At 39.7% G+C, this 72,089-nt stretch overlaps 1 protein-coding gene across 1 annotated transcript; it reads left to right on the forward strand.

Annotated features, from left to right (window-relative positions):
- The first annotated feature begins 11,637 nt into the window (after positions 1–11,637).
- LOC126106272 (mucin-7-like) lies at positions 11,638–35,736 on the forward strand. Its single transcript, XM_049912495.1, has 2 exons — positions 11,638–11,829; positions 35,083–35,736. Exons 1-2 carry the CDS (start codon positions 11,638–11,640, stop codon positions 35,734–35,736), a joined length of 846 nt encoding a protein of 281 aa, XP_049768452.1.
- The last annotated feature ends 36,353 nt before the right edge of the window (positions 35,737–72,089 follow it).

Below are 72,089 nucleotides of genomic sequence, written 5' to 3' on the forward strand. Positions count from 1 at the left end.
AGGAGAAGGTATCTCGACGAAATGTCTTTATTGTAAAGTTGTCCACAATTATCCGGTCGTTCCCGGACAGAATGGAGCACTGGGAGGTGCCTGTCATGTCGTGCAGCAGGAGGCGGCACCCGGACCTATCCGCTATTGGCGTTTGGGAAGCAGCAGGGTGGTCTGCAGTTCCGTGCCACCTCACCAAACCGTGTGTGGAAGTAACAGTACGGGTAATGCAGTTGCATTTACTGCGGAAGGTTTGTTGCCATCGGTGGTGGGCGAGGTTCGGTGGCCGCAGCAGGTTCGGTTGCAGGAGGGGGCGTGACCACGGGCGGAGCCAGTGATGCCCCAGTAGCTTGTTTACTGCTTCCTGGAGCGAGCAGAGCGGCCGGCAAAGTACAGCCCCGGCCGCGTCCGGACGGAGGGCAATGAGCCTGAACCTGAGACTTGTCAGGTAGGCCGTGGCTGGCGAAATAGAGCAGTGATGCATCGTGTAGCTTGTCAGCAATTATCATTCTTTGCTCGACAGGTTCAGGAGACCTCTGAGCCAGAGCAAAGCGGATGTGAGGAGACAGTTTATCTGACGAGATGGTGAGGAGAGCTGTGTCAGAGAGTAGATCGGCGCTGACCAGGGCACGTAGCCGTCTCCAGAGCTGGGAAGGTTTGTCATTGCCTAGTTGCTCGACGTGGAGCACTTGCCGTATTGCTGCCTCAGTTCAGCATGCGAGCCGACGTAAAACTGTCTTTTTGGCTAGAGTGTACTGAGTAGATGAGTCCGGGGCGTCGAACAGGTCACCAATTGAGTCCTCCTGGTCGTGCAGGTGTGTGATGAGGCACAGAAACCTGGTTAACTCGTCAAGTTTGTAATGGTTGAACACTTCGTCCACAATTTTGAACCAGGTTGTCGATCTGTCGGGATTAAACGGTGGCAGCGTCGGTAAGCATTGCAGAATGTTCGGAAGAACAGGTTGAGTTGAGTTCGTCGGGGCACTGCCTGACTTGAGTTGTTGTTGCTGTAGTATTCCAGGAGAGTGTGCCTCCAGGGGATGTGGCAACGACTGTTGTTCGGGTAGCAGCGTGGAGGTGACACATTGTGGTCGACCGCAATCTGTCGCGCCGCAGAAGGCCGGTGTGGGTGAGACACCGTAATGTGTTGATTGCAGTTGCGGAAGCTCAACACGTTGTGGGTGTGTTTGGATTGACGCGTTGCGGAAGACTGACGTGGATGAGGCACCGAGATGTGCCGAGAATGGTAGCGGAAGCTCGACTGGAGCCGGTGCGGGGGCGACAGGTGAGAAAAAGTTAAAAGTTTGAGAACACGTGTTAGTCCACAGAAAGCTCGACGTATGATCAGAGCTGGGGCCACCTGTGTTGCAGGGAGGCTGCGGAGGTGCGGGCTATCCAGAAGCACAGTGTGGGAAATGATGTCGAACGTGGGACGGAATGTGTGAATATTTCACTGTTCACAGTGAACTGTTCCACTCAAAATGGTGTGTTGATAAGGTGAATGTCATGGCACAAAACACTGAGGGGTATCAGTGGGACAGAGGTGGAGGTCAGGCACAGATAACAAGTTATTGTTCCAGTTGCAGGTTGAGGTATCAAAATAGGAAGGCATGTGCTGATGCTGAACCGAGGCAGGTGCGGGCGTGGTCAGATGCTGAGGAGGTAGACCTGTGAATGAAGCAGTTCCGGCCACGTGGCAGGTATCCACGTGGTATTGCACGGATTGTGGCGTGGCAAATCGTTGTCCTGGCGGTAGTAGGTTGTTTGACGAAGCATTTGCAGAAATCGGCGTTGGTCCCGCACTGCACGGAAATCCGTTAGAGGTAACTGCACAGACGATGAGTGAGGGCACGTATGGCGGGAAGAAAGGAGTTTGACAGCCGCAATCATGCACACTCCTAACCTCACTTATTAGTGCAAGCTCGAAAACGTCTGGCAAAATCAGTGGAATCATCGAGAGAGAGGCATTGTGTTGCAGTCCTGGCGCGTGTACATCCGCCGCAACACGATGCATGTCGATCACAAAATCCGGCATTAGGCGCTGGGCCGAAGTCATTGATTGCTGTTTCGATGTAATACACACAAAAGTAACCGACGCGGACGTCATGGACAGTAAAATGGCGAAAATGGAAGAAGTTACAACTCAGGGTTGCACCAATAATCACACCCATTTAGCAATAGTTCATTTATTAACCTTAACACATACAAGGATCGCAAAGAACTGCCCTGAACATGGAAGAACAGCCAAAGATAATGCTTAGAGTCCAAAGATGAATGGATATCGATGTTGGTGTCAATTTCATCGGCACCACATTCCAAATGTAGACATGAAATGGCCCAAAAAGTATCACCCCACCAGGATAAGCAAGAATCACCATCCACTGAAGATATGGATGTCGTTGATGCTTGCTTCACTGCTAATAAGTCATTATCATCATTTGGAATGTCACCATTAAAGTTTCAACGAATTAGTAATAGGGATTCAATGGGATACATAAAGTGAAAGGCAGCATTACTAAGGCAATTGCCGCAGCTGCCGGTGTGAGTCAAGTAGATATTGGTGAAGTACAAACAGAGGCTTGCCAGAAATATAAAGTATGGGCATCTTTTTTAATTGAAGAACAGAAAATTAAGCTTCAGACTTCAAGCAATTACAATAAAGTTCAAAGTTTGACCCTAGCCCCAAATAACTGGACTATTGAAAAAATGGCTAAAGAATTTGGTGTTTCAATTAAAATGTTGAAAAAGTGTAGTAAACTAAAGAGGGGAGGGGGAATTTTGGCAACCCCTGGAAACTGAAAAGGAAAAAAAAAGAAAGAACTGCCTCATCTTTTTTGAAGATGATGAGTCTTCTCATTTATGGCCAGGAAAAAAGGATTTTTTTGCAGTAAGAATAAATAGGGAAAAGCTTCACAAGCAGAAACACATGCACCTTTGTAACCTGAAGGGAATATTCATTGCTTAGTATAAGTAGTTCAGAAATCAACTGAGCTTCTCAAAATTTTGTAAGCTCAGACCAAAATGGTGCACTACAGTTAGTCTTTAGGATCACATAAGTGTATGTGCAATTCATCAAAATGTCATATTAATGTTGGCTCATTCAACATCCAACAAAGATTATAACAAGGATTAGATGAAAAATCTGTATGCACATTGGAATAGAAAGATAGTATGCTGCAACATTGTGAGGAATCTCCAGGAAAAATGCAACTAGAGGCTTTTCTTGAAGATGCTTTTAGAGACTATGACCCTGAAGAAATGATGAAATGCAAGCTTTGGATTCATATTAACAGAGAGACATTGGAGACATGTCAGAGAGCTGTTTGAGATTTCATGAAGACACTGATTTTGAAAATTTCTGGTTTAAGAAGTCATTACTTTGTGTCAAAACACCAAAGTTTATGCCTTAAATGAATTAACTATATTGATGGATTTTGCTGAGAATTATTCGTTTGTTGTTGACGATGATGCACAAGGATTTCATTGGAGAATAGTCAGGGCACATTCATCCTTTTTGTTGTATATTTTGGTGGCAAAGAATGTCAAAGTACAGTGGAACTTTGCACCTTCCATACGCGCAATTCGCATAACGAGCAAAACAGATTGTGGAAAGTAACTCACTTGATGAGCGATGTTTTGCATAATGAGTGACAACAATTCAGTGTGACATCACCAGCTGTTTGCTCATGGTGCAGGAAATATTCCACAATATAAACACTTTTGATTGTCGGCAGTGGCACGTGAACAATAGCATGCACTGCAGTCTGGGTTTAGCGCTCTTTCTGCTACCATCTTAGCTTGTGACCACACATTTTTTTCTATTCTTGTGGTCACACAGTGTTTTTTTGTGTACAAATTTTAATAACCTTCATAGAAATGTCCCCAAAGATAAAGCTGCAAGAAGATGACCATAAGAGAAAGAAAATGACCATAGAAATGAAATGTAAAATAATTGAAAAATGCATAAATGGCGTGAGCATTGCTGATTTAGTATGCACATACAATTGGTGTACATCAACTGTTTGCACTATCCTCAAAAACGAGGACAAATTAAGGAGATAGATGCTTGAAAGAGAATGATGAGAGTATGAAAACAACTGTTTCATATTCTGGATGATTTTGAAAGGTTACTCCTTATGTGGATAATTGTAAAGCAATTGCAAGGTGACACTATTAATGAGAACATCATTTGTGAGAAGGTGAGAATGATTTTCACTGACCTCATTAAGAAGATGCCAGGTTGATAAACAGCCAAAGAAGTGTTTGGGAGAAGCCATGGGTGGTTCAGGAAGAGAACAACTGGCATCCACAGCATTGTGAGGCATGGCGAAGCAGCCAGCTCTGACACAACAGCAGCAGAGTATTTTGTCAGCAATTCCAAGATGCTCGTAGAGTCTGAGTATTGTCTGCTGCAGCAGGTTTTTAGTTGTGATGAGATGGGTCTAGTCTGAAAAACAATGCCGAAGCGTATCTTTATAATGGCAGAGGAGAATGAATTCCCAGTCGTAAGCCAATGAAAGACCATCTCACACTGCTATTCTGTGCCAATGCAAGCAGTAATTTGAAAATTAAGCTGCTGCTTGTTTAGTGTTCAGAAACTCCACAAGATTTCAAGAAGTGTAAAGTCCACAAGAGCAGGTTAAATGTGATGTCGAGGTCCGACAATGAGGCTTGGGTGACGTGCGATCTTTTTTGTGATTGGATCAGTGAGTGTTTGGTCCTTTGGTGAAAAATTATTTATTGGAGATGAATCTGCCACTCCATATCTTGCTTGTTATGGACAGTGCACCTACCCATACTCCAGGGCTACAAGACCACATCCTTGAAGAATTTCAATTCATCAGGGTCCGATCTCTGCTTCCCACCACCACTACATTACTCCAGTCTATGGACCAGCAGATTGTTTCTAACTTTAAGAAGCTCTACATTAAAACAATCTTTGAACATTTGCTTTGAGCTGACTGAAGCTACCAATTTGACTGCCAGAGGGTATTGGAAATATCACTCCAGAATCATTGCCTATGTCAAGAGGATACTCCCACTTCTGCTTGGAAGAAGCTTTGGCCAGAGTGCATTGTCAAATGTGACTCTGAGGCATTTGAGTCAGTACCTGTGAAGCCTGTCATCAATTTGATTGTCTCTTTGGCCGAGAGCATGGGACTGGAAGTGGATAACAGTGATACTGATGAGCTTGTGGAAGATCACAGTCAAGAAATGACCACTGAAGAGTTTATATAGTTGCAATGGGTTTCACAGCAGGAAGTTGTGGAGAGCAGTTCTTTAGAGGAAGAGGAGGTGGCGGTAACAGCAAAGCAGCAATCTTTTGGTGCAGTAAGGGAAGTGCTGAAAACGTGGGAATCAGTTGCGTCATACATTGAAAATCATCATCCCAATGAAATGGCGGCTACGCGTGCTACAAATTTATTTGACGATAATACTGTGTCACAATTTTGCCAAGTGTTGAAGCATCGGCATAAACAAATGACAATAGATAGCTTCCTCGTAACAATGAATTAGTTATGTATCGTGGATAACAAAGTACATAATACTGTATGTATTATTTTCTGTGAATAAACAGCATGAATAAGATAAAACTTTTAGTACTTTTTCTGCGTGGAATGCATTATCATATTTTACATTAATTTATAAGGAATAAATTGGTCCTCTTAACAAGTGTTTCGCTCTACAAGTAAGATTCTGGAACGAATTATGCTTGTTACGTGAGGTGTCACTGTATTAGCATTAGCACGATTAGTCACTGTCCCCGTCGTGATACCATTGCTGTCCATACCTTTCAAATAAAGTTAATACCTTATTTAAAGACAAAGATTGAGAACGTTAAAAACATTTATTACTTTAGTGATGGTTCAGCTGCTCAGTATAAGAATTTCATCAATTTATTCCTGCACAAAAAGGATTTTGGCATCACTACCAAATGTAATTGTTTTGGAACAGGCCATTATAAATCGCCTTGTGATGGCACGGGGGGACAGCAAAAAGACTAGCAGGTTGTGCTAGTCTACAGAGCCCCTTAGATAACCAAATATTGATCCATATGATTTGTTTAAATTCTGGGGTGATAGTATTCAAGGCATAAAAATTTTTTATGTACAAAAAGAATAAATTGAAAAAAAAATCAGCCTGATTGAGAAACAAGGTTTGACATGGGACTTAAAATTGCTGGAACAAGAGAAAATCCATCAATTTAAATCAATCGATTGTAATCATCTCAGAGTATGCAGAGTTTCCAATAATGCTATAGCATTCACAATCAATGCCTTCAAAGCAGTTGATGAAATTCCAGCAATCTCAATTGCAAGTTTACAACCAGCATAATAGGTTGCAAGCATGTATGGCAATTTTTGGTGAGTTGGAAATGAGAGTGAAGTTTCACATTAACACTTACGTGTCCTCATCAACTTTATGCATCCACATGGTGCTGCTCATCCTTTCCACTGTCCAACTACTAAAGACCCCTGCTGGGTTCCTGAGCAATATATTTTCATGGCTTTAAAAGCACTATCAACATCATCATCATCATCATCATGAGGAAGACATTACAGTTATCTACAATCTGTCTTTGACAATATTCTACAACTGCTCAACCAAAAGTGGAACTGACTTTTTTGTATTTTTGTTTTGCAAATTTGCTGTATTGTGTATTATACCTGTTTTACGGCATGTGTTTATATGCTTGACCAAAAATAATTGATTACCAGTAGTACTAAGAGACTTCATGAGCAAAATATTTCACTTTCCAGTCTTCTCAAAGTGCTACAATAATGTCTTTTGAGAGGCATTGTTACTCATCAAAATGCAAGATCCACAAATTAAACAATATAGTTTTGAAAGCTTAAAGCATCCTCATTCCAGCTGTGGCAAGAAAAAAAAGGATTGGACAGGAGACGGTTAAGATATTGCACCCCCCCCCCCCCCCCCCCCCACACACACACACACACACAAAAATACCCTAAAATTTGCTTGTAGAAAATTTTGGCCAAATTTTCAGATGCATATCTTTTCATTGAGGCATCCAATGTTAATTAAATTTGATCCACATACAGGGTGTTACAAAAAGGTACAGCCAAACTTTCAGGAAACATTCCTCACACACAAATAAAGAAAAGATGTTATGTGGACATGTGTCTGGAAACACTTAATTTCCATGTTAGAGCTCATTTTAGTTTCAGTTGAAGTGTTCATACACTTCTCAACAACAGATTCGGTGACCGATGGATTGGTAGAGGCGGACCAATTCCATGGCCTCCACGCTCTCCTGACCTCAACCCTCTTGACTTTCATTTTTGGGGGCATTTGAAAGCTCTTGTCTACACAACCCCGGTACCAAATGTAGAGACTTTTCGTGCTCGTATTGTGGACGGCCGTGATACAAAACGCCATTCCCCAGGGCTACATCAGCGCATCAGGGATTCCATGAGACGGAGGGTGGATGCATGTATCCTCGCTAACGGAGGACATTTTGAACATTTCCTGTAACAGTGTTTGACGTCACGCTGGTACGTTCTGTTGCTGTGTGTTTCCATTTCACAATTAATGTGATTCGAAGAGAAGTAATAAATTGAGCTCTAACATGGAAAGTAAGCGTTTCCGGACACATGTCCACATAACATATTTTCTTTCTTTGTGTATGAGGAATGTTTCCTGAAAGTTTGGCCGTACCTTTTTGTAACACCCTGTATACAAACGTCTCAAAAATGAAATCGACAGGAAGTGCAAAATGGCTAAGCAGGAATGGCTAGAGGACAAATGTAAGGATGCAGAGGCTTATCTCACTAGGGGTAAGATAGATACTGCCTACAGGAAAATTAAAGAGACCTTTGGAGAAAAGAGAACCACTTGTATCAATACCAAGAGCTCAGATGGAAACCCAGTTCTAAGCAAAGAAGGAAAGCAGAAAGGTGGAAGGAGTGTATAGAGGGTCTATACAAGGGCAACGTACTTCAGGACAATATTATGGAAATGGAAGAGGATGTAGATGAAGATGAAATGGGAGATACGATACTGCGTGAAGAGTTTGACAGAGCACTGAAAGACCTGAGTCAAAACAAGGCCCTGGGAGGAGACAACATTCCATTAGAACTACTGACGGCCTTGGGAGAGCCAGTCCTGACAAAACTCTACCATCTGGTGAGCAGGATGTATGAGACAGGCGAAATACCCTCAGACTTCAAAAAGAATATAATAATTCCAATCCCAAAGAAAGCAGGTGTTGACAGATGTTAAAATTACCGAACTAACAGTTTAATAAGTCATGGCTGCAAAATACTAATGCGAATTCTTTACAGACGAATGGAAAAACTGGTAGAAGCCAACCTCGAGGAAGATCAGTTTGGATTCCATAGAAATATTGGAACACGTGAGGCAATAATGACCTTACGACTCATCTTACAAGAAAGATTAAGGAAAGGCAAACATATGTTTCTAGTATTTGTAGACTTAGAGAAAGCTTTTGACAATGTTGACTGGAATACTCTCTTTCAAATTCTAAAGGTGGCAGGGGTATAATACAGGGAGCTAAGGCTATTTACAATTTGTACAGAAAGCAGATGGCAGTTACAAGAGTCGAGGGGCATGAAAGGGAAGCAGTGGTTGGGAAGGGAGTGAGACAGGGTTGTAGACTCTCCCCAATGCTATTCAATCTGTATATTGAGCAAGCAGTAAAGGAAACAAAAGAAAAATTCAGTGTAGGTATTAAAATCCATGGAGAAGAAATAAAAACTTTGAGGTTCGTTGATGACATTGTAATTCTCTCAGAGACAGCAAAGGACTTGGAAGAGCAGTTGAACGGAATGAACAGTGTCTTGAAAGGAGGATATAAGATAAACATCAACAAAAGCAAAACGAGGATAATGGAATGTAGTCAAATCAAGTAGGGTGATGCTGAGGGAATTAGATTAGGAAATGAGACACTTAAAGTAGCAAAGGAGTTTTGCTATTTGGGGAGCAAAATAACTGATGATGGTCGAAGTAGAGAGGGTATAAAATGTAGACTGGCAGTGGCAAGGAAAGCGTTTCTGAAGAAGAGAAATTTGATAACATCGAGTATAGATTTAAGTGTCAGGAAGTCATTTCTGAAAGTATTTGTATGGAGTGTAGCCATGTATGAAAGTGAAACATGGACAATAAATAGTTTGGACAAGAAGAGAATAGAAGCTTTCGAAATGTGGTGCTACAGAAGAATGCTGAAGATTAGATGGGTAGATCACATAACTAATGAGGAGGTATTGAATAGAATTGGGGAGAAGAGGAGTTTGTGGCACAACTTGACAAGAAGAAGGGACCGGTTGGTAGGACATGTTCTGAGGCATCAAGGGATCATAAATTTAGCATTGGAGGGCAGTGTGGAGGGTAAAAATCATAGAGGGAGACCAAGAGATGAATACACTAAGCAGATTCAGAAGGATGTAGGTTGCAGTAAGTACTGGGAGATGAAAAAGCTTGCACAGGATAGGGTAACATGGAGAGCTGCATCAAACCAGTCTCAGGACTGAAGACCACACCAACAACATAGACATTGGAGGAGGGAATAACCCTCTGAAGTTTTGGTGCAACTGGGTCATATGAAAAGTATTGGTAGTCAGTCAAACCCTGGCTCCCAGAATTGCGAGATGGATTTTTTAGCCACTTTACAGGCTTGTGTCTGTATTTAAGTGTGGTTAAATCCCCATTTTTTGTTTTTGTTATAATATAATTTAGCTTAAAAAGTCCATGTATAAGGAGATGACCAAATGTTTGCTAGGACCTTTAAAAAAGACTAGGAAACTTAGTACATTTGCACCTTTGTACGTGATACTGGTGAGTAGCCCCACTTTAAAAGCCCCCAGAAATTCAACCAGTGAAGGTCTCATTGCATTGTGACACTTTCGTAATAGTTTGCTTCTTCTAATTTGCAGACTATAATGTGTGGTGGCAATGTTGAAGCTCCAGTAATGCTGATACTGGCGAGTATTACAGGGGACCTCCGTCTCCAATTTACTGCCAATGTTTGTATGACAGTTTCATCAGGTATGTATGAAGTCTCGTAGAAAGAAATTAACATTGAGGTGTTTGTCGGAATTGTCAACATTACTCTGTGTGTATGTCTGTATCTCTCTCTCAGTGCTCTTATAGGGATAACTGGAGATAGGGATATCACCCGTCTGCTTTGACCAGTTAAGTCATCAGCATGCCGCAAACTCCTATGTTGAGCATAACCAACATGGTGACCAAACTGTTGATCACAACACCCACAAAAATATAAATACCATATGAACCAACACACTAACTAAACCCAATGAAACTAGTGGGACAACCACATGAAAAAAATCGGGTTTTGAATGGGGACAAACTAAAAATTCAATAATAAAAACAACAACACTGTTCATGAAGCAACGCTGCAAAAAGAACACATTCAAAAGTGTCAAAAAAATAAAACCTGACTAAACAATTCAAAATGCACCATAAGATCATGGTATCCCAATCTCCGATATGGTTAGACACGAGACCAGGATACTAACGACACTTGCCCCCCCCCCCCCCCCCCCCCCCCCCCCCTATCCTACAATCAGAAAAACCAGTATGCCAATCATCAGTTCATCTGTATGGCTCAACCATACAGTAAAAGTGCATCTACACTGTCAGCAGCTCTTCTGTTGCATGTTGCAGTTGGTAACTGTACACGCAAGCGAATGATGATAAGTGATCATATGAATGACAAGTCGCATATAACAAGATGGCGGAACTCATAAGAAAATGGTTTCCGGTAGACATTTAAAGTGGATAAATATTTTTTAATTGAATCTTGGGAGAAGGTAGGTGGATCAGTGTGTATTAATAATAGAGTGGCATGTTCAATATGTTAACAAATATTGAATTTCGTACCTTGTCTCGTAATTTAATTAAAAATTTCAATCTACTTACTCAGTGGTTATGGAGGGACCTAAGGGAACAGTTTAAATTTTATGACATATTCTAGTTTCTACAGGATCTATCCCAAAAGTTCCTGGAATGATTTTTGTCAGTTTGCAATCCCGGACGATGGGGCAGAGCTTCGGGCGGAGAAGTTGGTGGGGATTCTAACCACCGAAGTGAGACTACTGTCAGTCGTCTGTGGACATTTGTCGAGACACGGTCACACTCCATGCAGAGGTATCTACCGCACCCTTATTGAGCAAAATATCTACCAGTTTTTGGAGCTGCATTATGCAGTCAAATTCTGTATGAAACTGGGGAAAAACGTTTCAGAGATGCTAGAAATGCTTCGGAAAGCCTACATTGTCAGGACGGTGGAACAAAGCCAAACTTTCATGTGGTACAAGAGGTTCCAGGAAGGTCGGGAGTCAAACATGTGAAATACCCAAAACAATCGTTCATCTTATTTTAACTGAGGATCCTCAAATGAGAAGAGTCGGGATGAGAAAACTGTGAATCAAGGCAATGCTCATTGTGTTTTTTGATAGATTTTATGATATATTCACAGTGAATTTGTGCCTCAAGGACAAACAGCCAACAGAGACTTTATTGTGAACTGCTCAAGCAGTTGTGCAACAGGGCTCAACACATCGGAAAAGATATTCGCAACAATTGGATTGTGCACCGTGACAACACGAGAAGCCACGCCACACTCATTGTCCAGAATTACTGGCCAAAATGGGGCAGACAACGCTGCCCCAGCTCCTGTACAGCCCCGATCTGGCACCAGCGGACCTCTTTCTGTTCCCGAGGGCCAAAAGAACCCTGAAAGGAACTGGGCGTGGGATGCTGGAGGTGGTAAAAGCAGCTTCAATGACCGTGCTAAAGGAGATTCCCATTGATGACTTCCAGGGTGCCTTCAGTGATTGGGTGAACCGTTGACAATGGTGCATTGAAGCAAGTAGAGAATACTTTGAAAAGTTCTGAAAGGATTGTAAACTGACATTGCATAAATGATTTTTAAGAAATTCATTCTGGGAGCTTTTGGGGCGGACATTGTATGACAACATTCTGCACAATATATTCCATTGTGCTAACAAATAATTTCATATGACTGTAGCACACTAAATGGCACAATAATGTGCCTCACATACACATCATCACCACATACTTAAAATGCTGGAGCACGCCTCCTTTTCAAACGTAGTTCACTCTACAACAAAATTTCACTTTCACTCCAAAACACACACCACAGCTCAGCGACGTCAAGCAACACAACGTGACACAGTACAACTACGTCACCAGTCAAAGCAGATGGGTGGTATCCTACAACCTAGTATACCACTCTTCTACATCAATTAGACTTTGGGTAATTGTAGGGTAAGAAGTGTGCAGCTGTTGACAGGCACTAGGGTCTATATTGTGCAAACCAGTATCATGATGCTGACTCATTTAGAAAGTGCTCATGTTGTTACAGAGGTTACTCTTTCATTATTCATTTCTGAGCATATATAAATATTTTTGTACAAAATTTTAATTAACGTTGAAGCACAATTCAGAGTTGCAGGGATTTTAAAATACTTGTTCTGCAGCTGGATGGAGGAAAAGTAATGATTTTGGCTCATGGATTTCGAACAAAACAAACTGCCATGTCTTGGAAAGCTGAATCGGTGGTGGCTGGTGACTGGGAAGTTAGGTGAAGACTAGCAGGAAAGTAACACATATGCAGTGTTTAAGAAGCTTGTCTTAATAATGGAACATAACTATGTCTAGTCCACCAAATCAATCACTCGGTACTTTAAGGCTTCAGACTTGTCAGTGATGTCCTCATAGAACAATGGTGTTTTTATTGACGGTGCTAGAAGTTATTTCTGAACTGAAATATTTGCTAAAGAAAGAAGTCTCTTCTGAAATTGCTTTCCTAAGGTGTATGTTCTTATATGCCTCAGGCAAGAAAAATTTCATTCCACAGATGCTGTAGTAGAAGAAATGGACAGAATAAGGGAGAAAAGTTTATAAGTATCCACAAAAATGTCCTTATTCTCGTGAAGCATTTATATTATCTTTCCAGTGGAAATCCATCTGTACTTCTCATTGGCATACAAAACAGAGACTTCATTTCTTAAGTGTTGTCTTGGGGAGTACGGGGCCAGAGGAATTTTATAAGTTTTTAAGAGGACGAGAAGGAAAATGTATGGTATTCTTCAAATTTTGTTGTATCAGCAAGACAAGCAAGCTGAATTTTTTCACAGTCATGGAATATATCATCCATTTCCTTTAAAACCTGATACAAAATTATGTAATACAAGGCTTGGTACAGTGTGAAAATAAATAAATATGAAGACAAAAAATCTACTCACCAAGCAGCAGCTGGAGAACACACAAAACAAGAAAAGGCACCACTTATGCAAGATTTCAGAGCCAGAGGCTCCTTTTTCAGCCACAATTGTTGAAGGGGAAGGAAGAAGGATCAAGGAAAAGGACTGAAGGGGTTTAAGAAAAGGGTAGAGTTTGCAGAAATTCATATTCAAATTTGATCTGTAGAGAAAAGAAAGAAAGAAAGAAATTGGTCAGCTTTGTTGCACACAGTACAAAATGTTAGTCACTCAATTTTCTACACTGTGTTTTACAGTTTTGTAAACATTAATGCAAAATCAGCATTCTTCAGGTTTGCCAAGAGTGAAGTCATGTTACACAACTCGCAGTTTGTGAAATTTCCTGTTTCATGTGTGGAATATGGGGTAAATTTACTTGAAATTTAATTATAACCTGATAACAGATTAAATGACTCAATTTTATATTCTATATAAAAACAAAGATGCTGTAACGTACCAAACGAGAAAGCATTGGTATGTTGATAGAGACAATAAAAACACACACACAAATTTCAAGCTTTCACAACTCAAGGTTGCTTCATCAGGAAAGAGGGAAGGAGAGGGAAAGACAATAGGATGTGGGTTTTAAGAGAGAGGGTAAGGAGTCATTCTAATCCCGGGAGCAGAAAGACTTACCTTAGGGGGAAAAAAGGACAGGTATACACTCACACACACACACACACACACACACACACACACACACACACACACACACACACACACACACACACACACACACACACATCCATCCGCACATATACAGACACAGGCAGACATATACAGGGTGTCCCAGCTATCTTGTCCACCCAACATATCTCTGGAACAGTAACAGCTATTGGAAAACGACTTTCACCAGTATCAATGTAGGGCTGGGGCCCCTGAATGTACATATTTGGAAACATTCTAAAACGAAAGCATATGTGTTTTTTACACAAACTTATGTTTTTTTAAATGGACCTCCTATATTTTTTCTTCAGCAATCCATAGCATGACAAAGCACATACAAAATGGCGCTGATAGCATCGCAATATTCCCATTACATCTCGAGATATTGAGACGCAAAGTTGACGCTTGAAACACCTGACATGCACTGCTAGCACACGTACTGAGGCTCAGGCGTGAACCCCATGCTGCCCGTAATTGCGATGTTATTGACATGTGTAATCACACCCCCATACTTATCAAGAGGTCCGAAATGAATATTACGGTCTGCTGCCATCAACTCTCATAAGCACATAATGGTTTCCCTCTTGCACGTTTTATGTATCTACATACACAATATGAACCAGTACTGATCGGTGTACACCCATCAGGTTGTCTTATTTATCCTGCACACCCAAAATAAGGTTTATCTAATGTGTTATATGACCCATTGTGCCTGTCGCGCAGGGCCTGGCTCTACCTAGTCAAGTGTCCAACGTAGTTCCCACTATTGCCACAGTTACCACTTCGCCTTGTTTATGATTTGCGACCCATGCAAACTCCTGTACTCCACCAGCCTTTGCTTTGGTGTGCAGTACACCGCTTGCCAGTGTAGTCGTGCATCAGAGTAATCTAGTGACGGCACGGAGGTAGTACACATTGTGAATAAACGTTGTGTTGTGGAACTTATACTGTACAGTATAATGTACACACATGAAGATATGGTAGAAATGCTGCTGATCTATGGAGAATGTACGTTGATGGGAAATACGTTATGAGATTGCTTGTTTCTTGATAGTACTGTTAGCGAACATTATGATTATTAAGTTAATATGTCTGTTTTCTACCCAACTCTACATACCTGTACTGTACCCTGTTGTAGGTGGACAAAATGCTGTTCAGGCAGAACGACTGTACAGAAGACGATTCCCTGACAAGCCATCGCCTTCGCGGCGGATGTTTGGTCATCTCAAATCTCGTCTACGTGAAACGGGAAGCTTAAATCCAAGACCTCGACATCATCCTAGAACACGCACAGATGAACGTGCTGAAGTTGCTGTGCTCACTACCATAGCTGTGAATTCTCAAATCAGCACACGACAAATTGAACGTGAAGTTGGTGTGTCGAATTTGAGTGCACAGCATATTCTTAAACGTCATAAATTTCATCCTTACCATGTTCATTTACACCAGGATCTTCATGGAAATGACTTCCGCAATAGGGTAACATTTTGTCGGTGGACTCAGCAAAAACTTCTGACTAATCCAAATTTTTTTGCAGATGTTCTCTTTACCGATGAGGCATCATTCTCCAACAAAGGAATTGTCAATATGAGGAATATGCATTATTGGTCTGCAGGCAATCCAAAATGGCTCCGTCAGGTAGAGCATCAATGTCTGTGGAAAGTTAATGTTTGGTGTGGGATTATTGGAGATACCATTATCGGACCTTTCTTTATAAATGGCATCCAAAATGGCAGACAATACTCCAGATTTATACGACACAATCTTCCTGTTCTCTTGGACACCGTACCTCTGAACCAGAGAATGGTCATGTGGTATCAGCATGACGGATGCCCTGCACATAACGCCTTACGAGCACGACGACTTCTGAACGGTAAGTTCCCTGGTAGGTGGATTGGACGAGGTGGCCCAGTTAGGTGGCCTGCCCAATCTCCGGACCTTACACCGCCGGATTATTTTCTTTGGGGACCAGTGAAGGATGCTGTTCACCAATATGAACCAACAACACCAGAGGACATAAAGCAACGCATTATTGATGCTTGTACAGCCATCAAACAGGAAACAGTAGCACGAAGTAGGGCATCCTTCATCTGCAGAGTGACCCTATGTATGCAAGCCAATGGGCATCACTTTGAGCATGAGATGTGAACACTATGTTTAGTATGTAGTGCTGGTATCACAGTGGAAGTTTCTACAAAAGGGCCGTTTTACCCAGTGATGTTAACAAACATTTGTTTGCAACAATTTGTCATTTAACGCATTAGATAAACATAACATTGATAATTATGTTATGATAAAACTAATTGGTTAAACATGTTTACATTCATCTTCTATGTCCTACCTGAACTTCCCAAATCAAAACATTTTTACCTGAACAATGGTAAAACTTTTAGTCCACTTGCTCATTTCACGAAAACCATCAACATGAATTTTACTATTACGAGTGAATGATTAACTGTCACTTGCGCTAGATCTACAGTAAAGTAAAGTTTTAACATTGAACAGCATTACCTTTTTAGTAATGGATTAACAATAAGTGAAGTTAACTTTGTGACTAACATTGCAGTACACAGATATGTTACAGAACCGCATCACCCCTAGCCTATGGGATAAATACATGCTGGAATGTACGACGTTAATGCAGGATGGCAGCAGACGGTATTATTCGTTGCGGACCTCTTGATAAGTATGGAAGTGTGATTACGCATGTCAATCGCATCGCGATTACGGGCAGCATGGGGTTCACGCCTGAGCCTCAGGACGTGCGCTAGCATGTTTCAAGCGTCAACTTCGCGTCTTAATATCTCAGGATGTAATGGGAATATTGCGATGCAATCAACACCATTGTGTATGTGCTTTGTCATGCTATGGATTGCTGAAGAAAAAATATAGGAGGTCCATTTTAAAAAAATATAAATTTGTGTTAAAAACACATATGCTTTCGTTTTAGAATGTTTCCAGATATGTACGTTCATGGGCCCCAGCCCTACATTGATACCGGTGAAAGTCGTTTTCCAATAGCTGTTATTGTTCCAGAGATATGTTGGGTGGACAAGATAGCTGGGACACCCTGTATATGTCTGCCTGTCTGTGAAAGCTTGAAATTTGTGCGTGTGTTTGTGTGGTTTCTTATTGTCTCTATCAACATACCAATGCTTTCTCGTTTGGTAAGTTACAGCATCTTTGCTTTTATATATATTTTTCCCATATGGAATGTTTCCCTCTATTATATTCATATAAGCAATTCTATATTCTGTTGTTCAGATCCTTGTGCTGCAGTTTACTAAATTCATAGATCTTGCATGGCTCTCATATTAAAATGGATTTTTTTGACATATTGTGCCCTCCGTACTAATTCAGACCGGGGGCAGCTATTCAGGTGCAGTAGGTGAAGTACCAATATTTTTATCTTGACACACTTCAAAAAAATTTATTTATCTTAATATGTTATGCTGGTTTTTACCAAAAAATATTTTTCTGTTTGGTACTGCACGGAACTGTCTTGTAGCAGTACGTGCACAATTCTGACCATTCTCACAGCTCAACCTCATGGGCAATCCCATAGGCATAATGTAACTGTATGGGTGCTACAATATTTGTGAGGTCACCTGCTCAAGTTTGTCTGTGGAGGGGGCATGCAGTGAGGTAGATGGATATTTTATTCCCGGCAACTTCCAGTTCCAGACAGCAGACATTAGTCTGCAGCACTGGTTGTTGTGTGTGTGGAGCACACTTCCATCTGTGGAGCGTTTAGTGAGGTATGTTTTAGGAAAAGGGGTAAAGTTCAGAAAGGCCACCCACACCCATGGGGCAGGGAAAACATACTGGATAGGATGAGACAGAAAGACTGATCGTTCAGTCTTTCCTTCTTATCCTGTCCAGTGAATCTTCCCTGACCTGGTATTCTGGGTTTCCCCACTGTTAACCATGCAACGGTTCAATCGGACCACTGAGTACTGTGACAACTCTTCAGATGTCAGCTTGTCATTCAACTGAAGAGCATAGAATGAAAAATTACCGACATGAGCACCATTTCATGCTGGAGGCTTGGGGAGATTTGTGGTGTTTTTATAAATTTCTGTGTTACACAATCAGTGTTTGAAAGTGCAATAGAAACATATTATGAATTAGTCATGCCTGATACGTGCTTCTGAATATGGGTAATGACTAGTACAATGGTGGTTTGGTAAGTCTGAGAAAATAGCAAGAAAAAATGTTTGTTTCACAAACAACTTGCATTAGTTCTTGACATAGTCTCCTTTGAGGGATATGCACCTAGTCCAGCAATCCTCCAGCTTTTTCATCCTGGTGGAAAAATTTGGCCTGTAAAAATCTGGAAAATATTTGTTGACTGCACCTGTCACCTCATTTGATGAAAATTTCTTCCCGACAAGTCAAAGTTTCAAGTTAGTGAACAGGAAGTAGTCACTTGGGGCTACATCTGGTGAATGGGATGGATGAGGAACCAGGTGAAAGCCCAGTTCATGCACTTTCATCATTGTTTTTGCTGATGTGTGGGATGGTGCATTATCCTGGTGAAAGAGTACTTTTTTATGTGTCAACATTGGTCTTTTTTCAGCCAACACAAGTGTCAAACAATCCAACAATGAAGCATAATAGTAACCAATTATGGTTGTGCCATTTTTTTCAAGGGATCTATAAGGATTATTTGTAGGGAATCCAAAAAAAGAAATAGCGGTCGCCACCTTACCAGCAGACAAAATGGCCTTTGCCACATTTGGTGGGCTTTCACCAGTCTTTGTCTATTGTTTTGCCTGCCATTTGACTCTGTGTGTAATGATGGCTCCAATTTTCATTCAACAGTCACAAATCGGAGCAAAACATCCTACGGATTGTGGTTAAACATTGCCAGACATTGTGTTGAAATGTTGTGCTGGATGCACTTTTGGTCATCTGTGAGCAGTCAAGCTCCCCTCTCACACACAGCTTCTTCATAGCCAATTCTCCATGCAGGATATTGTGAACTCATGTAGTTGAAATGCCTACAGTCTTGGCAATCTCACAAATTTTTATTCGGTGGCCTTGCATTACCATATCACAGCTTTTGTCAATTGTTTCCTTTGTGGTGATCCTAGTTGGACAGCTGGAGGTTGCTTTGTGTTCGGTGCTTGTCCGACCATGTTTAAATTAATTAATCCAAAAGTAAATGGTCTTAAATGATGGTATCAAGTCGGCATGAACCTCATCCAGTTCTGTTCCGATTTGTGCAACAGTCCATCCCTTAAAATGAAAATCTCTAATAACAGAACAACACTCAGTTTTCTCAATTTTTATTCTCAGTTGACACTCTGACCAATTCAGCTGTCAACAATGTTCTGTTTGCTGTACATTGTTGAAAGTCTTTATACGATCCTTGGAATAATTGAGCTTACTAACCCCAAAGCTTTCATGGAAATTTACCGGTAAACAACCCTCGTATTGTGGGATTTATGGAACAGTTGATCCATTTTTTCTCCAATGTGATCCACTCATTTAGGTTGAAGTGAATGGAGGTGAACACAAGCATAATCATATTGGTCACTGCCATTCACTTGTACCTGTGAACAAGCCTTCACAGTGGAGTAAATGGACAGAAACATGAGAGAACTAACATCAAAGAACGCAAACACAGCAAATTCTATGTTACATGGGCTATTGGCATACATGCTAGTTATAGTCATGAAATGATTACAAATACATCATTTTATATTGCCAGGATTCTGTTGCTGACGGAGACTAGTCATGAAATGAAACTTTGATTACAGATAGGACTATTTTATATTGCCAGCACTCTGTTGTTGATGGAGAAGTGCTGCAAACAACAGAAAATGCACACGCCAACCTTGTTCGAAAGTTGTAAATGTAGTCCGGTGCATGAGTTCCATGGACTATCCGCTGCAGTTGAGTGAAAAATTGCAAAGCATAACTCTGCAGTTAAGCACTATCAGTTGTGATTCTACAATTATACCAGTGTTAAGTGCTTGTTTCACATTTCATATCTTCCCTAGCATGTGCCCCTTTTACATTTTTCCTTCCTGAAGGAAGCAGTTAATGACTCGATTGTAATGCTGGACTAAAAAGCATTTGAGACATTTGCAACGGCACTGTAGTGGGTCCTAGGAGGCCCAGATTTATTTCTGGAGGATATGAACAGATATTACAACAGACACAGAGTATAAGATCACATTATTAAAGATGTAGTACCTAACTCAGAAACAATCCACGCCCAGAGGAATATCACTTACATATTTATTACTGTCACTGTACTTGACAACGTATCACTTGACCACAGTACAGAATGTCTCATTTCAGTGTAGAATTGACTGTAAATTTCGATACACTTCCAACTTCTATTACAATTTGCACTGCTGGATCTGACATAAATAGTGTTGTCATCATAAGTGGTGATTGCAGACTGGGCCGAGTTGCACTGTGCTCTGACATCAACACTATTCCATCAGTGGCTGTGTACAGAACCTCTACAGCAAGTGTCTGTGCCGACGTTCCCCATTTGTTGCTGTCAGACAGTGATTCGTTACTTGTGGTTCTGTCATGAGGTACCAACTTTGACATGGGACCTCGTTCTTCGAACTGCAGCACATAAATATTCTTCCTTAGTTCTCCATTTTGATTGTGGAGTGCATTGGAAATTTCCTGCAAAGCACAATTTCTTTCTGCACCGTACACTGTGGATACTTTGGGCCCCACAAACAACTATGTCATTTGTATTCTTCTGTCAGTAAGATTACATGCTCCTCTGCCCCTTCATTGCTCCTAGACCAGGGCCAGGCACAAGAGCTGCCCACTTGCCGTGGGCAGGGCAGTCCGTGTGACAGCGAGATGTGCCTGTACCTTGTCTGTGCTACAGGAAAAGCTTCCACTGACTGCAGCTGTCCTGCTAGTTGCAGGTGGAGAACACTTATCCAGTTTGGCCCACAGATTTTGACCACTCAGTTTAGAAGCCTGTCAACACACTTTTAATTTCATGTTTACAAACACACACATGCATATAAGGAAAGACTACATATGTATTTCAATTATTTTATACAGAACTGTGAAATTCGGAGCAAGCCTATTAAATATGAAAAGAAAGGAATGCATCTCATTGATCAGTATTTTTAAAGAAAATTATCATTTGTCAGCATTTTACTTTTTGGAGTGAAATTACTGACCACCAAACTGATTGTTCCAGCTAGGTGAACAGCGTTGGTTTCATTACTGAAAACACACTTCCACATACGTATTTTATTCTGAGCATGTTACAAACTTGAGCTGCTATTTTAAACAGCTGCAGCAACTGATTACAAGGAAGTTCTTGTAGAAGATATTCAAATTTTGTGCAGCGTGAAGCATTCCCCGTTTCATATGATTGCAATGAAAGTTAGGGACCTGCAAAATTGTTTCAGGTGACATGTTTCCAATTTCCTCTAAAACAGTAGTTGCAAAACTATGAAAATCCAATTCACACTGATTTAGCTCATTAAATTCGTTATATAACTTTTCTATCAGAGCCTAGAGATAGCAACAAATCTGTCAAAATGTTCGAACCAATGTTCCTTAGTGTCCGACACAAATTTGCTGGGAAAATATGAATTAAATATCAAAGTACTTTACACCATTTTGGTTTCAAGAGAAAATTACTGTTGTCTCTGCTTGGTCATTTTGATAGAATTGTAATATCTGATTCCCACTAACATTTGGCTTCTTTTCATGTCCATGAATAGTGTCATGTCTGTAAGTATGTTGAAATAACAGTGGAAAACACCACCTCAGCCTAACTCAGGAAAGTAAGGCTAATCACCATATTCACAGTCAAGTTCTTCCAGGAAAGATGAAACTGCAGATGTCTCAGACCGTGCAATCTAAGTATGTTATTTGTAATTTACAGCTACACATTTTGCTGGCAGATTAATGTGATTAGATCACAGTACATTGGTGAAATTTCCTGCCATATACCAACCGCTTTCAACTTTTCTCACCAACATAACACCACCAGATTTGTGACCAGTAATTGCAGCAGCTCCATCTATAAAGATTGACAAAAGTTTTCCCCAATAAAGGTCACCGTTGTTGATTATGTTTTTATGTGAGAAAATGTGTTATTGGTTGTAGTTGTCATGCATTGGGTCCAAGTCAAGAAGTTCTCCATCATCTGAATTCGGTGGCCGAAACTTCCAGAAACACAGGAAGTTCAGCAACATGCTGCTACACTGCTTTTGTCCTAGGCCAAAATAAAAAACCAAATCTTTATTCCTAAATTTCAACTGTGCTTCCATATTGTTTGACATTTATTCAGTACGTTAGCAAACTGGTCTCATTAAAGTGGAAGTATTTTGAAAAGAGAAATTTCCACTGATTGTAAAATTGTGACAGTCGCAAAACATCTTTTCACACATTGTCCTTTCCTGAAAGGGTGCACTACATTAGCTGTTTTGAGAGCTGTGTGATAGCTTAATTTTGTTACAGCACCATTATGCATCACATGATTTTCTTCCTTTTAAGTACATTATAGGAGGAGATAAAATCAAGGGCAAAATCAGATTAATTTTAAAAATGACATACATAACTACTTGGATACTTAACTCTTTCTCTGTTATATCTTGTCTTGAAAAGTTCAACTTTCCTCTATACAGTATTCAAATTGGTGATTAGTTTATCATGAAGCATTTGGAAAGCACATTCAACATTATACTTGTTTGAAGCCTATAATTTTGAATCACAAAACAATCACTGAGTGCCACTTTGTCTTTTAATTAAAAAGTGGGTTCCTTCATATGTGTTAATGCATAAGTAGTGATTAGAAAAAATCGTTCTATTTTATGGCCAAATTTTATGACACTTTTTGCCAAATTTTGCGATAGTTTTTTTGCCAAATTTTGTGATATTTTTTTGCCAAATTTTGTGATATTTTTTGCCAAATTTGGTCACATTTTTTGCCAGATTTGGTGATAGTTTTGGGTGAAATCTGGTGCTAAAAATATTATTAATATTTTCGCCAAATTCAGCGATGCTTGTTTCTGCCAAATTCAGTGTTACTTGTTTTTGCCAAATTTGGATCTAATGTTTTTGCTAAATATGTATTCTCACTAAATTTGGTATTATTTTTTCTCCGATCTTGGTGTACTATTCTTGTCATGTTTGGTGTGTTTTCGTGTCATATTTGGTGTGTTTTTCGTCAAATTTGGTGTGTCTTTTATCAAATTTGGTGTGTTTTTGTCAAATTTAGTGTGGTTTCCTTGCCAGATTCATTGTTATTTTTGTTCTAAATATGGTATTATTTTCATTCAAAATTCTGAATTAAGGTTTTTTGCCTGATTTAGTGTTTTATTTATTTTTTGTCAAGTTTAGCGTTTATTTCTTTCATCTATTTTGGTGATGATTGTTTTCCAAAATTTGGTGCAGTTTTTCCCAATTTAGGTGCCATTTTTGACATCTCATCATAGTTCATTACGTGGGAAATAGACTATCATTTCAAGCTTACACATGATCCTCATCCTTGAGGAAAGAATGACATCAAAATGCAATTTCAACTTTAAATAACGATCAGTTATGAATATTGGTAAACTGCTGTTCCCAGATTTATATCTTCTTCTTCTCTCTCTTTCTCTTTTCCTTTAAAAAATATGGGAAATTACAAATTTTGTGATATTTCATAAAAATCATGGATTTCATAGTATTTTGTTAAAAACACAGATTTCATATTATTTTTCATGTTATTGTTTTCAAGAAATTTTTCTGTCCCTAATCATAAGGATTCATTAGATTTTCATTTTGAACATCTTCAATCCTCAGCCATTTTCTTCTCACTACTTATGTTTTTTGCTACAAATGAAACCTCATCAAAGACAATCATAAGACACAAAATTAACAGTCTGCTTCGCCAAATGCATATAAATTTTGAAAGAGCTGCGGTCGTAGGATTAGGGAGTTGGAGGAGGAACTAGTGGCTGACAGAATGGAAGGGAACCTACAGGCAGGTACTAAGATCCTGATAGGTCATGCCTGTGTCTGCATTCGTACATTCACCTGGCCCTGCTGTAGGTAGTTCTTGCATAAAAACAGCAGACTTGAAAAGTATTTGCTCTCTGCTGTTCACATCTAGTTGAGCACTGAAGCAGATGCCATGCAAACTTCCTTTGACGATTCTGGAAGAGATTGACAACTGGCAGAACACGAACAAGCATCGGCAAATACGAACCAAACTTGATCGAATGTTGTCATATCTGCTTCCCGGCGTGAGGGGTAACGTTAATTCACTTGCGTTCATCCTCATTTAACTTTCAGTCAAGTGAAACCGAGCTGCCTGGTGTTTGACACTGACAAAACATTTCTTTTATAGTTTGGAAAATGATGCAGACATGCACAGGAACATAATTATGCACATTACTTTTGTTCTGTATTGGTCATATGAGACAGAACTTGGAAAACCCATTTGTAAATTACACAGGTGAGGTTTTCATTTTGTAACAAGTATTTGTAATACACTACTAAATATTCCATTTCAGGTTGCTAGATGTTGTGGATTGGCAGGAGCCAACCCACAGGGTTTGGAGGAAGCCGAAAGGCACGTGTTTAAGCTCACGCAGGCTGGCGTGAGGTCTGGAACAAGACAAGGAAGTTAGACTAGAAAAAAAGGATGTAGCTGGTGGAATGCTTAATTTTAATCCATTAATGTTGAACGTAGCTCTTATCTGTTCATTCTTTACAATGTCAATAGCAACTGATAATGGCGCCTTGCTAGGTCGTAGCGAATGACATAGGCTATGCTAACTATTGTCTCAGCAAATGAGAGCGTATTTTGTCAGTGAACCATCGCTAGCAAAGTCGGCTGTCCAACTGGGGCGAGTGCTAGGAAATCTCTCTAGACCTGCCGTGTGGCGGCGCTCGGTCTGCAATCACTGATAGTGGCGACACGCGGGTCCGATGTATACTAATGGACCGTGGCCGATTTAAAGGCTACCACCTAGGAAGTATGGTGTCTGGCGGTGACACCACACTAGATGTAATAAATTTTACCAGTCTGTTAATTCTACTCAGTTGATTTGCTATTGAGCTGTGGAACAGTTAAGCCCTACAAATTTAGAACCAGAAAATGTGAAAAATTCATTTACAAAATGTTAAAACAAGTTTAACGCTGCTCTTTGCACAAAACTCATTTACAAAACTTTTTAAGCTGCTATCTACATCTACACAATTACTCGAGAATTCACAATCTAATGCATGGCAGAGGGTCCAATGAACCTCCTTTAAGCTACTTCTCCTACTTCTCTACAGTGCTACTCTCAAACAGCACATGGGAAAAACGAACACACAAATCTTTCCTTGTGAGATCTGATTTTTATCATGATGACCATTTCTCTCCATGTAGGTAGGTGCCAACAAAATAGTTTCACACCCTGAAGAGAAAACCGGTGATTGAAATTTCATCAGAAGGCCCTGCTGTGGAGACAAATGTATTTGTACTAATGGCTGCCACTCCAATATGGCACTCTCTCCTGTATTCCGCGATAATACAAAGTGTTACCCTTCTTCGAACTTTTTTGATGTCGTCTATCGATCCGGTCTGATGTGGATCCCACATTGCACAGCAGTACTCCAGAAAAGATGGGCAAGCATAGTGTAGGCAGGCTCTTTAGTAGCCCTGTTGCATTTTCTAAGTGTTCTGGCAACTGACCTCAGTCCTTGGTTTGCTTTCCCCTCAGCATTGTCCATGTGATTGTTCCAAGTCAAGGTACTGGTCACTGTAATCCATAAGTATTTAGTTGAGTTTACAGCCTTTAGAGTTGTGTGATTTATTGTTTAACTGAAATTTACCAGAGTCTTTTTAGTGCTTGTGTGTGTGACTTCACACTTTTTATGATTTAGAGCCGATTGCCACTTTTTGCCCTGTAAATCATTTTGCAATTTGTTTTGATGATCTGATGAGTTTGCGTACTGGTAAATGACAGCATCATTTGCAGACAGTCTAAGAGCACCGTTCAGATTTTCTCCTAAATCGTTTATATTGATCAGGAACAACAGAGGGTCATAACACTTCCTTGGGGAAAGCCAGATATTACTTCTAATTTGATTGGATCAATAAAAAATCTACTAACCAAGCTGTGGCAGAATTCACACATAAAAGAAAGTTATAACTTGTCAAATCTGAGCTAGTGGCTTTCTTCAGGCAGAAGGATTGAAGGGGAAGGAAGAGGAGTGAAGAAAAAGGACTGGAGAGGTCTAGAAAAAGGAGTACATTTTGGGAAAGTTACCCAGAATCGTGGGTCAGGGGAGGCTTACCACATGGGATGAGATGGCTCTGAGCACTATGGGACTCAACTGCTGAGGTCATTAGTCCCCTAGAACTTAGAACTAGTTAAACCTAACTAACCTAAGGACATCACAAACATCCATGCCTGAGGATTCGAACCTGCGACCGTAGCGGTCTTGCGGTTCCAGACTGCAGTGCCTTTAACCGCACAGCCACTTCGGCTGGCCATGGGATGAGAAGGAAAGACTGATTTTGGGGACTCCATTGGACAAGATTTGGAAACATGAGAGCTTAAAGGTGGAAGACAGGATAATATGCAGACAGAGGTTACAGCTTGAACATCGTGCATGAGTTAATACAAGTGAAAAGCTAAATGCATTGTGCGTAACAGAGGCGGGAGGGGGACAGTTAAAAATAGATGGGGAAGACAATGAAAGATGTAGTAAACTAAGTCAGAGTGAAGCAAAGAGTAGTTACTGTGAAGAAATGCTGAGACAGAAGAAATTAACAAAAATTAATGGCAAGTGGGTGTTGAGAATCAAGGACATGTTATAGTGCTGCTTCCCTCCTGGAGTTCTGAGAAACTGGTGTTCGGGGGAAGAATACAGATGGCACATGTGGCGAAACAGGCACCGAGGTTGTGATTGTCATGTTGTATAGTATGCCCTGCAACAAAATATTGCGAGTTGCGAGTGTACACCCTCTGCCTATGCCCATTCATCCTAATTGATAATTTGGTGGTAGTCATGCCGATATAGAAGGCCAAACAGTGTTTACATAATACCTGGTATATGATGTGTCATTACACAGGTGACTCTCCCTTTGATAGTATATGTTTTGCCAGTTGTAGGGCTATTATAGTTGGTGGTAGGACAGTGCATTTCTTCACAGTAACTACTCATTGCTTCATTCTGTGTTAGTCTTGCAGCAGGGATGGTCACAGGGGTAGGAGCCATAGGGTAGGAAGAGAGTGCAGAAGGAGCATAGGGTATGATAAGAATATTGTTGAGATTGGGAGGGCAATGGAAAAATATTCTAGGTGTGGTGGGTAAAACTTCAGACAGAGCAGATCTCGTTTCAGAGCACGAGTTTAGGAAGTCATGGCCCTGTTGAAGTAGCTGAATAACACAATTCAGACAAGGATAATACTAAGTCATCAGTGGTGTGCTTCAAAGTTGTTTTTTGAAGGATTGGCAGTACCAGAATTGGATAGGATGGCCTGGGAAGTCTGCTTTTTAAGTAGGTTTATGGGGTAATTACATGCAGTGAAAGCTGAGGTGAGAATGGTGGTGTGTTGCTGTAAACAGTCAGCAACTGAACAAATACATTTGCCTCGTATGCCAAGGCTATATGGGAGGCATTCGAGGCACCCACCCGGCCTCAATTATGTTAATTTCTTCCTTCTCATAATTTCTTCACAGTAACTACTCATTGCTTCATTCTGTCTTAGTTTACTACATCTTTCATTGTCTTACCCATCTACCCCTCCCACCTCTGTTACGTACAATGCACTTAGTTTTTCTTTCTTACTAACCCGTGCATGATGTTTAAGCTGTAATCTCTGACTACTTAGTACCCTGTCTTCCACCATTAAGCTCTCAGGTTTTCAAATCTTGTCCAATGCAGTCCCCAAAAATCAATCTTTCCTTCTCATCCCGTGCGATAAGTCTCCCCTGACACACAGCTACGTGAAATCCACCCCTTTTCCTAGACCTCTCCAGTCCTTTTCCTTCACTCCTCTTCCTTCCCCTTTAAGCCTTCTGCCTGAAGAAGGAGTCACTGGCTCCGACTTGCCAAATTATAACTTTCTTTTGTGTGTGTATTCTGCCACCGCTTGGAGTAGATTTTTTTTATTTATACAATTAAAGTATTTTGTCAATAATTGATTGTTTCAGATATTAGTTCTGTTATACTCAATGACTTTCTGTCAGTTATTACGAACTGTGTCCTTTCTGACAGGAAATCATAAATTTAGTCATACAACTGAGACAATACTCTGTAGACCTGCAATTTAATTGGAAGTCAGATGAGAGGAACTTAGTCAAAAGCCTTTTGGAAATCTAAGAATAAGAATCAATTTGATGTCCCCTGTTGAGAGTGCCAAGGGGCTAGTTGTGTTTCACAGAAATGACCTTTTTCTAAATCTGGTTGGCCATTTGCAATAAATTGTTTTCTCGGAGGTGATTCATAATGGTAGAGCACTATATATGTTCCAGAGTCCTAATGCAAATTGACATTAGTGATACGGGTCTGGAATTCAGCGGATTTCTCCTATTTCCTTTCTCGGGTATTGGCATGACCTGTGCAACTTACCAGTCTTTGGGTACGGGTCTTTCTACAAGCAACCGCTTGTATTTGATTGCTAAGTATGGTGGAGCTATTGTATCTGAAAGGGAACTGTCTGGTGTACGATCTGGACCGGAAGCCTTCCCCTTCTTTACTGTTTTAAACTGCTTCACTAAATTGAGGATATCTACTTCTAAGTTACTGTCTAATGCTGTTCTTCCCATTTATGATATTCAACAATGTTAGAGCAGGCATTAAACTGATCATTTACATATTCACTTTTCATACAGTTGCTGGTACTGTTGTTTACTGAAAGTGTGAGTCCTGTATTCCCAGGCTGCTTCTTTTTTACTTGAAATTTAGTGGCTGTTACAAACCTGCATTCCAGGGGTGTCATTGTAATTGTCGACCTGACAATACTGGCAAGTGGTACGGAGGTGGGTGTGAAGATCGGTGAACCTGCGCCGTTCAGAGAGGACAGCTCTGCCGGTGCGTCATGTGATGAACAGTCCGCACAGCCAGTGCTATCGGCTCCTGCTCTATCTAAGCCACAGGCAGATCACAGTAAGTACATAGGTGGAAACTCGTTACTGCATCTACTGAAAGCATCTAGTTTTCCTAAATTGTAAGATTGTTTACTACAAAGTGCATTCAATAAGTAATGGAACATATTTTTTTTTCCTGAAAGTATGTTAGTTTTATTTAGGATTCCAGTACATCATAATATTCCCCACTCTTTAGGTTACTCATGTTGAGATCAGAGGGGTGATCCTCAGTGATTCCGTAGGAGAATTTCTTAGCTGAGATCGCTATAAAAAGTTTATTGTAGATACCGGTTTCGGTAAAAGTAAGTTACCTCCTTCAGATCTTTGTAAAGATTATTACAAACATATTGTGTCAGCTACACACAAAATTTCCAGGTGCATAAACACGAAATGACCAATGCGATGGCACGTCAAAAATAAAAAAATTAAAAGTTACGGAGTACATCACAATTTGCCAAAACATCGTTCCCATAACATAAGGCAGTTAGTCTTCTGGTACACTGGTAGACAAGATATCTTACATGCTGGGAATGTTTTCACAAATTGTGATGTACGTAGTAATTTTTAATTTTTGATGTGCTAACCCACCACTTATTTCATGATTATATACCTGGAAATTCAATGGAAAGATTTTGTTTGTAGCTGGCACAAGATGTTTGTAATAATCTTTACGAAGATCTGGAGATCTAATTTAGTTTTACCAAAACCGATTATCTACAATAAAGTTTTTATAGCAATCTCGGACAAGAAGTTCTCGTTCTCCTAAATAATTCCTCTCTCCGTCGGCTACAAATACCTATTTTTCAACATAATCTCTGTTCAGTGTAAAGGCCTTACGTCACCGTACTGGGAGGGTCCGAATGCTCACACGCTACCACACTGGCGATTGACGTCAGAGCCGACGTCTTGCTGCGTCGATAACCTCCTGTCACCCGTGTACTGCTTCTACACAGACGGTCCTTCGTTGCTGCTTACGGTTTTCCATTAGGCAGCAAGGAACCCAGCTGGCACAAACCTTGGAGTACCCCAGTTGGTGGGCGAGTGTGTCCGCACTGCCGACAGACACACTCGTCGAGGAGTGTTCGCACACTCCAGCTTTGCAGGAGCCACGACTGTGTGCGGTGTGCCGGCATACGGGAAATCGGACAGGTTTGCCCGACCTCGTCACACTGGTGACTAGAGATAGGCAAAACTGTTCTTTTCAGAGATTGGATCAGAACTGTTCACTCCCTGAAATGAATTAGCTCTTTTTCATGACTCACCACTCATTTACAATAGAAAATAAATGGAAGGCACATTGCCCTTTAAACTTGGTTTATTCCAGTACTATAACTGTATTTTGATCTTATTTGATCCTATTTTGAAGTAACACAGATAATGAGTAAGAATTTTGTATTGTTTATTGAAATTTCCACGATATGACAAAGTTTTTGATTATTGATTTATTTTGCACTATCGTGGTTTTTTGGGTGATCGGAAAATGTTGTAACTTGAGATTTACTTTAACAATATATTTGGCTATAATGTATTAAAATTTCATTAACCTCATACAAATACATCACAAGCCATATATTTTTAAAGTGAACATTTCCTTCCGAAGACGCCTAAAATCGCAAAATCCGTACCAGAATAAGAAAAAAAAATATAAATTTGACTGTAAAACGAAAGTGCTGCATATAGCCTTACGCAGAATAAAACAAGGAAAATATTGGTGTATCACATTTTGCGATACGTTTATCGGTTCGCTCGTAATTAAAGCGTAAATTCGAGTCTCCGTAATAAAAATCCTATAGTAAGAGGAGTCGTCAGGAACCTAATTTAATCAGTTTAAACAAATAAAAATAAAATAAAAACAAATGATGTATACATAACATAATAAAGTAATATACATAGCGGTATTACTACGAAGAACAATATCCAGTGGGGACGAACTCCGATGCAGAGGCGCTGAGTCGAGCAGGTCGAGCCGCGAGCTGTATTACTGCGTGAGCTGAGACCGCAGAGACCAGAGCGACACCTGAGTCGCTTTGCTCGACGCTCTGGCTAGAGTCGAGACGGTGGGGTGAGCGTCGAGCGGGCGAGTTCCGAGGCTGGGGGGGAGCGGTGAACTCACCCGCTCCGAGACAAATCGTCCATTCCCTTGCGAGCAGGTTTTTGCAAGTAGTTCCTATGTTATCCGCTAGGTGGCTCTCTGTCCTGCTGCTCGCATCAACTGCCCAGAGGGCAGGACGTGCGACTGAAACGATCACCGACAGAGTGCGATGCGAAGTTAAGCTGCGCCAGACACTGCACAGTGCACACGGCAGACGACGCACAGAGACGGCAAGGCATATGTGAAACACAAAATCCAATGGGACACTGCACAATGCAGGCAGCCAAGGTAGAAGCAGGGCAGAGGCCGGCGCTGGCTGTGTTGTGTGGCGTGCACTGTGCTCTGACCAGCAGAGGTGCTGCTGATATGCTCCGTCTCTCTCTCTCTCTCTCTCTCTCTCTCTCTCTCTCTCTGCCGTGGGAAACGTTTGGAGCTACCGTTCTTTTTTTCTGAATCACTGATTGTTCACTCCTTTGAAAGATTGAACTCTATGAATTAGTTCAAGAGCAGATCCCCCATCTCTACTGGTGACAGATGCCTCGCCCAACGATTCGCCGCGCTTTTTGTTCACTGCCAGATCTCGGTAGCCACTCTGCAAGGACCAGCCAGTGTGTATCTGTGGCATTGTAGTTTTCCACCCACCCACCCACCCACCCACCCACACACACACACACACACACACACACACACACACACACACACACACACACACACAAACTAAATGACAGTTGTTTGCTTGGGACACACCTCCTTTACAGACACCAGTTTGGAGACTACCTATAGTGCCGCCACCTACTGGAACTTCATGAATCTGGAGAAGCTGAAGTGGGAATATTGCACAAAAAAAAGGGTGCTGCATTGCTCATTGAACATCTCTCATATAATTGAACTTGCAGATACTAGTGTGCTAAACATGTGTAATTAAATTAACAGTTTGGTACTAATTGAAAATATACACTCTCTTCAACAGTATCCAAGTGCCTCATGAATTGTGTTGTAGTCTGTCATTAGCTGGTTTCATTTTGGGTGCATAACTCTTTTTGCTGGTAAATGTCTAGAACAAAAGCTATTACTTAAGGGGTTTTTTGGATCAATGTCGGCAGCACTGACCTCCTGATGTGATGGTATGTGGGATTAGTTGAGAGAGGCGTGTTTCTTAGCAATGAACTAAAGTAATTGTGCCAAACCCTGGTGTGACCTTTCTGTGCGTAATATTGGGATGTGTTTGGAAAAATGGCAGTCATTGCCCTGAGTATTTACAATATATCTCCTGTACTAGAAAAAGTGGCACATGATACATACCTGAAATCACTGCTTGGAACTATATGTGCCTTTCATTCACTTTGCCACCTCTTAACCAGTCACCTTTCAACCCAACCTGGACCTCAGTCTATGCTACTGACCAGCCCTTTTCACCTTTTTGCACACATCTGAAGTTGCACCAACTTCATCATTACTTAACAGTAGAAGTATCAGTAGGTTCAACTGATCGTAGTGACTATACTTATCTTGCTTCAGAATACTGATTTTGCATGAGAATATTGATTTTGCATCTGTATTATTTTTGGAAACATAGGTTATGACACATTGATCTGTAGCATAATGAGTGACTTAGTTTAGGTCAATTTCTGAGAGTTTGGTTGTGAGTTGTCAAAGCTAAAAATGTGATGGTACGAGAATAACTGAAATTCTTTTTACTGTGTGCATTTTATGAATACTGAATTTCAAAAAGTTGTTTCCTTTTGCCATTTTAATGTCACAGCTCAAATCAGATGTGTCGTATTATTTGTTTCAATAATTTCGTGTTGTATATGTTCCGCACACATTCGTGACAGTTGGACTACCAACTAACTGACATACTAAATGAAAACAATGACAGTGTCCAGTTATAGGTGGAAGAAGAAATAGTTATGTTTCCCTCAAATTACTACAATCGATACACAGCTCAGTTTTTTGTCAATCGTAATAAAATCTGTGGAAGAAAAGTTATCTACAGTGAGTTGCATAATCATCTACAGATGTAAGGAGACTGAATTTATTAATGATAAAAAGTGAGCCAGGAAGCTGAACTAAAAAGAAAGCACTTTACTTGGCCCTGTCAAAAGCTCGCTGGCAAGAAACATTAATTTTCCCAGACACTGCCACAATGAATTATTTGATGGAAGAAATGCTAGTTTTGAACTGTTTTTCTTTTTTATGACTTCCTTGTGTCTACACCTCTTTCATTCTCTTAAGTGATTTTTTTGTGTTGTGGCATGTATTGTATATAGTATCGAAACATCAAAAATAAAAGAAGGCTCAGAGAAAAACGGCTTTAACTATTACAGATATCAAGAGTCAGTGTGTTGGATTGAATGTGTTCATAATTTGTGATTCAGGAATTGTAAGACTCATAAGTGAAACAATTGGTTCACATACTGCACACTACCCATAATTAGACAGTAAGAGGGAGTAGGCAGCAGTCTTAATGTCTTGGAGACATTGTCAATGATGACAGAACTGTGGAAATGGCTAGTTAATTTTATAAATCTATGGGTGATCTGTCTGACCAAATTATGAAATTTCTTAAACATCTTGACAGTTCATGCAACAGTGATAAATTACCACATTGCAAATAAAAATGAATTGACGCACTTAAAACCCTACCACCAAAATATAGAGTAAACAGTATCTCAGCTTAAGCCACACTGGGACAGAATGCTGTGACTGCCATACACAGGCTGACTGGATATCAAAACGTAGATCCTGAGGGAAGTGGCACAATCTTGGAAGCATGAGTATATAAAGATGGCGCCTAGCGTAGATCGGGAGTATGTTAGTTCCGTACAAAAGTCAAAAAATAACGAGGAAAAGTGTTCGATATGCAACAAATTCTGTGTGTATTATGACAATACATGTATGCCATGTTATATCATCGCAAAAGTAGACGCCAAAAAAAACCTGGTAACAGGAAAATGTTATAATCAGGCATCTCATCCAGCAAGTACTTCGACTCATTCGTGGGAAATGGTGAACTCTGATACAACATGCCATTGCAAGAAACGTGTTGTAAAAGGTATAATGTGCTTAAATTGTAAAACGGTTTTTCATTATTCGTGTGTTAATGTGAGTCCTAAAAGGAAACTATGGTTCTGCAATAGCTGCTTCAAAGGCGACTTAGGCCAAAAACCTAATATGAGAAACACCAAAGACGAAGTTATCAGTGCTCTACTGGAAGAGTTTTCAGTTATAAAACATCACGAACACCAACAGTATGAGAAAGAAGCAAAGAAGCTTAGCGTTTTACCTCAAGATACTGTAACTTTTGTTAATAACAGTTCTGTTGTTTATGTTTGTAGAAAGTGCGGGAAAAACACAAACGGTGGTATAACCTGTTGCGAGTGCGAAGGAAAACATCAGTCTAAAACTCCCGACCATGTTCCAAAACTTTACATTTTAGGCGATAGCCACAGCCGCGGTATTGTCTCACGCATAAATAAAGCTTCAAATGTGAAATCGATGAGCTTTGTAAAGCCTGGGGCGCCCCTCTCAGAAATAAGAAAACTAGTTTTTTCTGAAGAAATAAAAAAGCTGTCTTCGAAAGATTTTGTTGTCCTCTTTGGTGGATCTAATGACATTTATCAAAATGATACATCTAAAGCCTGTTGCGAATTAAACAAGTGTTTATCTGAACTAAGTCATACAAACGTTATCCTCGTAAATATACCACAAAGGTACGACTTGATGTCATGGTCGTGTGTCAACAAGGAAATTAGTGCCGCCAATGAACTTTTTTCCAGTATGTGCAAACAATATAGAAATGTTTCTGTTGTTAATATTAATACCTTTGGACGCAGATTCCACACTACTCACAGGCTGCACCTAAATGGCCTTGGAAAGCAACTTGTTACATTAAAGCTAATGGAAATTATTCAGAGACTGCAATACTTACCAACAACATCATCAGTGGTACCTGTATCATCATCATAGAAAGTATCTCTAGGAGTGACTAATGCAGAATCAGATACAGTAGCAGAAAATGCAGCAGAAGTACCTAAAGAAGCAATACTAACAGAAGTAGAATCAACAGCAGCGTCAGAAGAACCACATTCAGCAGCAGCAGAAGTAACTCCCCCAGCATTAGAACCAGCTCCTACAGCAGTAACACCATCTCCCTCACCAGCAGTAGCAGCACAAACTACTTCACCAGCAATAGCAGAAGAAACACCATCAGCAACAGCAGAAGCAACTCCTCCAGCAGTAGAACCAGTTCCTATAGCAGCAGCACCATCTCCCACACCAGCAGTAGCAGAACCAACTCCTTTACCAGTAATAGCAGAAACAACTCCTCCACCAGCAGCAACTAAACCAACTTCACCAACAGCAGAAACATTACCAGCTCCTCCTCCATCACCTTCAAGAGTAGCAGAAAAGAATAGACCAGTCACAGTAAGTAAAGTATCATCTTTGTCTCATGATGAAGTGATACCAAATGATTTGGGAAAACATGTTCCTATAAAACTTGTGGACAGTAAAGTGAAACAAACTTCCAACCGTGTTTCAAACAGACCCAAAAAATTACCAAAGAGAAATGAAGATTTTTTATGGTTTATCCCAAGGAAGTCCAACCGCCACCTAACATAGATTCCAGGGCTGAAAAAACAATTAAATGTTCTCCATTGCCCCATAATACTGTACTCCTCCCCTCCTGTGACAGTAACTGTATCTTATTTCTGCACTTAAATGTCAGGTCTCTGAAAAATAAAGCTGATGAGCTTGGTATACTATTGAAAAGTAACAAAAGAATGATTTTATGTATAAACGAACATTGGTTAAAGGAAGAGGATATAAAACTGTATGTACCATCAGGCTTCAGATTAGCTACATACTTCTGCAGACCCAGTGAATCCTATGGGGGTTCATCCATATATATTAGCAATGATCTAGACCTAAAGTTTTCTGTTCTTGAAGTTAGTGACCTATGCATTAAAGGTGTTTTTGAAGCAGCTGCTTTTATTATACCTAGTATACGGCTCATAACTGTGTCTTTATATCACACTCCTGAAAGTAATGTAGAACAATTTATAGAACGTTTAGAAAAACTTGTGATCAGTGTACAAAAATATACTAAATACAAAATTTTAATCTTTGGGGATCTAAACATAGACATTAGGAAAATGACAGCCAGAAATGTTAATTTAGTAAACATGTTAAGATCCTATAATCTCTTTTGTGCTAATGAAAGTCCTACAAGGCACTCCTCCTGTCTTGACAATCTAATAACAAATGTATACAAATGTGATTTTGAGCTAGGCTTATTTAATGTCGATTACCTGTCAGACCATAGAGGTATATGGGTGAAACTAATTACTAAAAAACCAAAAGAAGACGAGGAACAAACTCAGTGTGTCAGACTATCTACAGATACAAATATTAGCAAGTATAGAGAAGAACTTAAGTCTATAGATTGGAATACTGCTATACATTCCTCCAGAAATGTTGATGAAGCCTTCAGCACATTCCTCAAAATCATTTCTGAAATCTTCCACACATGCTGTCCACTGGTTAAAAAACAAAAAAACAAAAAAGTTAGGAAACCTAGCCACTCAACTTTACAGAAGTGGTTTTCACCCCAATTACAAAAACTGAGACTATTGGTAATTACTTGTCACGATAAGGTCAAAAAGGAAGCAGTAGATAAAGAAACTTACAAAAACCTGAAAAGAAAATATAGATCTGAAATTAAATTAGCCAAGTGTAAGGCAAATGGTGATTTCATTAAAAAATCACACAATAAATGTAAGGCTGCATGGAAAGTAATAAAAGCAGAGCTAGGTATGGATATAAACTACAAAGACAACACAAATGCTGCTAACGTCACTGCTGATGATTTCAATCACTTTTTGTCAACTCTGCCAATCTCAGCCTTCCAACCCACAGCAACCAGAATTCCAATTCAACACATACACCTATTTCTCACCCCATATCTGGCAGAAATTTTCAACAAAACATTACAAACATAGTGTCAGCTTTTAAATGGAGAGAAGTACAAGTAACTGATATAATTAAAGCAACCTCTAAATTAGGATACTCTAGATCTGAAGATGTGTATGGTCTGTCAAACTATGTAATTAAAAAAGTTGTAGATCTCATAACATACCCTCTTTGCATACTGATAAACTGGATGCTCTCGAGTGGACACTTTCCAGAATGTATAAAAAAAACAGTTGTCATACCATTATACAAAAAGGGTGACAAGTCCTGTATCAATAATTATAGACCAATTTCACTTGTGCCTATTCTCTCAAAAATAATAGAACATTGCATAATGCAGCAAATATGCATACACCTATCAGACAATAATATATTAAATGATTCTCAGTATGGATTCAGGTCAAACTTATCAACAGTCAAAGCAGTTGAAAACCTTATCTCTTTTGTACTAAGTGCATTTGAGTCAGAATTATCTGCTGAAGCCATTCTAATTGACTTGAGTAAGGCTTTCGACTCAGTTAACCACAAATTATTATTAGATAAACTGTGTTGCTATGGAATCAAACACTTGGAACTCTCACTAATTGAATCATACCTCAGCAATAGAAAACAAATAGTAAAGCATAATGACCAACAGTCACAGACTTTAAGTATAAAACGAGGTGTTCCTCAGGGCTCAGTGCCTGGCCCTCTACTATTTATATTGTTTGTAAATGACTTTCCGAACAACTTACCCTGTAAATCTATCCTCTATGCTGATGACACAACATTAGCTAATTCTGGAAAGGATATAAACATATTGAAGGAGGAAAGTGAAGAGTGTCTCAAAATATCTAATATCTGGTTTAAAGCTAATGACTTATCTATGAACCATGAAAAGACTGTCAAGATAATCTTCAGTTTATCAAACAGTAACATGGAGTTATCATCTGTTAAACTACTAGGAATACACATTGACTCAAAATTAACTTGGGACACACATACAGATTATGTATGTCGAAAGCTATCACGAGTTATTTACCTACTAGCCAAACTACACACATGTGTTACACAAGATTTATTGCTTCAGTCATACTATGCCTTCTTTCATTGCCATCTACAATATGGCATTCTTTTATGGGGTAACTCTCCAGGAGCCAAAAAAATTTTCACTTGGCAGAAGAAAGCAATTAGACGTTTGTACGGAATCACTGACAACAAGACCTCATGTAGACCTTATTTTAGAGACTTAAAAATTCTCACAGTCCCATCTCTTTACATATATTGTTGCCTATTAAACATAAAAGAAAACTTAAACCACTACACTATAAGGAAATCAGTTCATCAACACAATACTCGACAAACAAATATGATTGATATACCCACAACCAGGCTTAAGAAAACCCAATCTAGCTATGAATACATAGGCATAAAATTATTCAACACTTTACCCGTACAGGCTCAATTGGTTCCAATGGATATTTTCAAAACTAAAACCAAAGTGTGGATAAAGAAAAATACTTTCTACAGTGTAGAAGAATTTCAGAATAGTTGTAAAGATGACCTAATTTATTGATAAACTAAGGCTTACTGGGTCATTCCATATCAAATCACCCAATAAAAAATAAATTTTACACCCACCTCCTTAGATTTTCATGAAATTTGGCTCAAATGGTTCTAATACCATCCTGACAACACCTGCAATTTTTTTTGCTGTATCTCTTACAGTTTTTTTTTTATAAATTTTTAAAGTTTTTATGTTTTGCGTTTTCTGAACCTTCGGAAATGGTCAGTTTAATTTGTATTCAAAACTTTAAATTTGCTTATCTTAAAAACTCTTTTAGATAACATCATGAATCTTTGCAGCAAGTTTATTTATTATACATATTTGAAGATAAAAATGATGCTATTAAAATACATTAATATTTTCTATGAAAAATATATATATATATATGTATTTTTTTCTTTTTTTTTTTCACGGATGTTTTGTTTTATAAGAATTGCAATATCTCGAGTCTCAGACCTGATAGAATGCTCAAATTTGTTTTAATTTACTCTTAAACATATAGGCTACTTGATACAACAAAAATAATGATGGCTTTTTAACATGTTTATTAATTATAGTAGATTACATTAGAATTATGTACAAAGATAGTTTACTTACGACACTTATGTATAACCCAACTGATTGCTTGAAACATTGAATTTTTTGAGTAATTTTGTCTTTTTAATAAACATTAATGCTGATTCAAACTGTTTTTCCACTTCATCCAAGAGCTTTCAGTTCTTTTGATACAGTCTTTTTTGAAGTAATACATTCTCCCAGTGCCGCTTGATTGAGGTGCGTCTACTACACAGACTATGTGCTCCAAAGGCACTATGCAGGAATCTTCTCTTTCAGGCCAATAAAATGATGCAGCGGGTCCTGAAGGATGTAGAAATAGAATTTCTGCATCTTCTTCATCATTGAATATTGTTTTTTACCAGTCCAAAGTACCAGTTACCATCATAATTTGCAGCCACATAGCAATTTATGGATGGTTCAACACGAACCCAATCAGAAGAAGAATGGAAAGAAAAGACTAAGGAGGGTTTTACACTATCTGTAGTCCTTCTAATTTCGAGGTTGTTTGTTGGAAGTGGTTTGAAGTTATGAAAACTTCTAGTTCCAGGAATGGTTCGGGTTGCTGAAAAAGGTTTTTCTAGTTTTAACCGTAGCAAATAAGCTTCTTTTTTGTCAATAAAGTGAAAATGAATGTTTTCAATATTTTTTTCACAAAACTTATACACATCGATTGCTGTCATTATTTGTTCTTTGTCTGAAAGCTGTAGACTGGCTTTCCTTAAAATTCTTTTAATAGTTCCTCCTAGGCCATCACAAATTGACTTCCCATGACTTGTTGCAAAAAAAGAGTGTTGGGCCTTCAAATGGGTAAAGTCTCTCAAGTGTTCAGTCAAATTTTTAAAACTGTTTCTGTTTTTGTACTGCCCAGCACAACCATCTGTAAAGTAGTGAACTGAGTCAATGTCAGTATGATGTAATGACAGCCACTTTGTAATTTCTTTTTGTACAAAGTTAACAAAACCAGTGTCATGTTCTTGGTCATCACTAATAAAACAGTGGTTGGAAACAAAAACATTGTTTTCCTCATTTCTTAGAAAAACTCCAACTGGGTGTAGAGTACAACCACCTCTATTCCAGTGGTAACTTTGGATCTCATTTTGTATAACAAAGGAATAATTTTCACTGAAATCCATCACAATAATTGCTGTTTTGGGTGGCGTGTCTTCTTTCAATCTTTTAAAGGCTGCTGATTGGGATTTTGCTATAAACGAGTGTGGGGTGAGCTTTTCCAATGACCTAACCAATAAAGAAATGTAGTCTTCAACACTGATAGACTGTTTGATCATTTCTGCCCTGTCTGTGTTAACCCACTGACTGATTACAATTTCTTCTTCTAAATCATAATCTTCACTTAGTTTTTCAGTTAAGCACTCTGTTAGCGCAGTATTTGCAGGACAGCTGTTGCAATGATGTAGCATGCAGTTTTGGTTTTTTGTGTTGCACACAAGCATCTTAATTAGGTCTTTATAAGATTCTTCAATTTTCACAGCATCCAGTAATAGTTTAACATTCTGGTGGATACTGCATACACATACAGTGTGTGTGCCTGCAGCACCAGCAAGGATACACCATTTAGGTCTCAAGAAACAAAATTTTGAAAATCCTACTTCTACCTCGGGATTCTCCCATTTGAAATAATAATAGAGTTCTCTCAAGTTACACAAAATGAGTCTTTTTTGCATGTACACATTTTTTTGAACACTTACTTTGTCTTTTGTTCCAGGTAGCACTCTGGAACTTTCATCCTTTTCATAAAAATCTATTACAAGTCTTACTGTATTTTCAGAAAGAGTTTTACCTTTTTTTGGACCAGGAGTTTCCAAAATACCCTTTTCAGATTTTAGCTTTCTAGCTTGTCGCACCATGTACTCACTTACATTAAATTCTTTCATCACTTTATTTCGAGTCCAAGAATCTGGAGCCAAGGTCAGAATCTGGATTTTTCTAGATCTCCCAACAGATGAAATCTTCTCTTTCATAAGAGAAATCATTACATCAAAATCCTTTGCTTTCTCAACCACACTTTTATCTTCTTCGTCATCATCAGAACTTGGTACATCATATTTTAATGCTTTTGAAACCGCCTTTTTTGCAGTCTTTTCAATACTGCTAACCTTCCTTTTAAAATAAGACCCTTTACTTTGTTCTGACAAGCCATGAAGGTTTATCGGTGTTAAACCTAAATAATCAAGAGCAATGTTTGTTTGTATGAGGGATTCATTTCTGGATTCCAATGATTCTAATTCAACCACGACTTCATCATCTGTTTCACTTTCATTGACTTCAACTCTTAATTTTTCCTCACAAAAGTTACGGCATGTTGAGCAAAGCTTTTGTCCAGGTTTTATGCTAATATTTTTTGTCAGTAATTGTTTAGAAAGATCCAAGCCTACACTTCTCAACGATTTTCTGATGGGTTTTTTGTGTTTTTTTAGTGGGTCTACACATGTTGTTTGATACTTTTCAAAAACATTTAAAAAGTAGTAGCTGTGGTGTGAACATATATTCTTAAATTCACACAGATTAATTCCAGATCGTAAGTGGATCAAATCTTTTTCTTCCTCACTCAATTCTGATACCGGTTGTAACTTTTTTGAAGGTGTGTAGGTTGTTTGGAAACAGTCAGATTTTTTAAATAACCCTACATTACAGGTTTGAATATCTCACATACTGATTTCACTTTTGGTCTGATTATTGTTCTGGTTACTTTTATAGGATATTGGAAAAGAATCTCTGTAAACTAAGCAACCGTACTTACTGAGAGTTCGAATAAACTTAATAAAATACTATCCAAGCACTATTTAACACTGTAATAATTTTTTACTTCAAAACACAGGAGTAACAATACAAAATCCAAGTGTACATTGTTACTCCAAGAAGACAAAAACTTATTTTCGGTGTCTAAGTCACTTGGCATTTTTTATTTTTTAAATATAATTAATATTATTTTAAAAATTAGATAACTATTAAACACGTTAAAAAGCCAACATAATTTTTCTTTTATCTAATAGCCTATACAATTAAGAGTATTTTAAAACAAATTTGAGCTTTCTATCAGGTCTGAGACTCTAGATATTGCAGTTTTTGTAAAACTAAACATCCGTTAGCTAAAAAAATAAAATAAAAAACTTATAAATTTTTTTTTCATTTGGAAGAATTTAATATATCTTTATGGTAATTTTTTTAACATTTAGATATAATATACAAACTTATTCCAAAATTTCATACTGATATCTTGAGTATTCTTTAATATACAATTTTTTTTAGTTGTGAGGACACGTTTAAGTTACAATTTCCGACTGCTGAAACAAAGCCAAATCTAAAAACTTTAAAAATTTATAAAAAAAAAAAAACTATAAGAGATAGAGCAAAAAAATTTTACAAGTGCTTTCAGGATGATAAAAGAAGTAATTGTACCAAGTTTCATCAAAATCTGACATGGTTGGTGTCAAGGCCTGGGTGACTTGACATGGAATGACCCTACTGTTATGTATAGTTATGGATGTAGAGGTACCTAGCTATAAGCTAATAGGGTACAACGCTATCTTTTTTTTTTCCATGTAATATTTTTGCTATATGAAACATAATGTACAAATAGCTATAATACTTCTGACAATATTGATTGCATGTTAATGCTGATAAATTATGGCTTACTGTTATGTATGGATCTAGGTGTTGAGGCTGTTGTAAGCTATATTTTTACTATGTAATATTTTGGTATGTAAAACACAATGTACAAATAGCTGTAACTCTTCTGACGACATCGATTGCACGTTAGTGCTGAAAGATGGATAAAATAAATAAATAAATAAACCTCCAATAAAATTCAAGTAAATGGCTGGGAACTGTGCGTACAAAAATAAATGTACTAATATTAATAGCAACTGTTGAGTGAATAACTTACAAGGGGGTACCAAAAAAACTGGAATAACATTGCCGTGGGTGGAGCATGTGTATTGCACCTTTCTGCCGTTAGGTGTGTGTAGCGTGACTCACTGCTAGTTCAGTGCCACCTGTGTTGTTGACGTGGCTTGTTCTGTTCATCTGCAGTGATTGTTTTTTCTAGCACTGTTTCGTTCTTGTTTCATTTTGTATCATGGCAAGTTTAAGTGAACAACATGCAGCTGTGAAATGCCCCACACACCTTACTCACCTGACCTGACTCTCTGTGAAACTTTCTAATTTCTACGCATGGAAAGGGATGTGAAAGACACCTATTTGACAACATTAAAGATGTAAAGGGGGAAAAAATGAGGGAGGAGACTACAAAAAATGTTTCGAACAGTGGAAGCACCGGTGGGAAAAATGTGTTAGTTGTAATGGAGATTATTTTGAAGGGGATAAAATATTTTGGGTACCCCCTCGTATAAGGATAAAGCCTAGAACCTATTGTGGGCCATTTATAAACATCTTAAAAATTGTTACAATTATTGTAATTTTTTTTTAAATTACGAAATTTTTTAAAAAAGCTTTTAGAAGGGGGAACAGCTCTAATAATGGCACCAAGGAAGAGGAGGTAGAGGAAAGGGCAGGTGAGTTGGGCTGTTCCTTTAGGTAATCAGAGTTGGCCAAAACAGTTTGTGACTTACCTCAGTTTGAGAATTTAGTGACTTGGTTTCAAGATTTTTCTTAATGCATGAAACATCTATAGCTCTTCCAAGATATTAAGAAAGTTGCTCTTGTGTTCCTTATGCAGAATTGTGAGACCAGATGTATACGAGATACTGAGTGACCAATTTAGGATAAATACAAACTCAAGCCAGAACTGGAACCCAAAGCAGAATGTAATTTGAGAGGAACTTTCAGTTTGGCCTATAAACGTAGACTGGCAATTTTCACAGATGATGCTGTAATCACTTGATGACTTTAGTGGTTCCCATTTTATCCTCCCACAGTATTTAAACCTCAGCCCAACATTCTTATTAATGAAAAACGCTGGGACAATATCTTTTGTAGCCATCTGTGTACCTGCTCTATCTGAAAACCTTCCATAGAAAGGAATCCTGTGATAAGGAATGTTTCTCTGGCTCTTCTCCTGAATGGGGAGAAATATGGATGGAAATATCTTTTCGACCCTGGGTCAGAGCAGTCATATGGCCCCTTTCCTTTTTTGTTTTTAAAATGCTCCTATTAATATTCCAGACGAAAACTGCATGGTACCCATTAGAATGTGCTACAAACTGGATGACAAAAGCATTTTAAAAAAGAAACAGAGCCATACGATTGCTCCGATCCAGGGTCAACAATATATTTCTTCTACATTACTCCATGGACAGGAGAGGGGACCAAGGCATGTTTTTCATCACAGGATTCCGTACTCTGGAAGGGTTTCAGACAGAGTTGCTATACAGTGGGCTACATAAGATACCATCCCAGCATATATCATTAATAGCAATAATGGGCTGAGGTTTAAATACAGGGGGAGGATGAAGTGGGAGACCCACAAGTTGTCAGGTGTTTGCAGCATCACCTATAACGATTGCCATTCTACATATATATGCCAACTGGAAGATCCTTTGAAATTAGGTTTAAGGATCATACTCGTATTTCTGGGTTGGATTCCAGTTTTGTATTGAGTTCACATTTATCCTAAACGGGTCACTAAGTTTCTCGTATTACATCTGGTATCACAATTTTTAATATCTCGGAAGAGCTGGAGGTCTTTTGTGCATTAGGAAAAATCTTCAAACCGTACACTAAATTCTCAAAGTGAGTCAAGGCATAAAGTTCTATTGGCCAACTTTGATTACTTAAATGAATAACCTAATTCATCCACCTTCTCCACCTTACCTCCTCTTCCTTGGTCACATTTCTAGGACTATTCCACCTTTTAAATGTGCATTTTTAAAAAAGAAATTGTAACAACTTTTACAAGTTTTCATTTCTAAATGTTAGGTTTTTAAATGTCCCACAATAGGTTGTGGCTTTTATCCTTATATGGTATTCACTGGACAACTGCTACTTCAAGTAAATTTTTGTCCTCTCAGTTCCCAGCCATTTCCTTAAAGTTTATGGGACATTATTCACACTTTCACAACTGCACTACTTCCCTTGGGGCCTATGTTTCGCCAGTCAGTCAGTCTGTGTATGACGTACGGCAATCGAAGCATTCTGTTCCGGGCTGCCTTCAGCTGAGGTACTGTTTACCCCATACTTTTTTCACCACCACCCCCTCCCTCCTCCTCTTTTTGATGTGTTTTATAATCTTTCCTCTCATCCCATTTGTTCATAGCTTCCAGTTTCATGTTGTGCTTTTTAATCCATGACCATCGCTTTTTGCAAAACTTCCCTAATTTCAAAGAAAGGGTTGGGGATTGGACTGTAAAAGTAACCTGATCCATTTAATGTAAGTATTCAGTCTTCCAGACACTTTTTGTAACTATCTTATGATCTTTGCATAAAATTGTTTACAGTCTTCATCTTTCTTTTTAGTCAGATTTGCATCTGATGATTATTTAAAATTATGAAACCAGTTGTATCTGTAGTAAAAGATTTACAACAGCTGCAGCAGTTTTTATTCAACATGTTACCTACTGCAATTTGGATTGTGTTCTAATCTAAGCCTGCCTCTTAGGCATTTTCATGCAACATCAAAGATGAATACTTGCATCTGTCTCCACAGGTGTCCCTAGAGTGTGTGGGATAAATGATTGGTTTCGACAATTCACGTAGCCAGGTGACAGCATTGCTGGACGTGGCTTACAGCACACCTTGCCTTGTCACCACTACTCGCTTTCTCTAGCAACAAAAACAAAAGCCTTGACAACATACGGGCTGTAATTGTATGTGAGAAGTAATATACAGCTACTATTTGTAATGTCTGAAAAATTAAAAAGATTTGTTTAATATCTAGTACGCTACAGCATCATAAAGATGCTTTTTTTATACATCACAATATGGTCCTGTGCAAAGACCTACACTGCCGTGCAACATCTGAACTTCCCTTTAATATTTTACATCCATTAAAACTGAATAGATAAAGTTATGTCTTTGAGCACTGTACACTATGAAAACTTACTGTCTTTAAAAAGATCATCTTTCTGAAGTGACCCAAGCAGTTTCAATAGTGTGCAATGTTCCCCACTCTTATAATAGTTACAGGTATATTGAAGTGCGATCGGTCATTGGCTGGCTTCCTGTGGTCACTTGGCAATGAAACAAGACTACTCAGCTGTTAGTATTAAAGACTTGTCTCCGAAACTGTACATGATTATTGCTCTTTCACATGTAAATTTTCACAGAACTCATCATTGTTGTTTGGACATACAGTGGTTATTTACTGTGTACTCCCGCTCCCCCCTCCATCCCCCTGATAGCATCACTGGATCTGCTCTCAAGACTCAGAACACTGCCTTCACGATAACTATATTGCGCTCTGTAGACAACATATGGTAATGATACTGAGGTCAGAATATCTGCAGGTTAAATTAGACTACTTCATTGTTACAATCAGCTGATTTTAATCTGTTGTTACTTGAGAATGTGGCATTAATCAGGAAATCAAGTCACTGGATATTTTCACTTGTGAACGGTACTATCAAAGAAAAAAGTAAAGTGAAGGGAAAATTGTCAGGTGTGATCAGGCTTAGTAAATGAAGCATGAAAATACATCTGTCTGTGCAGAGTTTATTATAATGTGTAACAGCTTACAGATAATGGCAAACAACGATACATGCACAGAATAAACAGCAAAACCAAACCTTCTAAAGAGTGGAAGATAATACATATCAAAGAAAAACAGTGTTGCTTCTTTAAGATAACATTAACATTGTACCATTAACACACTCCCTCAATGTTCATTATGAGTGTTACAGAAACAAATTACAATCTTGAAGTAAGTCCTAACAAGGCTCTAAATCTTTCAAATTTTATTTTACATAGTGGCTTTCTTAGAACATCAGTTTGTTGGACATTTATGCTAATATACTGTAAGGGGAGATTTACTATCTTTGACCCAAAAAAAGCATGTTCTTGGAGAATTTTTTTCTTGGGATGTGTTATAGATATCAGTGTCAAATTTGGTCAAAGTGTTTATTGATATTTCCTCTACAAACTGGAATTTTGTGACTGGAAATGTCGAAGAGCAAAGGCAGAAGTGACGTCAGAACGAAACAAAATTTCGATGAAGACCTCCATGCACGGTATGTCATAGGTCAACCGGCTTGTCTGAAATCAAAATTGAGTTGACATTAGCAAAGTATATAAGATTCTTTAGGAGTTGTACCTCGCTTAAGTTATTTGGACCATAGGAAACAAAATGGCGGCCATTTGAAGAAAAATAGGGGCTTTTCATAAATTTTTCGAATTCATTGGCCAAGTAAAAATATTTGTAGTTGATGGATCGGAATAAAAGAGGTACAACTCCTAGACAATTTAATTAGCTTCGTCAGAAACAAAGAATTGTGCCAATCGGTTCAGTAGATTTGAAGTTGCCATACCATGCGATAAAAAAACGTCATTTCGAGAAAAACACATTTGAAGTTTTGACTATATATAAATGCAGTATAATGCAACGTATGTTCAATCTGCTATTCCAGGTCCATAAACTAGTCCTTCCTCTTCCTCACAGAGGGCTTTCTGCTCGATCTGGGCCATCCTGCGCTGCTTCAGAGCCGCTCATAGACAAGCGGTTTTCGGCTGCTCGAATCCTGTGGTCGTCCGAATGCTAGGCAAACTGCATCGAATAGAGTCCCAGGGTGATTTCCATCATTGTCATGGTCTTCAGAATTGCTGAATACCCTTCGTTGAAGCTGTTCACTGCCAGGAAAGTCACAATCTCGATAGTCTTCGCACCAGAATGCAAATGCTTGGGGGCCAACTTCCAAATACCTGTGTTCAAACTTTTATTTGAATTTTGTGTGTTTCCTCCCAAGCACTGGTACAATAACTCTGAAAGAAAAAAACTGGTGTGTGAAAAAGGTCGATTTCAGGCAGGTGTATTTTGTTGTTCAACTGTGAATAACAAACATTTCCATTCCATATTTGGAAAACTCATTTCAGGGGTGGATTCTAAACACTTTTATAGGTCCAAAAATGTAATTTTTTTAAAAAATTGATTTTTTGAACCAAAAGATAATAAACTTTCTTAGTAAAAACTTTCTGTCCCACAAATAAAATTTCACATCTATATGCTTTAGTTTGTAATGGAACTGTGTGTTCTTGCAAAGGCTTATTACTGGCATATTGTCTTCATAAACTACAAAGCTCTTTGACTGCCAGAAAGACATACAAATTACTGAGCCAACAGGTTTCACTGGTTGCCATGCTTAAGGTTACATAGGGAGATTCTGTTGATGAAAGAAGCACTGTGAGTTGCTTCTTAGATGACCATGTTACACCACAACCCAAAACTTTGAAAAGTTAGCCACTTGTGGACTTTGTCTACTCTGTCACAAGCCCAATCAGAGTCTGTAGGATCAGTACACTTTTCGTACCTAGCGTATAACAGACACAGTTTTAATTGTAACCCGAGACACGTTTTGAAGCACTCCATAAATCCAGACTTACACATGATTGGTACTTACTTAGAATACTGTGCAAAGCTGTGCAAATATCAGGTCTGGAACCTAACACAGGGTATGTCAGTGACCCCAATAATTTTCTACGTCTCCTCTCAACCTCTTCACTTTCAAGTTTTTTTTTTCTTTGTAACAAACTGTGATCAAAATTTTCCTCTGTGGAGGTTGAAAACAGAATTACATTTAAACATATCAAAAACTTGAAACACTTTTTCAAGATGGGTAATTTGGAAAATATTAATAGTACCCTGTGTTAAATTTTGAACAATATCCATTTCCAAATAGTTCCTAATCATATCAAAATCTTTCAGTTTAAAGTTATAACTCAAAAATAGCTTTAAATTGTCAGTTTCGCTCTGGTAAGTTGGAGCTATCAGCAGATCGTCATTGTAAACAAGTATGTATGTTTTATACATATTTTCTGGCTTTACATACAAGCAATACTCAAAATCACTTCTTACAAATCCTATGCCAATTATTACTGTGTGAAATTTACTATTACAATTTTAAGCCATACAGAGCCTTTCTAAGTTTGCAAACTTTACCATTCATTTTACTGCAACATCCAGTAAGTAAATTAACATTAAATTCTCTAGCTATCTCTCCATAGAGAAATGCTCTACTACCGCCCAGTTGATTTATGGGAAAGTTATTCTCATAATAAAAAACCAGAGAAAGTGTCACTAAAGATAGTTTTGCTACTGGAATGTATATCTCTGAATAAGACAAGTTTTGTTGGAAACCTTTTCCACAAGACTAGCTTTATAAGAAACAACTTTACCTTTTTCATCTAAAAGCTCACTTTGTGTCAATAACATCACAGTCATTTGGCTTGCATACATGATCCCAGGTGTCATTTTCTTCCAGGGCTTTCAGCTCTATTGCTACAGCATCTTTCCAATTTTTAGCTTCACTTATAGACATTGCTTCAGTGTAGGTACTGGGGTCATCATCATCCACTGCTGTCAACAGCCCCAATGCATAATCCTCCAAGTAATTTGAGTGTTGACTTTTACTCTTGGGTCTAAGATTGTATGTCTTCTTGTCAACAAAGAATACGTCTTCCTCTGCAATCTCAAAAGAAATGTCTCTGTTTTCACTGTCTTCACTGATTTCTTGTTCTTCTCTAGGCTGACTTTCATTTTCTTCTACAACCTCAGTCCTCATTTCTTATTTCTGTTTCTCCAAATTTGAAGCTTTATGTATGTTCTCTCCATCACAACAAATAGGATCTGATTCTTTTACATGAACATCAGTTTCCCTCTCCCTTTAAGGTACTGCTGGTGCAAGAAAAATACATGTCGATGCACCTCAGTTCTCTTCATGGAAGTTATAAATATTCTGTACCCCTTCACATCATCATCATAACCCCTAAATAAACCGAACTTGTTTTTGGGGTCTAGTTGCAGTCTTCTCCTTTCTTTGGATGCAAGGACAGACACACAAGTTCCAAATATTTTTAAATCTGCTAAGGTTAAATCTTGCCATAAAATGCTTCAAAAGGAGTTTTACCTTCTACCTTCTAAACCACCATGTTAATTGCTTCAGCCCACAAATATTTGGGCATTCCTGAAATCATAGAAATGAGCAGCTTCAACCGAGGTGTGAACTTCCCTTTCAGCTCTTCCATTTTGATGTGGTGTGTACACAACACATCTTAGATGAGTTACACCATTTTTACTCAAAAATGCATCCAAGTCAGTATTCATAAACTACAGTCCAGTCCAGTAAAAGAGAATTGTATGCCTCGGCCAGACAATCTAACAATACTGCAGTGATAGGGCAATATAAAGTGTATTCTAAGATATTAAGGAAGGTGATCCAGAAATCTAAAAGTATGTATCTAAAAAAGGAAATTGACAAATCAAATAACAAAATGAAAACCATATGGAAATATGTTAAAAGCGAGATGGGGAAAAGCCTATCTGCCAAAGAAGTGATTAGCTTAAGAACTGGGAGCCTTTCAGTGGATGCTCCCGAAATGGTGGCTAATATCTTTAACAATCATTTCCTAACAGTCACCAACCAAATGGGATGCCAGGGTTCTGTAAAGAAAGCTACAGAATACTTGCATAACCCCTTAACTAACAAAATAGATGAAATGCATCTTTGAAAAACCACAGTGATAGAATTAGAAAAAATAATTATGTCTTTAAAATGTAAAAATTCTGCTGGAGTTGACAACATTTCCAGCAAGTTACTGAAATACTGTTGTAAAGAAATAAGTACAGTCCTCTGCCACATTAGTAACGTGTCATTGGAAGATGTTTTTCCTGACAGGCTAAAATATGGGCTTATACGACTAATTTATAAAAATGGAGAAAAGACTGAGGCTACACACTATCGACCAATTTCATTACTCTCAGTTTTCTCCAAGGTACTAGAGAAATTGATGCATAGCAGAATGGTTGAGCATCTTAGTAAATATAACATCCTCAGCAGTAGCTAGTTTGGATTTCGGAAAGGGGTATCAACTGTGGATGCAATACATGCCTTTGTTGACAATGTTATGGAAGCCATAAATAATAATATGATGACAGTTGGAATATTTTGTGACCTGTCAAAAGCTTTTGACAGTGTAAGTCACCATATTCTCTTGAGTAAAGCCAAGACCCTAGGAATGGGTGGAACCATAGGCATTTGGCTTCAATCCCATCTGTGTGGTAGAAAGCAGAAAGTAATCGTGGAAGGACTGCATGGTGGCCAGGTATCTTCAGAATGGGGCTCCATTACTGCATGAGTATCTCAAGGCTCAGTATTGGGCCCACTGCTCTTTCTAATATTTATAAATGACTTAGTACTATGTACAGAATATGGGAAAATACTCATGTTTGCTGATGACACCACTTTATCAGTTAATAATCTGTAAGGGAATATGTCAAATGAGGTTGCAAATAAAGCTTTTGCAGATTTGACAAACTGGTTTGAAGCCAATGGCCTTAAGGCCGGTTCCCACTAGAGCGCGGCAGCGCGGCGTGCGGCAATGGCAGCGGCAAGCATTTTCCGCGTTGACGCGGCGGCTCGCGGAATTGGCGTTCCCATCTGGAAGCGGCAGACGTTAGCGGTAGCCAATGACGGACAGCCACTGAGGTACGGGGCAGGACCCACTGAAATGCGCGGTGCATTTGATTAACTATATCTTACACCTACATGAAGGAAAGACAAAGTTGGGTGAAGACATACCAATTTTTCATTTTCTGTACAATGTACCCTTTCACATATTTCATTATTCATGTTTTCTCATTTCACCATAAACAGATTTCATGACTACCATTCACAATTGTTCACTATCACCTAACACATTGAAACAATGTCCGACAAAAGAGATTATTCAGATAGTTAAGCGAGACAAAAATTTAAAATGTGATACGGTAGCAGGTACACGAAAACAGTAAGAACACAAAGACTAGGTGGAAGGGATGAAAGTGGAAGCCACCTGATAGAATTTCCCACAGAGCATAATGTGATCATCGCCAGCACCTTGCTTAAGAATCATGAAAGAATAATACATATTTGGAACAGTTTTCGAAACAAGATTTTAAATTGTAAGGCATTTCCTGGTGCAGACGCAAACCTTGACTGAAGACTGTCAATAGCAGGAAAAGCATTCTGAAAAAGAAAATTTGTTCACGCCGAATATAAATTCTAATGGTTGAATACTATTTTACAAAGGTATTTGTGTGGAGTGCAGCCTTGTATGTAAGTGAAATGTGGACGATGAACAGTTCTGTCAAGAAGACAATGGACGCTTTCAAAACGTGGTGATTCATAAGAATGCTGAACATTAGATACGAGGATCGTGTGACTAAAGAAGAGGTACGGAATTAAATAGAGGAGGAAGAGGAAATTACGGCACAACTTTGACAACAATAGGGGTTAGTTGAGAGTACGTATTATGGGGCGTCAAAGAGTGAGGACAAAGGGGTCGGGTGATACTATTCTGATAATAATCATCTGTTGAAATACTTTTCTACTATTTTATCTATTAATGCAAGCAGTGAATTTACTCTTCCATGCACTCCTCCACAAAACATTTAAACCAAAACTGAAATCAGCTGAACAACAAATCTTTCAACCACTGTCTGACAACTACTGGATTCACTTTCAGCTTTCTATAACTATCACTGGCTAGCCACACACACATACAGATATAAGGAGAACAAAAATAAACAAACATTAGTTTTCAGCATATAATTCTGCAGGTTGGCAACATGTACACAAACAAACCAGACAGGAACGGACATGAGGTGAACACACTGTAGTTACGACTTCAAATCAGAGTTTTCGGTAAAACGTCTACTGCTAGTGACAGAAGAAAAAAGATAGCAAACATGAAAATGTGCTTATGTTCCATAATCTAAGTTTTAGTTCAACCTCCAGCATGTGACCAGGTGAGAGGAAACGTATATGTCCGCCAAAAACTCGATTCACTGTAAGTAATCAGTCGTGCACGTAAAAAAAGATGTGAACTGTTTTGTAATCTGCAAGTATCACATATCAAAACTAAACTGAATCATTCTAGATTCCACCAAAGATGCCTTAAAGTAAAAGGCAAAACGTGTCTTGAATCAGTCAAGTACACTGGATAAAGAAAAAAAAGTTTGTTACTTACCCAAGGAAATAATCAATAGATGTAGATATTTAGTAAATTACATCTTATGACATACCAGCAAATTAGTTTCAGTTTAACTTCTCATTCCACATGCTATTAAATGCTGTTTAAAAAATTCATCTATCCCTTCTGAAAAACTGTAGTTACTTTCATATCTCGGTAGATAAACAGATTTAGGATATTTATCATGCGACGAAATACATGACTTTTCACAAGTTATCGTTTGCAAAAAAACACGTTTCGATTTCTTGAACCGTTTACGAAATTTGCGGTTGATACAACCACATGGTTTACGACGAGCAGGACGAAGTAGCGGTCGCGTCGCGAGCGAGCCGCCTGCGGTCACGGCACAGCCCGTCCGCCGACATATCAGTCAATATCTCGAGAACGGTGATAGCTATCGATCTGCTCTCAGCTTTAAAAACAATTTCGATATGTTGACTAAATTTCATATGCAATAATGTATTACCTAAAATGAACTGTACGCAAAGTCCACGCAATGTGTTTTTACCTCTGCACACTCATTAAAATTTCATGTAAAAGTTTACGTAAATGCAATACAGCAAGTAACCACCACGAATAACGAAAAGAAATTTGGTTCTTTATCAAGAGAAGATATCAGGCTGTAACATGCCCAAGAATCAAATTTTTCTACTGAATAGTTTCCTTGGAATCGGATGATAAGTATTTCATAGCTGCCGCCGCGTCCGCGCCAGCGGTTCGGCGAAAGTTCGCGTGGCCCGGGGTTCCGTACCTGACGTCACGCTCAGCGCGTTCTGTGATTGGCGGCGCGCACCTGGAGCGCGGCACGCGGCAGCGGAAGCGGTTCGACATGGTCAAACCGCGATGCAGAGCCTGCCGCGCCGTGCCGCTGATGCCGTTTCCATGGCAACCACGCCGCTGACGCGCGGCAGCCCTAGTGGGAAGCGGCCTTTACAATCAACCTAAAAAAGACAAATTACATTTATTTCTCTTCTAACACAAATGTTACTAATGAAATGAACCTAAACTGGGTGAGCATGAGATTTTGAAGGTTGAGTCCTCCAAGTTCTTGGGTCTGCATATGGATAGCAAAATGAAGCGGCACCATCATATTCAAGATCTGTGCAATGTTTGCCTTAAGAATAATTTCAGACACTAGGGAAATGAGCACAATAAAAACTGCATATTTTGGCTATTTTCACCAACTTATGGCCTATGGTATAATATTTCGGGGAAATCAACCAATAGCAAAAAAAAGTGTTCCATGCACAGAAGCAAGCAATAAGAATTATGTGTGCAGTACATCCTAGGCACTCGTGCAGGGATCTGTTTAGAGCTCTACAAATCCTTACAATACCTGCCCAATATATTTTTTCCCTGATGTGCTTTGTTTCAAAAAATAGCAACTTATTCAAAATCAATAGCTCATACCATAGTTATAACATACGAAGGAAACTGGGTATTCATTATGAGCTAAAAACGAAAAGCGTGGTCCAGAAGGGGGTTTTATACAGTGGCACCAAGATTTTTAATGCCCTCCCACCACACATTAAAGAACTGGTCGGAAACATGCCAAAGTTTAAAGAAAATCTGAAGCAGTTCATTTTAGATGAATCTGGTTACAGTTTTGATGAATTTCTTAGCAAAAATGCATAAAATCTCTTGTTTGTGCTTAAACCTTACTGTGTGACCTCTACAATTGATTAATCATACTCTGTAAGTACAGTGTAACTTAATACAATACCCAAATTTATGTATGTCTGTATATGACACCTGTATAACTTAAGAACAATACCCAAATTTATGTATGACTGTATATTCCTTCAGAAGTCCTGTATCTTAACTAATATGTAAGGGTATATGCTAAACTTCACAGTTTCTTTAATCTAATGATAAGATCAATGTATCTGTGCACAAGACAATAATCTGTAAAAAAACTTGACTCGTTCTATATCCAGGGATATGTTTCCATATGGATCTATGGAACACGAAATAAATAAATAAATAAATAAATAACTCCTCAGAACTTTAATTTTCAGACCAGTTTCTCTCTCAGCTTTTGCAATAAAATTCCTAATCAAACCATTAACTTCATTCTTTTGTTACATAAAAAATACTTTGCTATAACCAGAGTAGTCATCCTTCAAAAGCAAAAAATATCTTGCTCCTCCGAGTGAATGCAGCTCCACAGGTTCACAGATGTCTGGATGAACCTGTTCAAGTGGGGCATTAGCTCTTGATGAACTGGCAGAAAAAGGCAAGCGATTTGTTTTTACCTGCCAAATATTCTTCACAAGTGACAAAGTCATCAATGAAGCTCACTCCTTTACATGACAAAAGCTCTTCCACATGGATAATGCTTTGGTGTCACAATTTTTTGTGCCAAACACTCAAGTTTTCAAGACGTTTAGACAACTTGACCAAGCCACTATCAATATTGACTGACAAAAGCTCACTAGTGTCATTACCCATTAGCCAGTGTCATTACTGTCAACCACACGTCAAACTAACCATTGACAGTTTTGATTGTGTTCCATTTAGTGAAAACAATATACATTTTGTTGGCAAGTTTGGATAATGCACGAACTTCACCTTTACTGTTCAAGAATTCACATTATTCCTTGTTTGGCACTAAACATATATCTTCATCTAACACAGTTCCTACAGAAAACAGATTGAATTTCAGTTCAGGCACAAAAACCACTCCAATAAGTACTGTTCTGATAAGTTTAACTCCGTTCCATGCACACATTCCACAGCACCACACCCAATCACATCAAGAAGTTTATTGTCACGCACAGTAACTTTCATTGAGATTTGTACACTGTCCAGTTTTGTAAACAGTTCTCTCTTACTGCACATATGCTCTCTAGCACCTGTATCCATGATCCAACAATATTCTAGGTCAACTCCTTGATCCATACACATAAAGGCATTTACATACTGGGCCTTTTTGCCTTCCTTCAATTTAAACAGCCTGCAATCTGATTTCAAATGACCTCTTTTCTTACAATAATTGCAGCTTCTCACTTCTTTCTTCACTTTACTTTTACAGTCCTTTGCATAATGGTCCTCCTTACCACAAGCATAACAGGTAATTTCTTCTTACACAGGCAAAAGCTTCCTATGTCAAATCAGATTGATTAGTTGTCTCTTCCTCAATGAGCAATGTTGATGTTAACTCATAAAACATTTGCTTCTCAAAGGGGACTGACTCCCATGCTGAATGGAATGCTCTGGCTGTGAAATTAACACTTTCATTAAATCATTTTATCTGAAAGTGGTTCGCCCGCTTGCTTCAATTTTGTGTTTATTTCTTCTATTTTCAAGATAGCTGTATCCACCGAGTCATCACCAAATTGGAATGAGAAAAACTGTTGGTGAAGTGGATGAATACTCACTGCAGACTTTTTTTTGGCAAACGAAATAAGATTCGTTCTGCAAGAAATATGTATGCAGGATCTCGGCTGATACTGAGCGGAATTATAAACAGAAGGTCGGTGAGTGAAAAATATATCGCCAAAATAAACTGTGCTCTTAAAGAACAATGTGATCGTCTTGGGGAAATTTTTATAGACCCAAACAAACTGCTATGTGAAAACTCACTAGCTGCAGTAGCCACCAGAAAGATCGCGGGAGGCGCACATCGGCACGCCGCGTCATGGACGGTAGTTGCCGCAAGTAGAGTCCCGTCCACCAGGGAGAATTCGGCCGCGACCTCTGCCGGCGTAACAACAACAACTCAGGCAGCACGGGCCGTGCCCAGTCAGTTAACATCAGGCATGCCTAGGACACAGTCCCGGTCTACGCTAAGTGAAGTGCGATGTAAACATGAACAGTGTTACTACACTAGCGAAGGATGGCTTGCATTTAAATATACTGGGGTCTATAACATTCAGCAGAATGTTTGCAGATGTCTGCAAAATCATTAGAAGCAAGGAAAACTAATATGGCCTGAAGGGGGTGAAAAATCGTCCACTCTAGCTGGAAAAGAAAAATATAAGCACCATACAAAAAAAGACGATACTAAAGAATTTGCCCCAGAATACAGCTCACTTCATGTAAACCAACAAAAGAAAAGTACATAAAAGTACTTCATCAAAATATTCAATACTTTGGTAACAAAAAATCAGAAGCAGAAGTACTCCTGAGTGACGTAAGACCAGACATATTATGCATAAGTGAACATGGACTAACTGAAAGTAAAATACATAATGTTGCAATGAAGGACTACAAACTTGCTAGTTACTTCTGCAGATCTAAATATAAGGGTGGTGGCGTTTGTATATATATTAAAACAGGTACTCTATCAAATAATGTAAACAGTGAAGCTGCTACATTGCCCATAGCTAGAGAAAAAGACTTTGAAGTTACTGGTATAGTGACAGAGGATTTCAGAGTGTTTTGTGTGTACAGGTCACCATGTGGCAATATTAGCATATTTCTGGGAAAAAAATGCTAGCTTATTGAGAATGAATATGAAGAGAAATCTTATTATATGTGGAGACTTCAACATTGACATGGGAAAAGACACAAAAATAAGGCAGGATTTTGAAGAATTGTTAATACAGCATAACATGAAAGTAACAATAACTGCACCAACAAGAGTGACTTCACAAAGTGAGAGAGTTATTGACAACATAATTACTAATATGTGTTACTATGAGTCACATGTAGTTCATACAGAAATATCTGATCATCATGGATAACTAATCAGCTTTTGCAGAAGTAATGACACAGTATCAGAACCAAAACAAACAACCAAAGAAATTAGGATCATCAGCGAACAAAATATCAACATCTTTAGAACAATGTTAAGCAAGGAAACCTGGAATGAAACCCTACAGGCCCAGAGTGTACATGAAAAATATGATGCATTTGTTTCAACAATTAAGTACCTTTTAATGTAGCATTTCCCAAAGTAAAGAGACAAGAAAGGTAGCAAGATCAAACACAATGGATTACCAGTGAAATTCTAGAACAGTGAAGGAAGCTTCAGGACGTGAGACGGATGGGCGAAGCTGAAAACTATAAAATGTTAAAAAAGAAGTATAGAAAAACAACAAGAGAAGCCAAAGCGAGAGCAATTGACACCACCATAACGAATTCAAAAAACAGGCAAAGGCAGCTTGGAATGCAATAAATGCTGAAAGAAAGGAAAAAGATGGGTCAAACAAAGAAGAAGGTATTAGGTCAATTAAAATAGACAACACAGTGGTCACAGATGGTATGGAAATAGCAAACATACTGAATAATAACTACACCAGTGTAGTAGAAAACTTAAAATTGGAAAGAAATAGTCAAAAACAGAAGGGTATTAAGGTACCAAAAAGATCATTCAGTACTATGTTCTTAAGACCAGTCACGGAAGATGAATTGCGGAAAACTATACAGAAACTGAAGTCTAAGAAATCAGCTGGTGATGATGAAATATCAAATCATGTAATAAAGCTGGTAAGTGAGGACATAATAACACCACTGCTGAACATAGCAAACTGTTCTTTCAGAGATGCAGTTTTTCCAAAAGAATTGAAGGTATGAAGGTAGTGCCAGTGTACAAGAAAGGGTATAAGGATGATCCCAACAACTACAGACCAGTTTCACTGATATCAGGTTTCTCAAAAATCCTAGAAATGCTTATGTATACCAGATTAGTTAACTATTTGGACAAACATAACATTCTCATACCCTCACAACATGGTTTCAGAAAGGGTAAATCTACAGAATCAGCTATTGGCAGTCTAACAGAATACATTTTACAGTTCTTAGATGAGAAAAAGGTTGTCTCTGCAATGTTTCTGGATCTTTCAAAGGCATTTGACACCATTGACCATGAAATGCTGATACAAAAATTAAGCAACTATGGCATTCGAGGGCAACCAGGTGAATGGATAAAATCATACTTGTGCAACCGCAAGCAGTATGTATCATTAGGAAACTCATACCAATCAGAAACCAAACCCATTAAATATGGAGTGCCACAGGGTTCGGTAATGGGGCAATTGTTATTTAATGTGTTTGTTAATGATATAGGTGTTGAGGAGGAAGAAAAGAAAATATTGTATGCTGATGACATGACAATACTAAATAGTGACCAAAATATGGAACAGCTTGAGAGAAGAGCATACATATCTGCAAATGTCACAGCTCAATGGCTGTTGGAAAATGAACTGGTTATATATCTAAAAAAGACTATGTATGCAGTGTTTAAAAACAAGGAAAAGGCTGTAGACATGGATTTAGAGGTTGATGGAACAAGGCTGGAAGAAGTAGAATCTGCTAGATTCTTAGGTATTCTTGTGGATAATGAACTGAAATGGAAAAAACATATTAATGATGTCTGTAAGAAACTGAGCTCTGTCATATTCTTAATGATGCAGCTATCACAGAATTCAGACAAGAACCTTCTGTGTACAGTGTATCATGGACTTTTCGAACCATACTTATAGTATGGAGTGACTGTGGGGGGAAACTCAAACAAACAAGAGACAAAATGAGTGTTCACATTACAAAAAAAAAAGCAATTAGGACCATTTTAAGAAGAAAGACCTCTGAAACGTGCAGAAACTGTTTCAAGAATTTAGGTATCTTAACTTTTTCATCATTGTATATATACAAAACAATAATGTACATCACAAAAGGTAGTGAGGACTGGATTACAAATGCTAGTGTACACACCCACAATACAAGAAGGAAGAATGAAGTACGGAGCATACCCCACCGACTGGCAATGCCAGAAAAAGGACCCCAGTACTCTGGTATCAGACTACTAAGAAGTCTGCCTAAAAACCTGCAAGATAGTGTACTTCACAATGACTTTCCAAAGAAAGTTAAAGACTATCTCATAGAAAAAGAGTTTTACAGTGTTGCAGAATACTTATGCCATTAAATTCGTATATATTGTTATTCATTATCAATTATGTAAAAATGTAAGTTAAAGACGTAGAAAATAAGTGATAATGATTGTTAATACTTTGACATGTCCTATATTACACATACATTTACTGTACACAATGTAATCTTACAGGATCAAATAAAATTCAATCCAATTTGCAGTGTTCAGTATCGTCCACATGCCGGCTGACATCCTGCACAAACATAGATGAGTGAGTGGTGCAACCTCCATCCGTATCACAATAAGTTCTGTGCTTTTGCATCCTTTTCCAGCCATGTTTTTGCTTCAGCTTGTTTCTGCTATGGTGGCTTAATAAGAGTGTTGTTGACAATATCTAAAATGCCTTTCCCTCTAAATATCACTTCCATTTGGAATTTCCACCCTGCCCCAGTTTTCCTCTCCAGACAACTTTAAACACTGAAACTGATGCATAGATTGTTACATTGTGCCATGTCAACATGATGTCAGTAATGTCAAATTTTTCTATTACACATGACACCACAAAACAAAGCTCTGCCATTACACTGTAAAACAGACCTGTGCACCTGGACCCGTAACCTGTGATCAGGAGCAGTAAATGAAGCATAAAAATAATCCTGTTTGTGCAGAGTTTATTGTAATGTGGAACAACTTACAACGAATGGCAGACAACACTACACTCACAGAATAAACAGCAAAAGCCGAAGCATCTGAAGAATGGAAGATAACACAAATCAAAGAAAAACAGTGTTGCTTCTTTAAGATAACATTAACATTATACCATTAACATCAGGACTATTAAGGATAGAATACGAGTTGTTAAACTCAGTAGTTCGTGTCTCATCCTATTTAATGTCAATAGAATAGACACACAACAATGTACAATATTAAAACCATTATGTAAAATATACAGTAACTAAAGCACTCTATAACGTAATGAGATGTCTCATGTCTTAGAGCAACTGAGAAATTGAAATTTGGTGTATTGAACTGTTGAAAATGTAATCAAACTTTAATTGGTGTGGGAGAACGTTTTGATCAGTTCCTTTCTGCAGAATGTTTAAGATTATCTTGTAGTTTCTGATACAAGCTGATGTTATTTCATCTGGTGGGTAAATGATGTAACTGTTCCCACGGTTACCTGTTCGAGCTCTGAATTGCTGTGGGTACTGTAGAAAAGTGTAAAACCAATGGAAAGAAAGCTGAAAGGAAAATTAATGGTCTATATTTGTGTGTTAAATTTCGATCTCATTGGGACAAAACCCATGTTAAATTACAGTAGTACATCACAATCTGTACTCTACAACAACAAATGTTGTTTCTTTTTCAAAACTGTATTCATATTTCCAGCCACAGGATCCACCCCTCCAGAACTAATGCAACCCCTGATGTCAACTGGTGCTCCTCAATTTTCGGCTCTGGCTTTTAGGCCCATCCTACCAATTGCTCACATCACCCCAGACCAGAAACAGTGAGTACATAAATGTTTGCTGTACGCATAGGATAGACGTAGGTAATTCCATTTATTTTCAGTTTTGCTTGGTGATGTTTACTCAGATTATGTAACTATGTGTGTTATATTGAACAAAACAATGGAAAATGTGGATGGATATGTGTGTGTGTGTGCGAGTGTATACCCGTCCTTTTTTCCCCCTAAGGTAAGTCTTTCCGCTCCCGGGACTGGAATGACTCCTTATCCTCTCCCTTAAAACCCACATCCTTTCGTCTTTCCCTTTCCTTCCCTCTCTCCTGATGAGGCAACAGTTTGTTGCGAGAGCTTGACTTTTGTGTGTGTATTTGTGTTCGTTTGTGTGTCTGTCGACCTGCCAGCACCACTTTCATTTGGTAAGTCACATCATCTTTGTTTTTAGGTATATTTTTCCTTCATGGAATGTTTCCTTCTATTATAACCATATATATATATATATATATATATATATATATATGGTCTTTAAATATGTCTGCTTGTGTCTGTATATGTGTGGATGGATATGTGTGTGTGTGCGAGTGTATACCCGTCCTTTTTCCCCATAAGGTAATTCTTTCCGCTCCCGGGACTGGAATGACTCCTTACCCTCTCCCTTAAAACCCACATCCTTTCGTCTTTCCCTCTCCTTCCCTCTTTCCTGATGAGGCAACAGTTTGTTGCGAAAGCTTGAATTTTGTGTGTATGTTTGTGTTAGTTTGTGTGTCTGTCTACCTGCCAGCACTTTCATTTGGTAAGTCACATCATCTTTGTTTTTAGGTATATTTTTCCTTCATGGAATGTTTCCTTCTATTATATATATATATATATATATATATATATATATATATATATATATATATACCTAAAAACAAAGATGATGTGACTTACCAAATGAAAGTGCTGGCAGGTCGACAGACACACATACGAACACAAACATACACACAAAATTCAAGCTTTCGCAACAAACTGTTGCCTCATCAGGAAAGAGGGAAGGAGAGGGAGAGATGAAAGGATGTGGGTTTTAAGGGAGAGGGTAAGGAGTCATTCCAGTCCCGGGAGCGGAAAGACTTACCTTAGGGGGAAAAAAAGACGGGTATACACTCGCACGCACACACATATCCATCCACACATATACAGACACAAGCAGACATATTTAAAGACAAAGAGTTTGGGCAGAGATGTCAGTCGAGGCAGAAGTGCTGAGGCAAAGACGTTGTTGAATGACAGGTGAGGTATGAGTGGCGGCAACTTGAAATTAGCGGATATATATATATATATATATATATATATATATATATATATATATATATAATAGAAGGAAACATTCCACGAAGGAAAAATATATCTAAAGACAAAGATGATGTGACTTACCAAATGAAAGTGCTGGCAGGTCGACAGACACACAAATGAACACAAACATACACACAAAATTCAAGCTTTCGCAACAAACTGTTGCCTCATCAGGAAAGAGGGAAGGAGAGGGAAAGACGAAAGGATCTTTTTGAGGTTGAAATGAAAAAGAAAGATAGAAATATATGGGGAGAGAGAAAGGTGAACTAGAAAGCAATTGGAGATCTGGTATGAAAAAAGGCGAAAAAGTGTTGGTTAAGCTGATCTTGTATTGAACTTGGGTTGGTAGACAGCGATGTGCAAAAAGGTTAGGTGGTTGTGTTGCCGCTAAATCACGTTAAAGGACGGAGAAATTCGGGAAAATTTCGAGAGAATTTCGAAAAAACGTATTAAAGGAGTGGTGTTGTTTCGTCCTGTCAGAACTCCGGAGGTGGGAACTTGCCCTTCAGCATATCCTCTCTTCTCGCTATCCGCCAGGCCTCAATCTCCACTAATTTCTAATTTCAATCTGCCGCCGCTCATACCTCACCTGTCTTTCAACATCATCTTTGCCTCTGTACTTCCGTCCCGACTGACAGCTCTGCCCAAACTCTTTGCCTTTACAAATGTCTGCTTGTGTCTGTGTATGTGTGGATGGATATGTGTGTGTGTGCGAGTGTATACCTGTCCTTTTTTCCCCCTAAGGTAAGTCTTTCCGCTCCCGGGATTGGAATGACTTCTTACCCTCTCCCTTAAAACCCATATCCTTTTGTCTTTCCTTCTCCTTCCCTCTTTCCTGACGAGGCAACCGTTGGTTGCGAAAGCTAGAATTTTGTGTGTATGTTTGTGTTTGTTTGTGTGTCTATCGACCTGCCAGCGCTTTTGTTTGGTAAGTCTCATCATCTTTCTTTTTAAATATATATACACTCCTGGAAATTGAAATAAGAACACCGTGAATTCATTGTCCCAGGAAGGGGAAACTTTATTGACACATTCCTGGGGTCAGATACATCACATGATCACACTGACAGAACCACAGGCACATAGACACAGGCAACAGAGCATGCACAATGTCGGCACTTGTACAGTGTATATCCACCTTTCGCAGCAATGCAGACTGCTATTCTCCCATGGAGACGATCGTAGAGATGCTGGATGTAGTCCTGTGGAACGGCTTGCCATGCCATTTCCACCTGGCGCCTCAGTTGGACCGGCGTTCGTGCTGGACGTGCAGACCGCGTGAGACGACGCTTCATCCAGTCCCAAACATGCTCAATGGGGGACAGATCCGGAGATATTGCTGGCCAGGTTAGTTGACTTACACCTTCTAGAGCACGTTGGGTGGCACGGGTTACATGCGGACGTGCATTGTCCTGTTGGAACAGCAAGTTCGCTTGCCGGTCTAGGAATGGTAGAACGATGGGTTCGATGACGGTTTGGATGTACCGTGCACTATTCAGTGTCCCCTCGACAATCACCAGTGGTGTACGGCCAGTGTAGGAGATCGCTCCCCACACCATGATGCCGGGTGTTGGGCCTGTGTGCCTCGGTCGTATGCAGTCCTGATTGTGGCGCTCACCTGCACGGCGCCAAACACGCATACGACCATCATTGGCACCAAGGCAGAAGCGACTCTCATCGCTGAAGACGACACGTCTCCATTCGTCCCTCCATTCACGCCTGTCGCAACACCACTGGAGGCGGGCTGCACGATGTTGGGGCGTGAGCGGAAGACGGCCTAACGGTGTGCGGGACCGTAGCCCAGCATCATGGAGACGGTTGCGAATGGTCCTCGCCGATACCCCAGGAGCAACAGTGTCCCTAATTTTCTGGGAAGTGGCGGTGCGGTCCCCTACAGCACTGCGTAGGATCCTATGGTCTTGGCGTGCATCCGTGCGTCGCTGCGGTCCGGTCCCAGGTCGACGGGCACGTGCACCTTCCGCCGACCACTGGCGACAACATCGATGTACTGTGGAGACGTCACGCCCCACGTTTGAGCAATTCGGCGGTACGTCCACCCGGCCTCCCGCATGCCCACTATACGCCCTTGCTCAAAGTCCGTCAGCTGCACATACGGTTCACATCCACACTGTCGCGGCATGCTACCAGTGTTAAAGACTGCGATGGAGCTCCGTATGCCACGGCAAACTGGCTGACACTGACGGCGGTGGTGCACAAATGCTGCACAGCTAGCGCCATTCGACGGCCAACACCGCGGTTCCTGGTGTGTCCGCTGTGCCGTGCGTGTGATCATTGCTTGTACAGCCCTCTTGCAGTGTCCGGAGCAAGTATGGTGGGTCTGACACACCGGTGTCAAAGTGTTCTTTTTTCCATTTCCAGGAGTGTGTGTGTATATATATATATATATATATATATATATATATATATATATATATATATATATATTGAAAATGACATTGAAAATGTCTGCTTGTGCCTGTGTATATGCGGATGGATATGTGTGTGTGTGCGAGTGTATACCTGTCCTTTTTTCCCCCAAGGTAAGTCTTTCCGCTCCCGGGATTGGAATGACTCCTTACCCTCTCCCTTAAAACCCAAATCCTTTTGTCTTTCCCTCTCCTTCCCTCTTTCCTGACGTGGCAACCGTTGGTTGCAAAAGCTAGAATTTTGTGTGTATGTTTGTGTTTGTTTGTGTGTCTATCGACCTGCCAGCACTTTCATTTGGTAAGTCACATCATCTTTGTTTTTAGATATATTTTTCCTATGTGGAATGTTTCCCTCTAGAAAGATGATGAGACTTACCAAACAAAAGCGCTGGCAGGTCGATAGACACACAAACAAACACAAACACACACACAAAATTCAAGCTTTCGCAACAAACGGTTGCGTCGTCAGGACACAGGGAAGGAGAGGGAAAGATGAAAGGATGTGGGTTTTAAGGGAGAGGGTAAGGAGCCATTCCAATCCCGGGAGCGGAAAGACTTACCTTAGGGGGAAAAAAGGACAGGTATACACTCGCACACCCACACATATCCATCCGCATATACACAGACACATTTAGACATTTGTAAAGGCAAAGAGTTTGGGCAGAGATGTCAGTCGAGGTGGAAGTAAGGAGGCAAAGATGTTGTTGAAAGACAGGTGAGGTACGAGTGGCGGCAACTTGAAATTAGCGGTGGTTGAGGCCTGGCGGATAGCGAGAAGAGAGGATATGCTGAAGGGCAAGTTCCCATCTCCGGAGTTCTGACAGGTTGGTGTTAGTGGGAAGTATCCAGATAACCTGGACGGTGTAGCACTGTGCCAATATGTGCTGGCCGTGCACCAAGGCATGTTTAGCCAGAGGGTGATCCTCATTACCAACAAACACTGTCTGACTGTGTCCACTCATGCGAATGGACAGTTTTTTGCTGGTCATTCCCACATAGAAGGCTTCACAGTGTAGGCAGGTCAGTTGGTAGATCACGTGGGTGCTTTCACATGTGGCTCTGCCTTTGATCGTGTACACCTTCCGGGTTACAGGACTGAAGTAGGTGGTGGTGGGAGGGTGCATGGAACAGGTTTTACACCGGGGGCGGTTACAAGGGTAGGAGCCAGAGGGTAGGGAAGGTGGTTTGGGGATTTCATAGGGATGAACTAAGAGGTTACGAAGGTTAGGTGGACAGCGGAAAGACACTCTAGGTGGAGTGGGGAGGATTTAATGAAGGATGGATCTCATTTCAGGGCAGGATTTGAGGAAGTCGTATCCCTGCTGGAGAGCCACATTCAAAGTCTGATCCAGTCCTGGAAAGTACCCTGTCACAAGTGGGGCACTTTTGGGGTTCTTCTGTGGGAGGTTCCGGGTTTGAGGAGATGAGGAAGTGGCTCTGGTTATTTGCTTCTGTACCAGGTCGGGAGGGTAGGTACGGGACGCGAAAGCTGTTTTCAGGTTGTTGGTGTAATGGTTCAAGTATTCCGGACTGGAGCAGATTCGTTTGCCACGAAGACCTAGGCTGTAGGGAAGGGACCGTTTGATGTGGAATGGGTGGCAGCTGTCATAATGGAGGTACTGTTGCTTGTTGGTGGGTTTGATGTGGACGGACGTGTGAAGCTGGCCATTGGACAGGTGGAGGTCAGTGTCAAGGAAAGTGGCATGGGATTTAGAGTAGAACCAGGTGAATCTGATGGAACCAAAGGAGTTGAGGTTGGAGAGGAAATTCTGGTGTTCTTCTTCACTGTGAGTCCAGATCATGAAGATGTCATCAATAAATCTGTACCAAACTTTGGTTTGGCAGGCCTGGGTAACCAAGGCTTCCTCTAAGCGACCCATGAATAGGTTGGCGTACGAGGAGGCCATCCTGGTACCCATGTCTGTTCCCTTTAATTGTTGGTATGTCTGGCCTTCGAAAGTGAAACAGTTGTGGGTCAGGATGAAGCTGGCTAAGGTAATGAGGAAAGAGGTTTTAGGTAGGGTGGCAGGTGAGCGGCGTGAAAGGAAGTGCTCCATCGCAGCGAGGCCCTGGACATGCGGAATATTTGTGTATAAGGAAGTGGCATCAATGGTTACAAGGATGGTTTCCGGGCATAACAGACTGGGTAGGGATTCCAGGCATTCGAGAAAGTGGTTGGTTTCTTTGATGAAGGATGGAAGACTGCATGTAATGGGTTGAAGGTGTTGATCTACGTAGGCAGAGATGCGTTCTGTGGGGGGTTTGGTAACCAGCTACAATGGGACGGCCGGGATGATTGGGTTTGTGAATTTTAGGAAGAAGGTACAAGGTAGGGGTGCGGGGTGTCGGTGGGGTCAGGAGGTTGATGGAGTCAGGTGAAAGGTTTTGTAGGGGGCCTAAGGTTCTGAGGATTCCTTGAAGCTCCGGCTGGACATCAGGAATGGATTATCTTGGCAAACTTTTTTAAGTAGTGTTGTCTGAAAGCTGACGCAGTCCCTCAGCCACATACTTCCGATTATCAAGTACCACAGTCGTGGAACCCTTGTCCGCCGGAAGAATGACGATGGATTGGTCAGCCTTCAGATCACGGATAGCCTGGGCTTCAGCAGTGGTGATGTTGGGAGTAGGATTAAGGTTTTTTAAGAAGGACTGAGAGGCAAGGCTGGAAGTCAGAAATTCCTGGAAGGTTAGGAGAGGGTGATTTTGAGGAAGAGGAGGTGGGTCCCGCTGTGACGGAGGACGGAACTGTTCCAGGCAGGGTTCAATTTGGATAGTGTCTTGGGGAGTTGGATCATTCGGAGTAGGATTAGGATCATTTTTCTTCGTGGCAAAGTGATATTTCCAGCAGAGAGTACGGGTGTAGGACAGTAAATCTTTGATGAGGGCTGTTTGGTTAAATCTGGGAGTGGGGCTGAAGGTGAGGCCTTTGGATAGGACAGAGGTTTCGGATTGGGAGAGAGGTTTGGAGGAAAGGTTAACTAGTGAATTGGGGTGTTGTGGTTCCAGATTGTGTTGATTGGAATTTTGAGGTTTTGGAGGGAGTGGAGCTGGAAGTGGGAGATTGAGTAGATGGGAGAGACTGGGTTTGTGTGCAATGAGAGGAGGTTGAGGTTTGCTGGAAAGGTTGTGAGGGGTGAGTGAGTTGCCTTTCCGGAGGTGGGAAACCAGGAGATTGGATAGTTTTTTAAGGTGGAGGGTGGCATGCTGTTCTAATTTGCGGTTGTCCTGTAGGAGGATGCTCTGAACAGCCGGTGTCGGTGTGGATGTTGGAGAGGAAAGATTGAGGACTTTTATTAAGGATAGGAGTTGACGGGTGTGTTGATTGGCTGAGTGGATGTGTATGTGAAGGATTAGGTGGGCGAGGGCAATGGATTGTTCAGTTTGGAACTGGTATAGGGACTGATGGAAAGAAGGGTTGCAGCCAGAGATGGGAACTTTAAGTGTGAGGCTTTTGAGGGTCATGCCAAATGTCAGACAAGCCTGAGAAAATAAAATATGGGAGTGTAATCTGGCTAGGGCGAAGGCATGTTTGCGGAGGGAATGTAAATAAAACTTAATGGGGTCGTTGTGGAGGTGTTGTGAGGGTGACATGGTACTAGAAGGTGGAAAGTGGAACACGAGGCTGAAATGAAAATGAAAATAAATATAAAAATATATGGGGAGAGAGAAAGGTAAAACTAGAAAGCAAATGGAGATCTGGTGTGAAAAAAGGCGATAAAGGGTTGGTTAGAGCTGGGCTATGTTGATCCTGTGGTGAACTTGTGTAGGTAGCTAATGATGTGCATAAAGGTTAGGTGGTTGTGTTGCCGCCAAAACACGTTAAAGAGTGGAGAAATTCGGGAAAATTTCGAAAAAACTACGTGAGGATGTATTAAAAGGAGTGGTTTGGTGGTGGCAGATTATGGAAATGAGGCTAACAATTGTCTGATGAAGAAATAATTACGTTAAAACCTGTGGGAAGCGGCTAAAAATGATCGGTGATGTGAGAAAAACGGAAATTAAAATAAAGCAAAAGTTATTAAAACTAGCCGAAAAGGTTGTTTAATAGCTGAAAGGAACTGTTTGTGAACTAGAAACAGTGGATTTTATAGCAGTGGTAGTGTTGAAAGCGTAAAAAAAGTTTTTTTTGGTTATGGTTTGGAAGTGGGTTACGTATTATTGAGTATATATCAGCGGGATAAAATTGTATAGTGGATTACGGTAAAAAGGAGAAGGTGAATACAAAGTGAAACTACTGGCAAAAACAGAAGGAGGAAATAAGACGACAGAAAAGACTTCGAAATGTAACAGTGACAATAACAAACGTAATTGTTGGGTTCAAATTAATGATATGAATATAATAGAGGGAAACATTCCACGTGGGAAAAATATATCTAAAAAGAAAGATGATGAGACTTACCAAACAAAAGTGCTGGCAGGTCGATAGACACACAAACAAACACAAACATACACACAAAATTCAAGCTTTCGCAACAAACGGTTGCTTCGTCAGGACAGAGGGAAGGAGAGGGAAAGACGAAGTTTGGGCAGAGATGACCAGCAACAAACTGTCCATTCGCATGAACCGCACATACACAGACACCAGGTGTCTGTGTATGAGTATGTGCGGTTGGATATGGGTGTGTGTGCCCAAACTCTTTGCCTTTAAATATGTCTGCTTGTGTCTGTATATGTGTGGATGGACATGTGTGTGTGTGCGCGAGTGTATACCTGTCCTTTTTTCCCCCTAAGGTAAGTCTTTCTGCTCCCGGGATTGGAATGACTCCTTACCCTCTCCCTTAAAACCCACATCCTTTCATCTTTCCTTCTCCTTCCCTCTTTCCTGACGAAGCAACCGGGGGTTGCAAAAGCTCGAATTTTATGTGTGTGTTTTTTATTGTGCCTATCTACCAGCGCTTTCCCGTTTGGTAAGTCATGGAATCTTTGTTTTTAATATATTTTTCCCATGTGGAATGTTTCTTTCTATATATATATAATAGAGGGAAACATTCCTCGTGGGAAAAATATATCTAAAAACAAAGATGATGAGACTTACCAAACAAAAGCGCTGGCGGGTCGATAGACACACAAACAAACACAAACATACACACAAAATTCGAGCTTTCGCAACCCCTGGTTGCTTCGTCAGGAAAGAGGGAAGGAGAGGGAAAGATGAAAGGATGTGGGTTTTAAGGGAGAGGGTAAGGAGTCATTCCAATCCCAGGAGTGGAAAGACTTACCTTAGGGGGAAAAAAGCACAGGTATACACTCGCGCGCACACACACACACACATATCCATCCGCACATACACAGACACAAGCAGACATTTGTGAAGGCAAAGAGTTTGGGCAGAGATGTCAGTCGAGGTGGAAGTAAGGAGGCAAAGATGTTGTTGAAAGACAGGTGAGGTACGAGTGGCGGCAACTTGAAATTAGCGGTGGTTGAAGCCTGGTGGATAACGAGAAGAGAGGATATACTGAAGGGCAAGTTCCCATCTCCGCAGTTCTGACAGGTTGGTGTTAGTGGGAAGTATCCAGATAACCCGGACAGTGTAACACTGTGCCAAGATGTGCTGGCCGTGCATCAAGGCATGTTTAGCCACAGGGTGATCCTCATTACCAACAAACACTGTCTGCCTGTGTCCATTCATGCGAATGGACAGTTTGTTGCTGGTCATTCCCACATAGAAAGCTTCACAGTGTAGGCAGGTTAGTTGGTAAATCACATGGGTGCTTTCACACGTGGCTCTGCCTTTGATCGTGTACACCTTCCGAGTTACAGGACTGGAGTAGGTGGTGGTCGGAGGATGCATGGGACAGCTTTTACACTGGGGGTGGTTACAAGGATAGGAGCCAGAGGATAGGGAAGTTGGTTTGGGGATTTCATAGGGTTGAACCAAGAGGTTACGAAGTTTAGGTGGACGATGGAAAGACACTCTTGGTGTACTGGGGAGGATTTCGTGAGGATGGATCTCATTTCAGGGCAGGATTTCAGGAAGTTGTATCCCTGCTGGAGACCCACATTCAGAGTCTGATCCAGTCCCGAAAAGTATCCTGTCACAAGTGTACACGATCAAAGGCAGAGCCACGTGTGAAAGCACGTACGTGATTTACCAACTGACCTGCCTACACTGTGAAGCTTTCTATGTGGGAATGACCAGCAACAAACTGTCCATTCACATGAATGGACACAGGCAGACAGTGTTTGTTGGTAATGAGGATCACCCTGTGGCTAAACATGCCTTGGTGCACGGCCAGCACATCTTGGCACAGTGTTACACCGTCCGGGTTATCTGGATACTTCCCACTAACATTACGTCATATATGTGAAAATTCAAATTTCTTCTTAAACATTTGGTAGGGTGAGCCAAATGAAGATAGGTGCATGCCAGTGAGCTTCAGATTTTCTCTGAATCCTGTTTTCAAATTTCTTTCTCTGTGCACTGTGCATATTCTCTCACAGCTATCACATTTTAACTTAATCACACATTTGTGATCATACCAGTTGGGTCCTGAAGCTTATTCTCAGGATGTTTTTCTGAAGTACTAGTCTATTTTTATCTGAAAATTTCTCCCAGTATAGTGTGACAGTGAGCTAAGCTCCTTTGTTGTGTATTTTTGCTAGGATAACACAGTCTTGTATTTTCTTTGCCTTGGCATGCAGGTTTTAGTATACATTTTGTGGCCTGAGATGAGATCTAAACCATTGATTTTGGCAATTTTCTTTGTGTTTTTAGTTCAATTATTATCT

Source organism: Schistocerca cancellata, chromosome 10, assembly GCF_023864275.1.
Source record: "Schistocerca cancellata isolate TAMUIC-IGC-003103 chromosome 10, iqSchCanc2.1, whole genome shotgun sequence".
Taxonomy (NCBI): domain Eukaryota; kingdom Metazoa; phylum Arthropoda; class Insecta; order Orthoptera; family Acrididae; genus Schistocerca; species Schistocerca cancellata.

What these genes read in the sequence shown, in the direction of transcription:
- LOC126106272 (XM_049912495.1), top strand. Translation starts at nt 11,638, where the DNA reads ATGGGGCAGACAACGCTGCCCCAGCTCCTGTACAGCCCCGATCTGGCA. An exon ending in AGGGTGCCTTCAGTGATTGG is followed by an intron (nt 11,830 to 35,082) that starts GTGAACCGTTGA and finishes TCATCATCATAG; the next exon opens with AAAGTATCTCTAGGAGTGAC.